We start from the raw sequence: 72089 nt of genomic DNA on the forward strand, positions 1-72089 counted from the left end.
TGTAGAGTTAAATAAACAATAAAAATTTGATATTATAATAATTCAGATTTATTTATACATGCAATGTCTTTATCTTGCTGAGTATTTTATACTCATAATTGTTTTGGGTGTTAAATGCAGAATCTCAAGGTTATGATCAAGACAACGACGACTAGATGCTATACATGGGAAATTTTGGGATATATCAATAGTGTAGTGTTTAATAATTTGTTTACATCAAAATAAGTTGTATAAGTAGACACATAATCATGTAAATTATGACATCTCATATAAATAAAGCTTCCGCTAGTTGCTCTGTAAACCACTAATTTTATTTGAGTATTTTTGCCCTAACATGGTTATGGGTTTTTAATCCATAATTATGTGGCGGCTGTCATGTGAGCCTGTGTTCGGGGCGTGACAGTAATGATGCAACTCAACACAAGGTTCTTCTGCCCTCCGCAGTGGATCTACCGTCAACAAGGGCTTCCCAAGCTGAAATTTTGGGTTAGCCTTAGTCCAAGCTACTCCTATCACGCGCTTGGGTCATTAACAAAGGACTTGGACTTCTTCGGCAGCTGCTTCTTAGACCATGGCTCTAGTCTACCCTTAGGTTCCATAGCTGGAGATGGCGGAGTGGGCAAAGACGACGCAGCTAGCTCATCTCGAAGCTGAACTTGTGCTGGGGAACTCAGTGCCCTTGAACGTCTAGGTGGATCACTCCTAGATGGTTTTGTGTGCATCAAGATGCCCTCCCTCTTCCATTGGATCCTTTGAAGATGAGCTTCACCTAGTGTTTGGATCTCATCATTAGGGGGCACAGGCAAATTTGTGTCCACGGCATTGTCATGTACAAGATCCACGAAGATCACGGCATAACTAAGACGTATTGGGACCATATGTAACACCTGAACCTCTGGATACGCCTGACCTTTTGCAACCTTAATTTGGTAGCCACCAAGTCTTATGATCAGTGAGCATGGCGTGGGCCCATCGAGAAGGTCTATATTATCTGACTCTATGAATGGAGAGAAGATATGTTATTCAACCTCCCTGAAGGCTTGACTACTCCTGCGTCCAACAATGGGGCTATCACCCGCTGGTGCATTAGGAATTATGACTCCTTGTGACTCAAACCTTTGCATGAGGTCTTCCTAAATGCTCTCCATTATTGACTGGGTCAATGCTTGCACATTGATTGGACCTGACCTCTTCCTCTTCTTATACATCTTGATGTATTCAAGGAAGTCTAGTGAAAATGGTTTTATTAGGCCATGATTTTGATTTTGGTGATTGATGACAATATAGTTAATGGGACTAACATATTTGTCAAGAATATATATTAGTAAGTCTCATGATTGCAATACATGAAGAAGTCATCGCAGCTGGGATATTTGGTCGAATTGAAGAATTCCCAGGAAGATTTGCCTCACCGGATGGTCCCGTGCTGTGGATGCTGAGCTCACCAAAGCATATTTGAAAAAGGGGGAGACAGGCCTGAACACCTCACCGGAAGGTCTGGTGATTAGCAAATATGCTCACCAGAGCAATTCTTTCAAAGAAGGGTGTCGTATTGAAGAATAAATGCTAAGCCTCACCAGATGGTCCGGTGATCAAAGCATGGCAACATCGAAATGTTTCTGTCCAGAAGGTAGAATAGAATAACCCACCAAATAGTTCGGTAATTAGAGGAAGATACACACCGGAGCATTTCCACCAGAGAAAGTTGCAGCCATGGAAGATCAAATATCAACACGCCGAAAGGTCCGGTCATAAAGCAAGGCTACACTGGATAATACATCGGACAATGAACAGTGCAAAAAGACAAAATGAAGTTTAAGGCATTGGATAGTCCGGTGATAAAGTGATGTGCACCAGATTCTTACACCAGAGTAATTTACATAGAGAGGATGCAGTTGGCTCAAATGCTAAGTATATATTCACCGGATAGTTCGGTGATGGAGATGAAGTATACACCTGAGTGTCCGATGTTTACAGAGGCTTGAGTGAGGGTTCCAACAGCTAGTTTATGAGAGTGTACTCACCGGATAATCCAGTGCTAGTACTATTGTTCTCACCGAATCACCTGGTGTTAAGAATATTTCTGAGCCGTTGGGTTAACGGCTAGTACGCGGGTTTGAGGCAATAAATACCCCTCGACTTAGTCACTCAAGGCGATTAAGCACACCATTTGAGAGTGATTAGTGTTTACAGGCCTAGAGAGTGTGTTGCTAGGTGATTGCTACCTAGAGATTGGATCAAGGAGTGATCCAAGCTTGAACCTCTTGGTACACCGGCACCTTGGAGTCTTGGTGACTCGCTGGTAAGTTTGTTGATACTCCAACTTAGTGTAGAGCGGTGGCAAGGTGATTGTGCAGGGACACGGAGACCCTTGCCTTTGTGGCTCAAGTTGTGAAGTGATCACGACGGCAAGGAACCGGAAGAGAGACTAGTGGTGAGACCTTTCCTTGATGGCTTGGTGGCTCATCTGGGTGGAGGCCTTGTCTTTGTGACTTGGTGGCTCAAGAGCCGTGACCGAGTACCGAGCAGAAGCATATCCTTTGTGGAGCTCTAATGTGGACTAGTGGTAGCATTCATACCAGCGATATCACGGGATAAATATCCTTGTGCTGAGTTTGCTCTCTCTACTTTTTTTTTTACATTTATGTATTTATATTCTCGCAATTTACCTTCTTAGATAGTTTACAAGCGCTTTGATCGGTAGAGTAGACACACTAGATAAACCTAGAGCACATCTAGATAGAATTTAATATAGGTTTATCTTGTGTAGTTTTTTTTTTTGAGCCGAATGGATTCTAAGTGTCCTAATTCATCCCTCCCTCTTAGGACGTCACTGATCCCATCAGGAAGTCTAACTTCTAGCCCTGGAAACTGGACATGCCTCGCATGTGACCTAGGTGCTCAGTGTTTCCCACCGCAATGGAGAGCTCGTCATGTTCTCTAACCCCGGTGAATGAACCTTAAGTAGATTGGGCTGCTATTTCTTTCACCTTTTCATTGACTGCCTCGGTTTTGCTGGATTTGAAGGTGATTTCTCCACTATCTGACAGCTTACCCCTCACTTGCTAATACGATTATGATCATCATGTAAATTGCAATCAAGGATTCTCGTGGCCTTCATTGGCTAACTTTTCATCCTCCTCGTACCATTTATCCATTTTCCCCATGTACTCACATGTGCCCAGGTTATGATTATGCTTATTCTTTGCCCGAAACTGCTTCTTTAATGAACTTTCCATTTCGAACACCTCTAAGCTATTCAACCCCACAAAAGCTTCACAATCCTACATTTTCATATATGGGTACTTGTTGAAGGGCTTTAACCCTTTTGCCATATACTCCTTCACAAGCTTCCTCATATGGCTTCTCCAAAGTTTGGCGATCATTTTCATAGTAGCCCTGCAACCCTTTGCCTTCATGTTCTCCGGAACTCCAGAAACGTATTGACTATATCATTGAATAAGGCATTCTTTTGAGCCACAGTGAGGTCATCGAACTTTGGAAGGGTCAATGACAACCTCTCCCGAGCATTAAGGCCTACGAGCTTCCACAACCTCTGCAGGGCCTTCTTCTCCATAGGCATGCTGTCATCATCGATTTCCATGACGATAATCTTGTCTGCTGGCCACTTTGCTTGTTCCCTTGGCCTTTGTATTGCTGCTCCACTGGGATCTAGTTGCGCAGACGTCTGACTAGGAGCTTGTCGTTCATCAAAGGATCCTGATGAAGACTCATTGGCAGACATTTAATAGATATGAATATGTAGATATAATTGTATAAGTATTAGTAACTATATTCACTTTATATGAATTTATGAAAATATGATGTATTTCTTATCTAAAGAAAATAATCCTAGCTAATTTCTAATAGGCAAAGATAGGTCCTAATCCCATTAGAGGATATATGGCTCCATGCTCTTGTACGATTCTAGAGAAAATTTCGGTAGCACCTCCCCGCTGTTCTCCAAATACACGTCTTAACAACAATTTTAGTGGATGTGTATATGGAGAAAACTAGTGAGATGTCACCGAAATTCTCTCTAGAACCATACAAGAGCACATAAACCTACTACTCGTGCCACATATTCTTGAAATATCCAAAGTTCATAGATAATTCAGGAGCATCTTCTTATAAATATGACGAGTTACCAAGTCATATTTATAATATACACTCCCGAACAGGAGATGTAGGTTACGTAATTTGGGTTCACTTTTAGAATTTTCTTACAAATTTAGTTTTAGCCATCATCAACTTGTTGTGCAATATGCATACAAATAAACAAGAATATATAGCAGCAGATAAATATGAATAAAACATAATATGCAAGAGACGGCAATGTGAAACTCACATACGGAAATAATAGCATATGGAACATATGTGAAATAATAGCATATAAAAAAAACAGAATTGCAAGTGTAATTGATCAATGTGCTCTCAGTCATATATGAGCAGTTGACCCCAAGATATATTTCAAACTTGTCCCTAACTTCTAGGCTCCAATACATTACTAATTGGACTCAATATAACAGATAAACAGGAATAAAACAGAATATGGAAGAAACAGCAAGGTGAAACTTACAATAGGAAATAACAGCATATGAAACAATGGAACATATGTGAAATAATAGCATATGGAAAAACATAAATGCAAGTGTAATTGATCAATGTGCCTCAAGTATATATGAGCAGTTATCCCCAAGATATATTTCAATCTTGCTCCCTAACTGCTAGGTTCCATTACTAATTGGACTTAATATAACAGATAATTAATCAACATATTAGATCAGATCAAGTAATGACCACGACATTACTTGATATCTACACAGGAAGCATCATCGATCAATTTAACAGATCAACTCCAATTCTAGAATGAACCTATGATCAACGACCATTTTAACAGATCAAGTCGAATTTCAATATGAACCTAGCATCATCAAGCAGTATGAACCGGCACTTTCAGTATATAACTAGCATCATTGAGCAGTATGGACCCTAGGAATCGGAGGGGAGGAGGAGTCAGAGGGAGGACTACCTCAATGGACTAGGACGATGGCGATGTAGAGCACGACAGCGCAGGCTCCTTGGCGTCGGGGTGGTAGTCCTCGGTGACGGCGGCGGTGGACGAGGGCACAGAGCATGGCAACACGAGCTCCTCGACGTTGGGGTGCTCGTTGGGGAGGAGACAACATGGGGATGGTCGGGGCTCCAGGGTCGATGGAGGGGAGCCCGGTGGCGACGCATGTCGAGTGACAGGCATCGAGGAGGAGGGGCGATGGCTGCGGTTGAGGAGGCGTGGGGACTTAGGCAAATGCAAGGCCTAGGGTTCCGACACCCTTTTATATTGGCATGTCATTAGTGATGGGTTGTAGCTTCAACCCATCACTAATGACATTTACAATAGTGATGGGGAAAACAATACACACGTCACTAATGAGTCTATCACCCGTCACTAATGAGACCATGACTCAGATCCAGATATGACAGATGGGCCCAACAAAAAATTTTGAATGCCGGATGATCCGCTAATGACAAGAAAGAACGCCAGACTAAAGTCTAGGAGGATGTGAAAAAGAGCTTTGAAGATATGAGCACTAGATGATTTGGTGATTGCCAGAGATGAACACCGGACCTTTTTGGGAAGAACACTAAGATATGCACGCCGGATAATCCGATGATGAGAAAAATGAACTCACCGGACGATGAAGTCACTAGTGACGGGTTATAGAGATGACACGTCACTAATGACTGGTATCACCCGCCACTAATGACTGGTCTAGACTCGTGGTCAGGATATGTGGTCTGGATGTGTGGTCGGAACATGTGATCGGGATGTGTAGTTGAGAGGTGTGGCCGCGACACGTGTGGTTTGAAAGTCAGTAGTGATGGTTATATTTATGACCCGTCACTAATGACTTTCAATAGGATTTTGGTATATTTTCTTTTAAGAATAAAATTTATTTTTTTCCTTCTGATTTAATTATTTCCTTTATGAATTTATTTAAAATTTCAAAATTATGATTGTGCATTATTTAATTCATGAAAATTCATCAAAATTTTGCAAAATTCCTAAAGATTAATAAAATCCTATCAAAATTCATAAAAATTCATTAAAAAATCATAGATTCAAACTTAGGGCGTCAATCCACATGAAATTCCAACTTAACTAAATATTAAAAATTTGGGGTTACATTGATTCATGCATCATTTGGCATGTACTCACCATTTCCATGCTTTCTTGACATGGATCCCTTCGTTATGGTCGGAACATAGGTACGGAGTCTTCTTGTTCTGTGCAACCTGTGTCATGAATGTAGTAGAAAAAGGGGGATTTCATCAAATTGATTGTACTCGTCCTCATCAACCACATTTTTAACTCCAATGATCCGTCTTTTCTCGGCGAGAACCACATGAAGTTTCTTATTTTTCATGTCAATCACTTAAAACACATGGGCAACATGTTTAGTGAGTATGAAAGGTCTGTCCTTATATCTAATAAGTTTGAGATTAATGCTAGTGAATCCGTACTTGTCTTTCGTCATGCCCATTGTCCCGTATACCCAACGACACCGAAGTAGTGATACCTTGAATCCTAAGTACTCTAGTTCCCAGATCTCCTCTATCTGACCATAGTATGTGCTCATGTGCATGTTGTTATCATAAGAATCTATACGGACACCGCTGTTATGGTATATATTTTTCTGATATTGGGCAACCATGTAAAATGTGTAGCCGTTTATATAGTATCCTTGATATGTTGTAATTGTGTATATAGGGCCCGTTGCTAGTTCTTGATCAAATCACTTATAGGAGTACTCGATTGGTTGTAGATCTTGAAACCAAGTGTTGAACCTTTGCATAAGTTGCTTCACAAGTCAAGCTTCGGTCTTCCCTGGATTCTCTTGAAGAAACATCTGCTTGTACTCGTCGATATATGGGGACACTTCGCTCATTTATTGCAACACAAGGAAATGAGTTTGGTTGTATGCATTTGGATTAGGAGTAATTGCATGTTTCTCGAGAATGCCTTGACTTGCGAGCTTGCCTTCGTGGCGAGAATGAGACACACCAATTGGATTATCTGGGTCTATATAATTAACGCACCAGTCCACTACCTCCTCTATAGAGTAACCCTGCGCAATGCAACCCTCAGGCAAAGCTCGATTCCTTATGTATAACTTGAGAACGCCTATGAATCTCACATATGGATACATCTAATGTAGGAACACGAGGCCAAGAAAATAAATCTTCTTTACAAGGTGAGCTGTGATATGGACCATGATATCGAAAAAGGATGATAGAAAATACATCTCGAGAAGACATAGAGTCTCGAAGTATCTTTTTTCTTGCTTAGCAAGCGCTTTTGGATCGAATACCTTCAGACCAATTGCATTGAAGAAAAAGCACATGCTCATGATAGTCTCTCAAACACCAATTGGCAACATGTTTCTAATTCCAACCGCAAGCATCTGCGTCAACATCACATGGCAATCATGAGTCTTCATGCTACCAATCATTTTCAGCTCTATCACTGAAACAAGTCTTCTAATATTGGATGAGTAACTAGAGGGAACTTTCATACCGTGTATGAACTCACAAAATTCTTTTTTCTTCTTTGATAGGGTGATGCAAGATGGGGTAGGAATTTTCCTTTATCTGTATCCTTGGCATGAAGCTCAAGCCTTAAGCCCATTTCTTCAAGGTCAGCTCGTGCATTTTCATGATCCTTTGATTTCCCCTTCATGTTGACCATTGTACTGAGCAGACTGTCACAAATATTCTTCTCTACGTGTATGAGGTCAATAGAGTGGCAAACATCTAAGTATTTCCAATAATCAAACTCCCAGAGAATTTATTTCTTATTCCACATTCCATTTTCATCACTCGTGGAGGATCATTTTTGCTTGCCAAGGACAATATTGATATTCTTAACGTTATCATAGACATCTTACCCATTGAAATGCCTTGAAGGTGACGCTTTCTCCCTTGTGCCATCAAATCGAGACTTCATTTTTCAGTACGGGTGGTTCCTTGGAAGAAAATGTCAATGTCGCATGTACATTATTTTCTTTGACTCGTTCAAGCACATACTCTCAGTGTCATCTAAGCATTAGGGGCAAGCACCACATTTTCTTTTACTTTATCCTACAAGTTATGAAGTGCTGGCAGATCATTGGTGCTAACAAATAACATGGCATGTAGGGTGAAGTATTATCGCTTGTACTGATCCCAAATCTCAACGACTTCAGACCATAGTGCTTTAAGATCATCCACAAAATTCCTTAGGTACACATCGATATCGTTGCTAGGTTTCTTCGGACCAGGAATTAAGGTCGACAACATAATGTATTTTCGCTTTTTACAAAGCCAAGGTGGAAGGTTGCAGATAGACAATATAGCATGCCAGGTGCTATGTGAGGTATTCATGTTACCAAATGGATTCATGACATCTGTGCTCATCTCAAACCAAATATTTTTTAATTCTTCAGCAAACCAACCAAATGTGAAATCAATGGTTCGCCACTGAGCTGAATTTGTGGGTTGCCGTATCATTGCGTCATTATTACAACCCTCCTTGTGCCACCGCAATAATTGGGACTCCTTTTCATTTGCAAACAAACGCTTCAAACAGAGAATTATAGGAAAATACCACATCACCTCCTAGGAGACCCTTTTTCTCTTGTTGCCTTCCTCCACATTCCCACCGTCATTTCTACGCTTATATCGATGAGTTTTACAAACATGACATTGATGCATGTCTGTATACTCTCTAGGAAACAAGACACAATCCTCCTTATATGCATGTATTTTTTATTTCCAATCCCAAATGACAAATTATCTTATTCGTGTTATAGACGGTCTTGGGCACCTTATTCCCCTATGATAGCATGTCCCTTAGCAGATGCAACAATGCTTTGAAACTCCTATCAGAACGATGGGTTGCCTTTAATTACAGAAGCGTAAGCACCGCAAACAGCAACGTGTATTTCTCCTTATAGTAAGGATAAAATGGTGTATTCAAGTCTCACACCATTCAGAAATTTGGCAAACTCACCATCACTATGTCCATCGTGCCCTTCGGCATCGCACACCATTTGGTCCACATTCTCCACCAAATACACATAGTCATCATTGAATCCTAATATGTTTACATCCATACGATAATCATCCATATCACCAGCTAGCGGGAGTCCTTGGTCCATATTGCCGCTTTTGAAGACCTGATCCATTTCCCCTTCGTTAAGGCCTTCATCACCATGTTTGTTCGAAATGTGATATGTCTCTTTGAATCAACGCCTTAACAAGTGATCATACACATTGTCAGGTTTTGGGAACTTCTTTTCATTCCTGCAATCATGGTATGGACACCACATTACCGTTTTACCCCGACCTTCCATAACCTCCACCACGGCACTCATAAAAGACTTCACCCTGCTCATGTACTCATTACAAATACGGCAATCAAGGTACATCCAACTTCCGTCCGTCGTCTACAAATTGAAAAATATTCATTGTTAATAGAAATGACAGAGTACATACAATTGAATAAGTATAAAAATTGTAACTAAATTTAACTAAATTAAGCCAATTTTTTCTCTAAGGCGAAGGATCCTAGATAGCTACTTTCTACATAGGCAAAGATAGGTCCTAATCCCATTCGAGATATGTGGCTCGAGTATGTTTTTATGCTCTTGTACGGTTCTAGAGAAAATTTCGGCAGCATCTTCCCGCTATTCTACAAATACACGTCTTGACAATGAGCCAACAGAGTGTGTATCCGGAGAATAATAGGGAGATGACACCTGAATTCTCTCTATAACCATACAAGAGCACATAAACCTACTACTCGAGAATTATACCATCGAATTGTCCAAAGTTCATGGACAATTCGAGAGCTCTTCTTATAAATATGATGAGTTGTTAAGTCATATTTATAATCAAACACTTCCGAATAGGAGACGTAGGTTACACATGTATACTAATTCACTTTTATGAATACAATTAACATTATTGCGCCATATACATATCAAGATGTGGAAGAGCCAGAGGAAGCTAGGTCATTTGACGGAAATGGAAGGCCCAAGTGGTATAAAGTCAGTCAGTCCTAGTGTTGGGCAAAGCCCATTGTTAAAAGATCCTTTTGCTAGAGCAGCAAACTCGGATCAGCAAGAATCTCATTTTTTGGGAGAAGGAGATTGCGCCATATACATATCAAGATGTGGAAGAGCCAGAGGAAGCTGGGTCATTTGACGGAAATGGAAGGCCCAAGTGGTATAAAGTCAGTCAGTCCTAGTGTTGGGCAAAGCCCATTGTCAAAAGATCCTTTTGCTAGAGCAGCAAACTCGGATCGGCAAGAATCTCATTTTTTGGGTGAAGGAGAAATTATGAACACCAACTCAAACCCTAGAATCTATCAAATAGGAGCAAGAGGAGGAGGAAAGTGGGCATGCAAACCTTCAAAGGCCAAGGGGGGGGGGGGCAATCCACGTGTATCAAGTTTTGGGAGAATAAGAAAAATTGTTGATTCCAACTCAAACCCTAGAATCCACTATGCATATACGAGCAAGAGGAGGAGGAGAGGCGGGAGGCAAATCTTCAAAGGTCAAGGGACAATCCCAACTTTAAATCACCAAAATTTGATTATTCCTCAATATAATCACACAAAAAATCGCCCAATTGCCGAGCAACCAACGTACAAACATTATCTAGTCGTGTTGCTCAGCGCAGATGATAACAGTAAACAACACTCATTAGTGACGGGTGCTAAAGACATCCGTCACTAATGAGTGAGACATTAGTGACTAGTTTCCACATAACCCGTTACTAATGAGTGGCCCCGGCAGTGAATCACCCAAGGCTATATTTAGTAACGTGTGCCATCTCCACTGTCACTAATGACTAGATTATTAGTGACGAGCTTTGAGGTGATCCATCACTATTATCTTTAGTGATAGGTCGTTTACTCGCCATAACTAATGACCTCTCATTAGTGGCGGACCTTGATCGGGTCCCAGCTTGGGCCACACATTAGTGACAGGTCGTCACTAAATCGTCATTAATAGTGTATTAGTGACGTATTCTGTTCAGCCATCACTAATGATGTGTCACTAAAGGTAGTTTCATACGTAGTGATAGTTAAACTTTCATAAGATTTTCTACATAATCTAAATTTCATATCTTTTCTTGCTTTTAAATGAAAAATATTTTTTGTTTAGTTTTATTGTGTATTTAATTATTTGTTTTTTACTTTCTTTACCCTTGTTGCATGGTATGACCCATATCTTGTTTGGTTATATTATGTAACTTTAAAAATGATCTCTCTGATGTTAGCATACCTGACTTTTTTGCCCTTACTTAAGATTTAAGTTGGATAAATATGTTATATTCAACTGTCTATATCTTTTGGGCCCTTGCTTAAGTTTGATTGTTGGTAGATGGGTCTAATCTGGTTGTTTGCATCCATATTGGGCTTTTAAGTTGGATGTTAGCTAATGGGCCTTAGTAGCGTATGTAATTAAGTTTGCCCTAGTAAGTCTAGATCGATTGGTTGTAATTCAATCTTAATCAAGATCCACCAAAATTAATGACTGATTTTTATTTTGAAAAATCATAGCATATTTCTCCTTTTTCTTGGCCACTGTTATGGTTGGTTATCTCCTTTAATTATACAGTAGAAAAAATGATTTGCCTTCTACCAATCCTATGAAATTCCTATTGAATGGCTTGTTCCATGGGAACCTTAAGGGCCGAATACAAGATTCTCAAAATGCAGGAATAGAAAAAACACAAGATTAGAATGACCTAGCTCCTCGAACCCTATGGAATGGAAAAATATAGGAATGGTTGTTTGGATGGATAGCAGGAAAAACACATGAATTAGAAGAGAGAGATAGACATAAAGGAGTTTTTCCAAGGGGTTAGACCCCATGTTAGAAATCCTTCAAAATTCCTATAGAACAGACAATTCCATAGAATTCTAGAGGTTTAATCCTTTGTTCCAAAGAGCTCTATTGGAATTTTTTTCTATATAATTCAAATCCTATAAAATTACTCCATTTTTTCTTTGTTCCAAACGGACCCTTGAGGAATTCTAGCATGAGGTTCAACCTTCTTAAAAGTTTCACTTCTGCCAATTTATCTCCTCAAATTCCTATGTTTGTCGTGTGCTCTGTCCAAATTTTCTTTTCTGTAACCCACTATTTTACATTTGTTTTCCTACTAAAGTGTTATGTTTTTAGTATTACTAGCAATTGCACGCATGTTTCACACACGTGGAATCAATTCAGAATATAGCAATCCAAAGAAGTAAAAAAATATAGCCTAACAAAAGAGGGATTTGCATATACGATGATTGAATCTAGGTGGCCGTGCGACGTGGAGATGGATGGTGCTGAGGAAATGGTCATCATCAATCAACAGAGGTAGTCGGTGTTGATGAGGTGGGTGCAAGCCAATGAGTGGAGGTAGCTAACACCCATCTGCGGAGGTGATCGTCATGTGACTGGAGTTGAGATTGTTGCCTGTCAATCCGTCTAGGTGGTAGTATGGATTGGAGACTGTTGTTGGATTTTGAAAATAGACTAAGTGTTGGGGAATGGTCTCACGAGGCCTATTTTGGATATCGGGTTGAAGACCTGTGGCCACTGTTTACTGATAAATCTTATAGTTGTTGTGAGTCTCATGATGTAGGAATCATTCGACGCCCTGAAGGAACTCTTCGGTAGATCGGAACTGCGGGAATGTCTCCACTAGAGGGAATCGGCGAAGCATACTCCAGATCTTCGAGTTTGTACCGAGGGCCTTCGCTCGGCGCTGTGAGGGAATCAACTAAATGGACGCGGAAGGTATTGTCACAGGCGAAGCCATCATCAGGCCGTCGGAGGACATTCGAAGACTTTGGCTTGGTGCTACCAGAAGGACGACTGAAGAGAGGCCGAATACATTGCCAAGCGCGTGCCTTCGGGAGACTGAGCGAAGGGTGACCGTACCTGACAACCGAAGATAACCAATGGCAAAATTGTATATAGGTTGGTTGTACTTAGGAAGGTATCAAATTACCCATGAATATGCTGAGAATATGGTAGTTGAAAGGATAATGTCATAAACTATATCAGGGAGTGGTTGGGTACAACCTATAAAAGGGCTGACACTGTAACCGAAAAAAGGGTGACATTAATATCAGAGCATAGTTCCCCACTCGGTGTGTTCTCCACCTAGCCTACGGATCTCCTTAGGGTTCCGCTACTGCTTTGTTTAGTTACGCAAGTTCCCGACACTAAGAGAAGAAAATGGAGTATAATCGTTGGAGATCTTGCCTTAGTTTTGAAAGAGAGGAAGAAAAGAACACACCGTTGATTGCCCTTGATGATCATTTATCTTGATTTAAGTTTTAGAAATAGAGTGACATAAGGAAAGAGAGCACATTGCAATTAAGGAAGGTGATCAAGGACGACGCATGGAGAGTAGGTTAATTGTTAATCAGCTAATTGATTGTGATTTTCTATATTATAGGAGAGTGGAGAAGATGATGACTAATTTTGATTGTGGACCGTTTGATCGTATAAGATGTACGATAAAGATTATTCGAATCTGCTACAACCTATTCATTTTATAGGACTATATATATGTGCGTTTTTCATCGTTCACGTAATCCAAAGAGGCCCATGTGTTTAAACAATCGACTCTTTTTAGATGGAAATGGAAATAGTATTTCTTCCTTCAATAATTGATTATTGATCTAGAATAGACTACACGTCAATTGCCAACACACTTTCTCGAGTAAAGATTTTTTTTGAGGGCGGGGGGGGGGGGGGCGCAACGTTCTCGAGTAAAGATCAAGTTTGATATTTAGCCCCACTTTATAGGATTACATGACCCCAACCAACATCACCGCTAACACGACACCACAGCTAGTAACAGAACGAAACATCTGGCCATCGGCCATGCACGTCGCATCACATTCACATCGTATCAATGGCCGTTAACTGCATGATCGAGTGCATGACTGCATGGCCATCTCCCATTGGGCGCCGCTCAATGAATCACGACCAAATCGATCCATTCGATCTATACACACAAGAATTTTCAGGAGTGGAGCTGCACGCATCGCAATTGCGACGACACGAACAACAGCAGAGCACTGATGAACTGAGCCAGCCGATGGCACGGGGACGAAAACTCAAAAGGACCGCGCTGTGCAGGCAACCGAGACATGCTCCCCATTAGCGGCCGTAGTGGGGTGATGGCCCAGCAAAAGCCGCATCTTGGATGCAGCTGGATGATTCACATTCACACCGTGAAAATCGTTTAGGAACGGTCACTGAACATACAGACGACATTAATTGGTCACTGAACATACAGACGACACTGGCCCCCTATCGATGGCTCTAAGGCTCAGAGCATGTACATCCATTGGTGATAAGAAGAAGCTAAGGGAAAGAAAAAGTAAGTAAGCAGCTGTGCTAAAAGATGTAGGCATGGATGTTGAAAGATAGAATGCATAGTATCATGTTAAAGCTAGCTACCGGTGCTAACTTTCTTTTATTTTCTTTTAGTCATAAAATTAAATATTTTTAATTACCTTAACACCTATGCTAAGAGATACAACATAAGTAATTAAGGAAAAGATGAAACTAAGTAACTACCCTTAGCATCTAATAAAAGAGGTAACGGATGCACATGTTCTTAAGGTTAAGGCTATGTTGTTTGGAATGTAGGAGGAATCTACTCGTGAATTTTATGTCAATCATCCGAGATTCGTACATTCCAAACATGACCCGAGACTCATATAGATTCATATGTCATGGCAGTTCATAGCGGTTTCGACAAAGCAGTACGTTTGCGCGCTGGCGTGTGCAAGGCAATCTTACCGCGATCGCCAAGCCGTCCTTGATTTCAGTAGTGGAGACATCAGGTCACAGCCATATAAAAATGGCTTCTCTCCATCTTTCGCCATCAGGCAGGAAAGAGTGGCAAGTGGCCATGAGTCCAGCCGCAGCAGCTCGTTTGATCGATGAAAAGCTCAAAAGCATCTCTGCTTTAGGGTGACGACATGAGGCAGCAATGGCAAGTGGAGGAGGGCCTCCTTTCCTTTGGTCCATGCGTTCATGTCGCAGTAGGTGCCACGTGTAAGAGTCTATGATTTATTTGTAAACGGCAGCGGTCACCACTGCATTTCGAATCTCTGCAGGCATCTGATGGCTCTCACAAGTCACAACGAGAAAGGAAAAAAAAGGGATGACTACAACGGAATCTCATGGCTCTATGTTTGCATGTCTAAACTTGTTTCAAGAAGAAAATGTTTGCATGTCTGAACAAAATCTACTGCAATGAACACCTCTATGTTGCACCTGTAAATCAAATTCAGAACTAACTGGGCCCCTCCCACTAAAAGCTATTCAAAATGAACATCAGGAGTATTATACTTATAATATACCAGAATAAAATCTAAAGTAACATTTCAAGCCGCACCTAAAGATTTTTTGGGACAAAAATGTGATTGAAAACTAAACTGAAGCACCAGGGTTGGGGAATGTGATTGAAAAGCGACGTCCGGCCACCACCAACACCGGGACGCGACCTGATCAAATCCTCGGCAACATATTTTCCCCGAGGTAAGAAATCCTGGGTCCGCCACCATTCGAAACACGGCTTTGCAGTCTTCTCTGTTGAGAACTTCTTGCAACATATTTTTGGCATGCCAAAGCCCAATCTAGAATGCAAAGAATTACGGGAATTTACAGGGAACAGTTCACATTGAAGCCTAACAGTTGATGACTTAACTATTCTGTCCCTGAAATACCAGTACGGACCCAAGAGGTCGAGAGTGATAGGAGTACAGGGTTGAGATCGATATCCATGACCTTAGTCCAATATCTCATGCTGGCCGGATGCAATCTCATTATCATCTCCCTTCACCTGGTAACTGGAAAAAAAATTCAGCTGAAAACCCGGTGATAAACCCGGTTTACCGGGTCTACCGGTGGGCCTAGTAGAAAAAAATTAACCGGCATTTTGTTTGAATTTTATTTAAATGTTATTTAAAACTCTTTGAATTTTATCTGATATATCCAAGGTGATCTCCGGTAAATATATTTACTGATAAAAAAACCCTACCTGGTACACTCCGAAACGTGGCAGATTGGCAGGTGGAGGCGCACTGATCATACCGTCCTCTCTACAGCATTGTTGCATACGCAATGCATCACAGCAGTGGCCCCACATGCCATAGAATAACTTGTATAGTACCCTATCTGGAATAGTAGTCAGTCTGCATCTTAATCATGGCCATCATAACCCCATAAACCTAATAGCAGTCAGTCTGCAACTTAATCATGGCCATCATAACACCACAAACCTAACCTAATCGACGTACTTTAGCCGTCCGATTGCAATGATGCGATGGGTGCATGCATGCAGGATTTGGATCTTGTGAGAATAATCATAAATTCTCCTGCCATGGCATTGAAGCTTTTGCTTGCGTGCATGCACGCTCGATCTGTGCAGTACCGGTGGTACATGGTGGGTCAGGCTTGCAAGGACATGGCCATTGATGCACCAGAAAGGCCTGAGCTTTTGTGATCTTATGTGATTAAACAAGACTGGGAAAGAGATCAAAGATCCGCTTTTGCAAACGGATCTAATCCAGGAAATCAAACTAGCTGTCGATTGCTGCTGGTAGTGCTCGATCTACGTTGTTGGTGGAGAAATATCAGGTCAAAATAAGAACTTTTTTTCTTCACGGAAACTAGCAAGAATTCACTCAACAATTCTTGAGATCCACGCTCTGGCTACTCGTCATAATCTTCCTACTTCCCCAGGTTAACCCGAACACCAACCTTAAGAGGGAATGGCGGCGGTGAACCAAGGCGACGCTGAAATCGACAGAGCTAGGCAGCCACTGAGGCGTCACCCAACTAGCGGAAAACCCAGTGTGAACTCGCGCAACCTTTAGAGCAAGATTTAAGTGAACGTTCACTCATACAACAAAGAGGTGATTCCTTGCAACTTTTCGAGAAATAATGCACATAGTTCACGGAAGATTTTCTAGCATCCTGACGAGCAGAGAGCTCCAATTTCCAAATCTGCACATCGCACGCCTCAAAGTTTGCACACTCCGTGAATGGTACGAGGTGCTTTAAAAAATTTAACCACTCGAGCCACAAAAAATCTTGCTTGCTTTATTTCCTTGGGTTCAACCAAGGTTGATGATGCGATTTGGACCAGAACTCCGGGAAGAACAACTCCGAACAGACGAGGCGCCCGATGAATGGGGTAGCTTTGCCTTTGCTGACCAAGAGCCTTAGATCGACAGGGGCTGGGCGTGTTTGGCGTGCATGAGTGCTCGTAGCCCGGACTCGCCTTACACCAAAGTGCTCAAAACGTTGGTGTCGGCCGAATCACCCCGCACCACGCGAGACTTCCACCATCAAAAGACCGTCCTCAGTCAACCTACCCGAGGAGCCGATCGGTCTTGTTTCTCCTATGCCGGCGGGGCCTCGTTACAGCGACGCCACTTGCGCACTCCCGTCACGTCGCGAGCCAAAAGCATGCAGGTGTGGCAAGCCCCGCGTTGGCAGCCTGATGATTTCTTCGCTGGCTCGGTGACCAACCCCGTGTACGTGCCAGGTAACATACGCACGCGCCACCCCCACAAACTATTCTGTTTTCAGCTATTCGTAGCTACTCAGAGCCTCAGCTAGCCGCCTTTTTCTCTCACCTTGTCGCGGCGCATGCATAGGCACATCACACATGAGCATGGCATGCATGCATGCAAGCAAGCAACCTGGAGTATTGCGCAACAGATCTTGAGACACGAGTAGCCATCCATCCAACAGCGGCTACTTCGCATCAAAAAAGACATTCCTCCCCGGCCGGCCGCTAGCTCCCTCGGCCCGCGCGCCGGCCGCCTTTCCAGAGTTTTTGTGGTCCAAAGAAGGCTCAAATTTACCTTTGGCACGTAGGCGGACGCGAGAAAAGAAGAGCGAGAGCCGAGGCCAGCGAGTGAAAAGAAGCGGGTGGAGCACGTAAAAAGACGCCCCTTTGTGGTGTGCGTGCTAGCTTCAGGGTGTGAATGGATATCCGCACGGAGTTTTGCTGGCACGGATCGGGTTGGGTGAAGTTATATCTATTGTATTATTATTTAAGTGTTAAAAATTATTTAAGAACTTTTTAAGGATATGAAATTACTATATTAATCAGAAAAATAAAAATGATATAGATCATTTATTATTATGGATATTTAACATTCTAGATTAAGTCAAATAGTCTGTATTAGATATGATTAATAAATATCTAAATTTAAAATTAAATTTATGTAAAATTAGCGGTTTGATTTTTCAAACGGTTTGGAAAATAGAATATCTAAATAAAAAGTCTAAATAAAATAAAATTAATAATAACAAGAGACTAATTTTTAATTGACGATTATCATGATAAAATATCACAGCAAAACTAGTACGCTATTTTGTTTAAAAAAGAGTGTTCGGTTACTTATATATGTCGGAATAGATTAAGTTGAGTTTTTATTTGATTGATCGGATAGTGGATGCAAAAATTAAGATTATAATTGATTGTTCATAAAAAATAATTTTATAACACTAACAAATGAGCTCATATTTATAAATAGATCTAAAAACCTAAAATAATACATACAAATAACCAATCAAGTTTTTTTCTAATATTATACACATCCGCACACTGGAATCTTCCCCAATCAGCCGCTTAGTTTAGTTGGGCTGCGTGCATGCCCCGGCCGGCTGGGTTTGCTTTGCTAGGTTTCGCTTTTCCTGTCCCGGCTTTATATATATAAGCTTAGCGCCCCTACGGTCGCATGCCCAGATGCCACTTTGGATGGGATCCTAGCTTGGTTAGCCCCCAGAACTAGCGTTTCTTTGCAGTTGCTCAACGAGGAAGAAGGTTGGCTGGAGCAGTGAAGCTAGGCAGCTGCTCCAGAGCAGTGGTGCTGCTGAGATACTTCTGTCCGGGCCTCTCTTTTCTCGTCGGGCTTCACTCCAGGTACGCTTCTTGTAGGCTTGTAGCTGCAACCTTGTTTGGTTCATAGAGCTTTGTTTGTGTGATGATGTGACATAAGTTCATGCTAGTAGTAATAAAAGTGATTAAAAACATGGAGAAATGTTGCTCGATAGTAGTACATGTACATTTCATTCATGCCACTGTTTTGTGTGAGTGTTCTCTTAAATAAAAGCGTGCCTGTGTTGTCTGTTGCATTGAGGGAGTAGCTGGCTCGGACGTCTTGACTGCTCTATATAGAACCAGACAACAGTTACGCCGGCGTACCTGTTCCGCCGCATCGGCATTTATGAGCGCACATTTTGCTGGCTTTGCATGGATGCTCCTTGATTTTTCTTCATGTGCTGTTGTTTTGGGTCGGCGCTTTTGAGGGGAGCCTGCCAGCGCGCTGCAGAGGAGAGGAAACCGGCTTTCAATTTGCCCCATAGCAGCTGGCGCGGCGTGAAGCCAATGGTCTCTCTCTCTCTCTCTCTCTCTCTCTCTCTCTCTCTCTCTCTCTTCTACACTGTAGAGATCCTAGTCACGCATCACGGCCATGTACGTACGCGCGCCTCCTCTGCTCCTCTCTCTGTGTGTTCCTGCCAGGCATTAACGCATGCGAGAACGAGTTCTTAAAAACCTCACCTACACAACTCATGATTGCTCGCCTTGTTGCCTTCCTCCTCGTCGTGTTCCCCTGCCCCTGAGACTTCCCTTCTCGCCGTCGCAGAAGGGTACACTCGAACTGATCCCTGGTTCTTTCGTCCCCCTGTCGCTCGCTGTTTGCGCACCAAACAGTGTGGCTTGGCTTGTGAAGAAACACTAGCTAGCAGAGAATAATTTCTGAAGCTTAGGGCAGGTCAATCAAGAACTCATGGGCATTTGTTTTTTTTTTTTTAAATAATATCTTATTTGTTTCAGCTCATGATTATAATAAACAGTTTATAAATAATAGATTATAATAAGTTGGATTATGATAAACTGAAGATAAATGAGTTGTGAACTGTTTCATAAACTGAATTATTAGAGTTTGTATTATTATTTTTAGATGGCAAAAGTCTGCAATGCTGGATTCGGTGTGGGTAGGGAGAGAGACATTGATGGATAATTTCTACTAAATTCGATGAGTGGTACAGTAAAAGACCAAAATAAGTTCATTTTCACATTGTTATAATCTGGATTTTAGCTTATAATTATTTGGACAAATAAGCTAGTTATTTATTTCAGCTCAGGACAAATAAGATAGCTTATTATAATACTCAGTTGAAACAAATATGGTCTAAATCATAGGAACTTTGTTAAAAAAACGTACTCTGTATATTAGCAAATTGAAGCCACTTTTGTAATATTATGAAAAACAGAATAGCCGTTGTAGATCATGTTAGATTCCCAGCATCTCTGTATGTAAAAGGAAACAAAGAAGAATTCTGAAAAAAGAAAAGTGGAGCAAAAGCACGTTGCTTTTGTCCATAAGAACGGTTAAACAAACCCTTGGTTCATGGGTCCGGAACAAAAGCTTCTTTTCAGAGTGTAGCATTTCTTTCCCTTTCTTTTCTTTTTTTCCCCATCAAAGAGGGAGGGTAAAGCTAGTGTAGCACGAGTAGTGTGACTGACTGACCCTATCCTACCGTGCCACTCACTGGATAATTGTACCTGCCTGCTGGAACCGGTCACCCATCCCGTCCCGTCCATCGATCGCGATCCAGGCCTGGGGCGCGGGCATCGCCTGTCGCGTCACACGGCATGATGCGCTCCGGCCGGTGAAGAGGGTGAGTGATACGCGCGCCTCGCGTCGTGTCCGCCTCTCCCGCCGGCCGGCCGCGCGCTGCCAATGGTGGTGGTGGCGCCGGCCGACCGACGTGATGGGTGGAACATGCCCGCGCGGCGGCCGTTACCGGTCACGGATCGCCCGGCCGCCCGACGTGCCTGCCTGTACGGCCGCGGCATGGCGCGGTTGGCCATTGTGTGCGTCAGCGATCGACGTCGAAGATGCGTGCGCGAGGGTGGCAGGCACAGCTTTGTGAGCGTACAACTATAGCACGATAGCTTCTTGTGCGTTGTGCGCGCTTTGAATAGAATCTCATTTTTCTCCAGGGGAAATTTGTACTGTACCCTGATGCTAACCTGAAGGTGCCCGATTAGGCCAATAACCTACCATAATTTTATGGCGAGGATAGACGATAGACCTAGTCATGGATCTGTAGTAACATCACTGAAAGGCTAAAAAGTCGAGTCCCCAAAAAGAACACCGGTGCTCCACAAAGCGGGGCAAAAAGGAGATCACCGGACCATCCCTTCCTCCCCAGCCCACGTGGCGTGGTTCGTCCGTTCGCCGGCCCGGCAGGGACCAGCCACCAAACGTGTACGAACAACGTAGCACCTAGCTGCCGGGTAGCATGGGCGTGGCGATGCATGGTGCGCATGCGCATGCGCGTGTGACCGGGTTCGGGTGCCGGTGGGGCGCATGGCGACCCATTCCGGCGAGCAGGCGCGTCGTGGGCCGTTCCCGTGCCCGCACCGGCGGCGTTTCTTGCCTTTTCCGGCCTCGGCGTGCTCCGCTCCTTTGGCGCGGCTTGCACGTTGCGTCGCTGTCCGCGCTGCCGCTTACGCAGAAGGCGTCAGGGGAGATGGATGGAGATGAGGATCGGGGTGCGTCGCCGTTGGGCGCGTGACGCGCCTGCCTTTCCCTGGCTCCCTTTTTTTTGTACCAACTTCTCGTGTTGGTTTCTAGCACGTGGGTGCGTGTAGGCATCGTCGCATACTAAACATACTAAAGGTGTGATTAGTTGACTGTAAGGTTTTGTCCGTATATCCGTACATGTAGGTTTAATAAAGTTATATTTATTAAATACAAGCGTATTTTATTAGTTTTATTTGTCTGTATATTTATTAAATGTACTTTGTTTGATTGTAAGTTGTATTTTTTTCTATGGATTGGTTGCTCGTAGAAAAAGATTTTATGATATTAATAAGTGAGTTTGTCTATATGAGCGGATACATGTTAGGTTACGAATGTAAATTTGCATCCACGGGGTTAGATTGGAACAATATATGAAGACAACTAAATATGTTTATCTCTAAGATTATACATATCTATCGAGCTAGTTTACTTTGGTGCAAGAAAGTAATCAAACCCTAAAAGAAGAAGCATGTGATCCAAACAACATTTACATTCATAAAAATTTCTACCATTGACGCTCTAAGGACCCATTTGATTGGTAACTTGCTTTGCCATAAAGCTTTGCCTAATGTTAGTCTTGCTATACTTTTATAGCAAGAAAAATGACCGACTAATCTTACACAAGCTTTGATAAATAATTGTTTCTATAATGAGTGGGCTAGGAAGATAAGAAGTTAGGCAATTTGAAATTATGATAATAGCCTAACACTGACAAAAAACTATGGCTGACTAATCTTATGTGTGATAGTCTTAGTTACCAACTAAACATACCCTACATTTATAAAACTGTTCACAACGCACACTTGCTTCCCCCAAATCGTATCTGACCTCATAGGCGGATTCATCAGGGGCTTGAGCCTCCCTAACCCCGGGAATATTTGAGAGCGCTTTAACCTTTCTCTACAATTTTTTAGTATGAAAAAGAAAGAAGAAAAGAAAAAAAAGGAACAGAGAGAAAAAAGAAGAGTAAAAAAGAGAACGAGGAGGGAGAAGAAGTTGAGCATCTCGGCTCTAGATCCGGCTGTCTGACCTGCTGCAGAATCGGAACGCATGCATGCATGCGCGCACGCACGCCTCGGCGTCATGGGCTCATGGCCCTTTTTTTGTTTCAATGGGTGGAATGATTACTCCCAGCCGCTGCAGATACCGAATCTCACACCTGATCGATGCGCTGATGGCTGCTCCGTTAATAATGGCCTTCTGCTCTCCCAAGACCACGATTGGTCAACCGCTCTTTCGAGGACGTCCTCTGGCGCGTACCCGTAGGCCTTTCATGGCGGCACAGTACAATCACCACCCCCAAATGATTTCATGCGAGCCGGCAGCGCCGAGCCATCGATGGCGGGCTGCACTTCTCCGCTCGGTTACGGTTGCTGCTGTGCCCCCGCGTTCGTCGGCAGCCGTCCCCTCCCCTCCCCTCCTCGTCGCGGTGCGGCGTGGTCCTGCCGTCGTTCCTGCGCGTGTCACTCACGTCCCCACGGTGCGCCGCGTTCAGGCTTCCTCTTTCCGTGCGCCGCAGCTTTATTGACCAAACAGACGTGCACCACCCACTGCGTGTGCTTGTTGGTGCCACAGAGAAAACGCACACGCTGCACCAGCACTAACCCCTCTTGATCAGAGCCGTAGGCCCATACAAAGGGATAGATGTCTATGTGCCTGCGGCCTGCCAATCGTGGTCTTGCGAGGGGCCTTGATTTGGAGACGGAAAAATTCCGGTCCACATACACAAAAAGAATCGTATCCTTTTGTCAATGTCAAGCCAGGTACCTGCGTCTGAGATTCAGCGGGCATTTTCTTCGTGGATGATATATCCTTTTTTTTCTCCCTGCTTACGATCATCGATCAGTGAGCAATGTCCCGATCATCTGGTTGCTAGTAGAAAAATAAAAGAAAAAAATATACACTACTGTTAGGTTCATCACGTACACTACAGTTTGTCTAGGTGTCACCCAATTGCTTACTGTTTGTCTAGGTTTCCGTGTCTGGTGGCCCGATCGATTGCGTACGGACCCTTTATATCATCCGCAAATGCCATCGGCAGACCAGCCGGTGCCCGGTGGTCTTCTGCATGTCTTGTCCCGCGGAAGAAAGCCGAGGCCGCAGCCGGGCAATCCCATGATGGCGCCTTTTGAGCAAGCAAAGGATGCCTGCGCACTTAACCTACCAATGCCGCGCCCGGCACGGCAGCTAGTGAGCGGCCGGCCCTGCCCCTTCTCCTCCTGCCACCACATGCGCGTACGCGGGCACAGCGGCGGCACCAGCCAGTCAGGGTCGGGTGGGTGGACTAGTTGGTGCCGTGGCTCGGCTTGGCTGGTGACGCTGGTCCCGCGCCGCGCAGCAGCATGCCAGCACCCCGCTTGTGCTCCCACTGCCTGCCCGCGCGGCTGCGCATGCCGTGTAGCGTCCGTCCTCTGACCCAGCTGCGCGAGCTCCGCTTTGTCCCTCGCCGCCTCGGCACGCGCGCCAGGGGCCTTGCCGTGCCGCCCCGGCGTGCGTGTCCCAAACCCAACCGCGCACGCCGCTTCGCTGCGACGGGGTACAGTTTTGTAGACGGCTGCTGCGGCTATAGGTGGGAGAGTGGGACTAGGAGGAGCCTGCTGGCCCGCCCGGCTCCGCCTGCCAGACACGGGAGCCGGGCGTGGGGCGCCCGCGTGCTGGCGCGATTACAAAACGGGTTTCGCCCATGAGAGATGGAGGTTCTGCTGCGATTCTATTCTGCAATAGTGGTGCACTTCTTGTCGGGGGCACGCTTCCAAAGCGAGCAAGCGCACGGCCGTCGAGGCAGCCCAGCTCTGGTCTGTGTCTTTGCTACTTTGCTAGTGGTGGTGGTCTGAAGCTTCGTATGGGTTTTCTATTCTATAATCCATGGACCATGCTGGCAGATTAATTAAAACAAGATTGAAATCAACATGAATCTCCACTTGTTATTCCAATATTGTTCTAAGCATCCAGCCCTGTGAAATTAACACGATAGTCGTTTCTGGTCATGTTGAAATTCGTCTCTCTTAGTTTTTACGCGCCCACATTTAGCCTGTGTTTTAGTACAACCGTTGCGTGTTTCGTTTTAAAACACCGGATCGTGTAGCACGCACCTTGTTAGTGTTATCTGAATGGACCACATGTGAATAATATACATGAACTGTGTTCTGCAAATAGGTGTATTTTACTTGTCAATCACACCTTGCATTTCGAGAGTGAAACCCATCTTGAGCCTCGCATCTGCTAGTGTATTAGTAATATTCTACACTTGTTGTCACAATCCAACCTCTTAATAACACTCCTAAGACTACGGAGTTTGTAATCGAGTACTAGTACCATACGCTATCTGCCAACCACACGAACATGCGCTACCCTTTTCAATAAAAATCACCATCCATCCCTCGGATAAACACCATCGAAGTTCTACTCTGTTCTGCTCAGCTCACAGCTCAGTTTAGCGGCTTCAGCCCCCACTGTGCCACTATCTTGCTCTCCAATTCATTACAACGTTTTTTTACTGGCCGCACCATGGCAGGGTGGCAGTAGCACTACTAGCGCATTGCCGTTTCTTGGACGCCTGCTACCTTTGGTAAAAACAGGAGGGTTCAATCCAAGTCAATTGCTTCCCCCGCTGTTTTTCACCGGCTGATTTATTTCCCCGTCCCCGCCTCCGCCCATCCAGATCAGGTCAAACTTGCCTGCCGCATCAGTGCGTGCCGGTGTGGAGAAGTTCTTATGCCTTTCTGTCCCGCGCCTCATTTTATTTGTGTGAATGCAATCTTCAAATTAAAATAAATAGATAGTACAATTCAGCTTTATTACAATTTAGTTTCTGTAGCTTTCAGATTGTATCACTTCAGCAATCTGTATTTCACCGATTTATACAGATTATATTATCTAACCTTTATAATTAAATTTCTTACTGTCAATAATCTATAAATTATTTTTTCACAGTCGGTAACTTAAACAAACAGTCTTTAATCCGCAGCTTTGCCCTGCGTGAGGAGAGGAGGTGAGGTTTTTCAGCTTTGCCATGCGAGAGCAGAGGAGGTGAGGTGAGTTTTTTTTTTTTTTTTAACTGCTCAGGCTTGGGGTGGGTCACTTCGTTTTCACAGCGGGGCTTCTTGGTTTGTTGGTCTCGTTTGCTCAGCTTCTGTGTTTCCTTGCCACTTTGCTGCTACTGCTGATCACGTTATAAGGATTCGCCCAGGCGTGCTGCTGCGGCGTTGTCGGGTAACGAACTCGCTCGCTCGCCCAGTGGTACCGGCCGCGCCAATGCTCGAGGTCCTGGACATGCCGCCACCAACGCCGTCGCGGCACCAGCTGGGGGCCGCCGCCAAGGGCGGGCACGGGCACGGGCACGCAGGGGCGGCGGCGGCGGGGAGGAAGCAACCGCTGCAGAGCAGCGTGGCGCAGCCCAAGGCGGAGACAGCGGCGTCTGCGGCGGTCGTGCCGCCGGATGGAGGGAAGAGGTGTGGTGGAGGAGGAGGGAGGCGGTGCGGCGGCCGCGGCCGGGCCAGGGTGGCGGGGGAGCCGCGGGCGGCGCCCTTGGTCATTGGACCACCGGTGCCGAGCAAGGGGCTGTCGTTCTGCCGGCGGCCGGGGTTCGGGACGGTGGGCGCGCGCTGCGTCGTGAAGGCCAACCACTTCCTCGCCGAGCTCCCCGACAAGGACCTCACCCAGTACGACGTAAGTGCTCGCCATTTTCACCCTCCGGAGCTCGAGAGCGAGCGCAATTGAGATCAAAAGGTGAGACCTTTGTTGTTCTTCGTGGCGGTATTGCAGGTCAAGATCACGCCGGAGGTGAGCTCGCGGACCGTGAACCGGGCCATCGTAGCGGAGCTCGTCCGCCTCTACCGCGCGTCCGACCTGGGAATGCGCCTACCGGCCTACGACGGCCGCAAGAACCTCTACACCGCCGGGACCCTCCCGTTCGACGCCCGCGAGTTCGTCGTGCGCCTCACCGACGACGACGACGGCACCGGCGTGGCCTCACGGTACGCGCCTGCATTTGCTTCCTGCGCCACGTGCGCCGCCTCCTCGTACGTGTTTCTTGATGGCCATGTGCCCATGTCTTGCTGACTCGCGTAATCGCGTTCCTGCAGGGAGAGGGAGTACAGGGTCACCATCAAGTTCGCCGCGCGCGCCGACCTCCACCACCTCCGAGAGTTCATCGCCGGGCGGCAGGCGGACGCGCCGCAGGAGGCCCTCCAGGTACTCGACATCGTGCTCCGGGAGCTCGGCAACAAGAGGTATTAATTTAATCGGCGCCTGCATTGATTGCAATGCACGCTTTGCCCGCTCGATCGCTATGCTAATGATGTAATGTCTGCCCCATTGCTAGGTACGTCGCCATAGGGCGGTCCTTCTACTCGCCGGACATCAGGAAACCGCAACGGCTCGGCGACGGCCTGCAGTCGTGGTGTGGGTTTTACCAGAGCATCCGGCCGACTCAGATGGGACTGTCGCTCAACATTGGTGAGATGTGATTCGGCTGGAGAATATTTGGTGCCATCATGCATGTGATTTGTTGTTTGTCCTGTGCTTGGTGCTTACATGGTGATGATGTTGACCCCAGACATGTCGTCCACGGCGTTTATCGAGCCGCTGCCGGTGATCGAGTTCGTGGCCCAAATATTAGGGAAGGATGTCCTGTCAAGGCCATTGTCGGATGCAAACCGAATCAAGGTAATCTTACTGTGGGGAACAAGGAATCTTGCCTAGGACAAAAGTGATATGCAACAGCTTCCATTTTGTTGTTATTGCTTATGGACTATTAGGTGGTTATGTCCTTCGAGTTTTGTGCTTTCCCTAATGAAACAATTTATGCGCCTAATTTGCTTATGCCAAGCAGATCAAGAAGGCACTGCGAGGCGTAAAAGTTGAAGTCACTCACCGAGGAAATGTAAGGCGGAAGTATCGCATTTCAGGGCTGACAACACAACCAACTCATGAACTGATGTATGTTTATATTGTGATTGATTTTTTCCAAGCTCTTTAAGTACTCTTATTGACATATCTACACCAAAACCTGTTCACCAAACATAGAAGAATCATATGACCAATTGATACAACAATGCTTTAGCAAAATTCTTGTTTACTTCAATCTAACTCACCTCATCAGTGAATAGATTGGAGCAAATTAAATACAAATGTCTGATGTTTCATATAGCTTAGCTTTCCACAATTTGAAGTTGTTTTCCTTATTTTGACAGTTTTCCAATTGATGATCAAATGAATATGAAATCCGTCGTGGAGTACTTCAAGGAAATGTATGGGTTTACCATTCAGCATCCCCACCTTCCATGCCTTCAAGTGGGAAACCAAAAGAAAGCAAACTATCTACCAATGGAGGTCGGTATTTATTCTCATCAAGTCACAAAACTTCTAGCATAAATTCTTCTTGTGTTTTAGTAAATGTTGGAATTGTACTTGCACATATGCTGATATTGAAACTTCTGCTACCAGGCCTGCAAGATTGTTGAGGGCCAGAGATATACAAAGAGGCTGAATGATAAACAGATAACGTCATTGCTAAAGGTTACATGCCAAAGGCCTAGAGAACGGGAGATGGATATTCTACAGGTCGAGAGTTTTATCCTAACCATATTACTTAACAAGAAATAACTTCCTACAGATACATTATATTCTGCACATAGTTAGATGTGCAAGGGTTTTTGTTGTAAGTAAACTGGTTGGTCTTTGAACTAATCTTAATGCAGCAAGACATGGGTGCAATCATGCCCATTCATTGTCCTATCCTAGTCTATGTGTTTTTTTGCCTGTGGTCCAAACGCTCCATGCAGTGGATCTTTAATGACTAGCATAACATGCTACTAGGGTTTTCATCGGCAATGGATTTTATTCATCAAAAGTGTTAAACTGGCTCAGAAGACTAAAATTATTTGTTTGCAGACAGTTCATCAAAATGGATACGAGCAAGATCCGTACGCAAAGGAATTTGGGATCAACATTAGTGAGAAGCTGACCTCTGTTGAAGCCCGAATCCTTCCTGCACCTTGGGTAGGAGGATTAAAGTTACACAGTTATTCATGTTAATAGTTGCTAGCATGCTGAATTGCTGATACATTGTACACGATTTTTTCTGGATTTCAGTTAAAATACCATGATACTGGAAAAGAGAAGGAGTGCTTACCACAGGTTGGTCAATGGAACATGGTAAACAAGGTAAGGTTCCAGTTTGCTGCACATCCCATGTTGGGTTATTATGGTCTTTGGTCCCACTACTTCTGCCACTAAAAGAAACTAATTTTGGCAGAAAGTGATCAATGGATGCAAGGTGAACCATTGGGCTTGTATAAACTTTTCAAGGAGTGTCCCAGAAGCCACTGCTCGGGGATTTTGCCAAGAGTTGGCGCAAATGTGCCAGATTTCGGGCATGGTATTATACCTCTCATTTCTGATCATATTTTTGCACAAGACAGGGCCTTTATAAACTGAAATTGTGTATACATATTTTTTAATTTGACTTCTCTTGTATGCTACAGGAATTTAACAATGAGCCTGTGATACCAATATATTCAGCTAGACCAGATCAAGTGGTGAAGGCACTTAAACATGTGTACAACATAGCACTGAACAGACTCAAGGGTAAAGAACTTGAACTTCTTTTGGTTATCCTCCCCGACAACAATGGTCCATTATATGGTGAGTGTCATCCTCTAATTGCCTTGCATATATACCTTTTTTTCCCTGAGCCCTTTTATATTATTTGAGATGTAACTTTATATTTGCAGGTGACATAAAACGTATCTGTGAAACTGATTTGGGATTGATATCACAATGTTGCTTGACCAAGCATGTTTTTAAGATCAGCAAGCAGTACTTGGCAAATGTCTCACTTAAAATTAATGTCAAGGTACTTTCCACCTTGTTTACACATCGAATACATTGCATCTTAGGATCCTGCTAATTCATTGCATCTTTGACTTAATGGTATCATTAAATTCAGATGGGAGGAAGAAACACCGTGCTCTTGGACGCGTTAAGTTGGAGGATTCCATTGGTCAGTGACATACCAACCATTATATTTGGTGCAGATGTAACACATCCTGAAACCGGGGAGGACTTAAGTCCATCAATTGCTGCCGTAAGTCTCATCATTACTCTGCTTCTTCAGCAACAATATGCCTCGCATTTTCGTCTGAATATATACACATTCTTTTATCTTTTTCTAATATGCTTCTTGCAGGTTGTTGCTTCTCAAGACTGGCCAGAAGTTACAAAGTATGCTGGGCTGGTTTGTGCTCAGGCTCATCGGCAAGAACTCATTCAGGACCTTTACAAGACATGGCACGATCCTCAGAGAGGCACTGTGACAGGAGGCATGATCAGGTCTCTACCTAGGAAATTTGTGCAATCCTTAAGTTAAAATCTAATTAAATGGAGTCATATATATTGAAATAGTTGAAACAATATCTCATTGCCCGATTTGAACTTATTTTCTGTGATGGTTTTGTTATGCAGGGAGCTCTTAATATCCTTCAGGAAGGCCACTGGGCAGAAGCCATTGAGAATAATTTTCTACAGGTATGCTAGTGACAATGTTGGTTATCACCTGTAGTCTGTAGAGGGCAATAGTGAATCTTCTACAAGTGCATTGCTCATACCTATTATTGCTATGTGAATCTTCTATAAGTAGATCATGGTGTAGGTTCGCTTTCCATTGTCGAGCATGGAAGTAGCCATTGTTAAGGTTCTTTATGTTGCAACTAAATTATGTATGTGTTAATTTTATTAAATTCTACTTTCAGGGATGGTGTCAGTGAAGGTCAGTTCTACCAAGTGCTCCTTTATGAGTTAGATGCTATCCGTAAGGTTGGATACACTTCATATTTTCTCATAAGATCTTCTAACCACTTTCCTTAAGAGTTCCCTAACAAATGCTTTCTTTTAGGCATGTGCATCCCTAGAACCAAATTACCAGCCTCCTGTAACATTTGTGGTGGTTCAAAAGCGTCATCATACAAGACTATTTGCAAACAATCATAAAGACAGAAGTAGCACGGACAAGAGTGGAAATATTTTGCCAGGTATTCATGGCCTCTACATGTTTAATATATGGGATCCTTCACATACACTAGATCATCTGACATTCTAAAATTTATTAGTACAACTAAAAGCCAGTATGTTCTGGAGTAAAAAATGTTGCTAATATTTCACCTTGTCTAATTTTAAGATGTTAAGAAACTGGTCAATATTTCGAGATATAGTCAAATTTTCTATTTTTATTGTATTATGTTGAAGCTATTCCCTTGTGTTTCTATAACTGCTCACTAGTTGCATGAAAACAGGAACCGTTGTTGATTCGAAGATATGTCATCCAACGGAGTTTGATTTCTACCTTTGTAGTCATGCTGGAATTCAGGTAAGAATAAGGTGGCAGTCCCTCGTGGAAACCTGACATTATATTTTAGTTGGAATATTGTACCGTACTGAATTTGTCATTTGTGATGAAGTAGTATCGAAAAGACTTGTCATGTGCTCATTTCGACAAGCTATCACTGCACCTCGTTACCTAGTGAAGGCCACATGCTAAAAGAATATACAAACTGATCCTATGGTCAACTTTTTAACCATGTGATTGTACAACTATGTACTTGGATCAGTAAATTGGTGTCCTAGCATGGGAATATACTTCGATTCTCCATACTGTACTGAAATGACTGATGTGTGAGTTTACCAGGGAACAAGTAGACCTGCTCACTACCATGTCCTCTGGGATGAGAACAATTTCACTGCAGACGAGATGCAGACATTGACAAACAATCTTTGCTACACGTAAGTCATTTCTGTTATATGCTATATTTGTCCCTTGAACATCACCTTTTGAGAACTTCCTTATCTTGGTGTATATGTTTATGCAGTTACGCACGGTGCACACGCTCGGTTTCTGTTGGTATGTTTTTCTGTACTTAACTGACATTTTCCAGTCCCTCAATTCTCAGTATTGATTTGCTTGCTCAGACCTGTTAAAAAAGAAAACTGAACTGCAATGCTGTATCTTTTGCTCCTTCAACAGTCCCGCCTGCATACTATGCGCACCTGGCTGCATTTCGAGCTCGGTTCTACATGGAACCAGAGTTGTTGGAGAATCAGACATCGAAGAGCTCCAACGGCACGAATGGAACCTCGGTGAAGCCTCTGCCCGCTGTGAAGGAGAAGGTGAAGAGGGTGATGTTCTACTGCTGACAAGGAGACTACTTAACCACTCACATGCTGTAGCTAACATGGTAGAATTTAGTAGAGATTAGACTAGCTTTCTCCGGGAAAGGAAGCGAGGAGCATTTGGATCCTGAACAATATCTTGACTATCTCTGTAAAGTACTCAGAAACGCCTGTATAATAGTTCTTGGGTCGGATGGCATCCAATCTGACAAAAAGGGGCAGTAAGATGTAGGAACCTGCCGGTCTTTTTTAGGCCAATTTCCTTGACAGCACTGCTTAAGATTCAAGCATATGATCTCACAGCGATGGGGCAGGTTTCCAATGAATAATGTTCCGTATGATCTCTTTTGCCACCCTAGGGGAAAAAGGGCTGATGAACAAGCTTAAGTATTTTTTACACGCAATAACTATGGTAAGTCTGAATCTACCATGAAACAAAAGACTGCTGCTAAAATATTCACCTTGATTGAAATAGGCTACAAGGACAGCTTAACGGAGCTACTTGCATCTGAAGCAGCTCCAAGAACCTGAGCCAGAACGGGGTAACGTAGGAGTGCAACACGGAGCTTATGTCAGCGTAAAGAGATGTCCACGCGAATGCAGATGACCAAGATATATATGGGGAGGCCAGAACGGGGACGTTAACGGGTGCGTGGTGATTTGTCCGCCTCATCGTGAGAGTGTAGTTTTCTTTTTGTTTTTTCGTGGACCTCGTCGCCACTTGTATTTCGCCCTTGTGAAATTTACTCCTTTTTAATTCACAGCATCAGTTCCATCGTCAGTATCCTCTTACCTCGATCAAGCTGCACCCTGCAGTCTTCTTGACAGTGGGGTGAGTCATCTTGCTCCTTACTCTTATTGCATCCTCCCATCGACTTGCTGTTGCATATACATTAGACATTAGCACATTCACATCAGGATTTTGGGAATCTTGCTCGACTATCCGTTTTGTCAACCTTTCGCTCATCTCGACATTGCCATGAGCCTTGCAAGCAGTGAGGAGTGCACCAAACAGTGGCATAGTGTTCCTGTCAACAGACATGTTACCGATCAATTTCTCTGCTTCACCAACTAGACCGGCACGACCTAGAAGATTGACAAGGCAGCTATAGTGTTCAATTCTCGGTTCTATCAGATAAACCTCCTTCATGGCTTGGAAATGCCTCCGTCCTTCATCAACCAACCCACCATGGCAACATGCACTTAATATCCCAATGAAGGTAACACCATCAGGCTTAGCTTTGCTTATCTGCATCTCTTCAAACAATTCAAGAGCTCTACTTGCCTGACCATTTGTGGCCAGGCCGCAGATAATGGCAGTCCAGGCTGCAGTGTCTCTTCCTTGCATTCGCCCAAAGACCTGCAGTGCCTTGTCAACATGCCCACACTTTGAGTACATCTCAATCAACGCTGTGCCGAGAACTGCATCAATCTTCATCTTCCTACCCTCAGCATACTGATGGATCCATTCACCTTGATCAAGAGCACCGATATTGGCACAGCATGTCAGGAGAGTGACAACAGTGAACCTGTCTGGCTCCACCCGTTGCATCTGCATGTCTCGGAACAATGTCAATGCCTCCTCAAAGCTTCCAAGTTGCACACATGCATTGATCATTGCGGTCCACAGAATTAGATCCTTCTCTGTGCATTGATAGAAAAGCGCTCTCGCCTTGTCTAGATGACCAGCAAGGGCATATCCCGACACAAGTATAGTCCAAGAAATGATGTTCCTCTCCGGCATTTGCTCGAACAATGTCACCGCCTCTTCCAAGAAAGCATTCTTTGTGTACATGTCCAGCAGCGCATTTGCAACTGGGAGGCTGAATCCAAATACTCCATCCATGTAGGAATGAATCCTCCTTCCCAAGCTCAGGTCCCCTGTTCTGGAGCAAGCGGTCACCACAGTCACCAATGTCGCCCGATCAGGTGTGACACCACTTTTCCCCATCTCCTCAGCCAACGCAACTGCTGCTATGAAGTATGTGCACCTGACGTAGCACCTGATCATCATGTTCCACAGCACAAGGAATCTATGCGGCATTTCGTCGAACACCTTCCGCGCGACATCGGAGCGGCCCAGCATCGTGTACATCTCCATCAGCGAGCTCGCAGTGTACGCGTCCCACCGGAACCCGGTCTTCACGGCGGTCGCGTGCGCCTTGCGTCCCTCGACCGACAGCTTCAGCACCCCGATCGCCCTGAGCACGAACGGGTAGGTGAAGCTGTCGGCGACGAGGCCGCGCGCGCGGAGGTCGTAGTACACCGCCATGACGCGCGGGAAGCTGCCCCGCCTCGCGAGGGTCCTGATCAGCACGTTGCAGTCGCGCAGCGGCATGCTTTGTTGGCACGCCGTCGCCATCGCGGGATGCGCGGATTGGAGGCGCGCGTGGGAGCGCCAAAATGGAATCTTTTTGGGTGCCATATAGAAACGGGAGAGCGACACGGATGGTTGGGGGGCAGTTAGCGAGATGGGCAAGAGGGTGGCCGTGGTGATGGGACGGAGCGTGACGGGGCTGTCATGCGCGCACGCGGTAGCCGGCGCGGGATGGGAGGCGGTGGTGTTGGAGAAGACGGCGGCGCCGGCAGCCGGAGGCGGCACGGGCGCCGGGCTAGAGCTCGACGCGCAATCTATGGAGACGGTCGCCCGCTGGATCCTGTCACGGAGCCGGCTGCCAAGTGCCCAGCCGTCCTCCTATCCCTGATGGGTGGGCCACTAACACGATAAACAGAAGCTTCTCCTTCCTCAGCCTTCTTCCCCAAGCCTCTCTCTGCTGCGGTTACTCCCCCTCACGGCTGCTCTAATCCCAATCACATTCTCTATCAGACTAAAGTGTAATTACTATCTTCTTTTTCTACCTTCCTCAAGACTTGTATTCCATACTATTGGCATTCGGTGGCAAATCATCTACGTGAGTTGATTTGTTTTGTGATCGATTTGGTTGAGTGATTAAGGTGGGATACTGATAATTGGTATCAAAGCTTTTGATTCCTGGAGCTATGGTACAAGATGATGATGTTTGGAGGAAATGCTCATGGAGTTGATGCCCGCCATGTGTTCGGTGGATGCCCGGCTGGTGGGAGAGCTTTGTGGGCGCTGGGCTGCACATCTATGTGAACCACTTGCTCTATCCGGTGGCCGACGATGTGTTTCACCAAGTCTACGACGTCTACGGGCGACAATGATTTAGATGCTCGCGCTGACGAGCCCATGGCGTGTCGAGGCCCTCGTCTGGTTCCGGATGAGCCTGGATGCATAGCGAGCTCGGTGTGCCACCCACGGACGCAACATCTACGATGAATGCTGCTCGTTGGACGTCCAATGCATAAACCCACTCCACTGCGTTAGCAACCGCGTTGGTATGTCGCCATTCTCGTCCACCACCACGCAAACATCCAACGCCTTCAGGCCAACGTTAGTCACCACACCAACACCCATGCCCTTGCGTCAGCGTCCACCCCAGCATCAGAGTCTGCCTCTGCGTTGGCGTCCGCTGCGACGTCCACCTCGGAATGGGTGTCCATCACTGTCGTGTCAGCGTCAGTAGATGCGCCACCATCACCGCTTCTACATCAACAGCTTTCTCGGCGCCAACACCCACCGTTTCAACGTTAGTCAATGCGCCTACATCTACTGCAACGTTGGCAACCGCCACCAACGTCGCACATTTCCACCACACCCCGACGTTCACGACCATTGGCTACATCGACATCGCTCACTCCACTGCTCACGTCAATCATGTGCCACTCGGCCTCGTCCACACCGCTCACGAGGTCGCTCGGGTTCCTTCTTGCGAAGAAGTCGTGGATCCTCCACTAGCATCTCCCTTCGACTTGGCGGCGGATCCAATGAAGGACTCGATGATGGGCGTTGTTGCTACCTCATCTGCACTGGCATATTCCTTCGACTCATCTATGGATCCGAAGCTTCACCAGAGAATAGAAGAGGTGGCTCCTTTCCCTGTGACGAGCCAGCCGTCAAGTTGATGATGTCGCCACCGCGCGACATGCCCTCCAGTGAGACCATGCATCCCCCCAATGGCTCACACGCCAACCCGCCTGCCTTCTACGGATCTGCGTTGCTCCACACACGCATTTGCAACATCGGCAGCGGCCCCGCCACGCACATGGTGACCATCTACGGGGCCCGCGTGAAGCTCAAGCTCATGCTCGTTCCAGCTTCCATGAGTGCTCCGACCACTACCACGACACCCTCCCTGGTCACCACGCTGGCTAAAGCCCCGCAGTTACCCTCACTGAAGTTGTTGATCACTGACAAGCTCAGCACTAAGGTATTCACCATAATGCTTTGTTAGAAATCAAGCATGACAGAATCAAACATAAGACATTTGTGAAAAACACTTGCGAGAAAAGAACACGAGCGCTAATCGGTGATCTTCACTATATCAGAAATGTGTACAATACAGGGGATTATAATGAGCATCTTCACTATCCTTGCAGCTTACAAGATATATTTATAGGGATGAACACATACTACTCGAGTCTAATACGAACTGTTTCGAAATGTGGGATGAATGTGTCCCTTGTATGGTCCAACAAGAATTCAAATCACAATCTAACAAATTCTATCTTGTGATGAATTCTATATTGTAGCAAATGAAAAATCATCAATGAACTCTCTTCAATAATGAATATCACCAACGCCAAAAGTCTCTAAAACTCAAATTGTAATACTAAATAAACTTGAGCATAGCTCAAATTTAGTAGCAGGAACTGACTTTGTCATCATATCAGCAGGACATCTCGAATGAAATGATGCCTCACATCAATATGCTTTGTTCTTTCATGGAACACCTGATACTTTGTAAGGAAAATAGCACTCTGACCATCACAGAAAATACTAACGCAAGAATTATCTCCACAAAACTCAGTATACAAACCTCTCAGCCAAATAGCTTCTTTGCATACTTCAAAAATAGTCATATATTCAGCTTTAGTAGTTGATAAAGCAACAGTAGCCTGCAAACATGCTTTTCAACTAATAGCACAATCACCAACGGTATAAACATAACATGTGAGAGATCTCCTCTTGTCCAAATCACCAGCATAATCTGAGTCAACATAACTAACAAATCCATCTCCAGATTTTCCAAACTACAAACAAGAATTAGAAGTACCACGTAGATATCTGAAAATACATTGAACAACTTTCCAATGCCCTTTGCCAGGATCAGCCATGAATCTGCTAACAACACTCAATGCATGAGATAAATCAGGACAAGAGCAGACCATGGCATACATAAGTGAACCAACTGCACTTGAATATGGAACTCTAGACATATACTTAATATCATAATTTGACTCAGGACATAAAGTTGAAGATAATTTGAAATTCATAGCCAATGGAGTACTCACTGGTTTTGCATCATGCATATTGAAACAACGAAGGATCTCCTCAATATAACATTGTTGATTAAGATATAACTTGCTAGGTTTATTATCTCTAATGATCTCCATGCCAAGAACTTTCTTTGTTGCACGTAAATCCTTCATCTCAAATTCACTACTCAACTGCTATTTTAATTTGGCTATTTTTGCTTTATTCTTTACAACAATCAACATATCATCAACATATAGAAGTAAATAAATAGCTAAACCATTAACAATCTTCAAATAGACATAGCTATCATAATTAGAATGCTTGAAACCATTAGAGAGCATAAATGAGTCAAACCTCTTATACCACTATCTAGAATATTGCTTCAAACCATAAAGAGATTTATTTAATTTACAGACAAGATCTTCTTTTTCAGGAATAACAAAACCTTCAGGTTGATCCATATAAATATCTTCATCCAACTTCCCATGTAAGAATGTTGTTTTAACATCTAATTGCTCAAGTTCATAGTCACACATAACAACAATACTGAGTAAAGTGTGAATAGAACTATGCTTCACAACAAGAGAGAAGACATCATTATAATCAATACCTGAAATCTTGCTATAGCCTTTAGCAACCAACCTTGCTTTATACCTTGCTGCTTCACTAGGAGAAATACCCTCATTTCTTTTAAAAATCCACTTGCAACTAATATACTTCTTCTCTTTTGGTAATTTGACTAAATTTCAAGTACCATTCTTTTTAAGTGACTCCATCTCATCTTGCATTGCAGTTGCAGTCATCCAATTATTGCAATCAGCAGAAGTAATAGCATCATTATAATTAGAAGGTTATGCGTTACCTTCATCTTCTTCTGCATAACTCAAAGCATAAGCAACAATATTGCACTCCTCAATTAACCTATTGGGTGGATTAATATGTCTTCTAGGTCTGTCAACTCTAATAGAATGTTGTGTAGGCTACACAATGGAAGAAGATTGTGGAACAGTAGATGAATCATGATCAATAAATAAATTTTTAGCAATAGGTGCATCTTGGACAACAATATATGGTGTACTTCCTGTATTAATAAAATACTGCACCTACATGCTAGAACTCTATTGACTCTAAACAGGAGCATTAGGCAACATAGCTGATTCATTAAAGATAATATTCCTGCTAATCACCACCTTATGCGTTGCAGGATTCCCCAATTTATAACATTTAACACCAGATTTATAACCAAGAAAGATGCATTTAATAGATATAGGCTCCAATTTATTATTATAAACATGAGCATAAGTAGGACAACCGAAAACTCTCAATTCTGAATAATCAGCTGGAGAACCAGACTATACCTCAATTAGAGTTTTCTTATCAATGGCAATGTTGGGTGATCTATTAATAAGATATCAAGCAGTGGAAGCGGCTTCAGCCCAAAAACGCGTATGCATACCTGCATTAGACAGCATGCAACGGGCTATCGAGATGATAGTTCTATTCATACGCTCAGCTACACCTTTTTGTTGTGGAGTATCAGGAACAATGTAGTACCTTACAATGCCTTCGAACTTACAATATGAATCAAATTCATAAGAACATAATTCCATCCCATTATCAGTGCAAAGTTTTTTTTTTACCTTTTTTCTATTTGCCTTTCAACCATAATCTTCCACTCTTTAAATGCTTTAAATGCTTTTGATTTATGCTTCAAGAAATATGTCCAAACTCTCCTCAAATAATCATCAATAATAGTTAACATATAATGAGAACCATCTAGTGAAGGCCTACGAGATTATCCCTACAAATCCAAATACACATAATCAAGAATACCTTCTATTGTATAAATCAAAGTGTTGAAGTTCACCCTCTTATGCTTGCCAAAAATACAATGCTCACAAAATTTTAGCTTGCTGATGTTATGTCCATCAAGAAGAGCTCTCTTGTTCAATTCTGTCAAACCAAGTTCAGTCATATACCCAATACGCATATGCCAAAGATTAGTAGCATCATAATCTGATAATAAATTTGAACTTACAGCGGCATCACCTGCGATTGTAGTGTCTCATAGATGATATAAATTGGCAAACTTCAAATAACCTTTCATTACAATAAGGAATTTTTTTTCACCTTCGAAATATCATCTCCACCAGACCAATCATACCCTTTATTATCAAGAGGACTCAAGGAAATAAGGTTCATTTTCATACTTGGAATGTGCCTCACCTATGTCAAGGTTCTAACAATGTCATCATGCATCTTTATCATAATTGATCCAATTCCAACAATTGGACGTGGACTGTCATCACCCATTCTAACAAAAACAACATCTTGAATAAAAATATAAGTGGTGAACCAATCTCTATGTATGAAAAGATGTAGCAGAGTCAACATTCCATTCATCACCACTACTAGCACATCCAGCAAAAGCAATGAGAGTCTCTCCATCAGAACTATTATCGAAAGGAGCAACAAAAGCTTTACCTTCTTCATTAGATTTACCTTTCCTCTTTTCTTGATTCTTCAACTAGTAATATTCAGATATATCATGGTTATCTTTCTTGCAATACCTGTAAAATTTTTCTTTGCCTCTATACTTCGAACGACCTCTGTAACCATTCAAACTTTTATCTTCATGGCCATGATACAAATTCTTTTCCTTTGTCCTACCATGCACAATCAAACCTTCTCCGCTGGAAGTCGAGCCATCAGTAAACACCATCTATTTCATCTTTTCCTTAGCATGCAAGGCCTCATAAACTTTTTTAAGTTAGAATATCATGACTGTATAAATATCTGAAGTTTGTAAAAGAACTAGGCAATGAGCACAAAAGAATAAGACTTAAGTCATCCTCATCATATTTTACCTCCATAAATTGTAGGTCAGCAACGATCTCTTTGAAGACCGAAAGATGATTCAACATAGAACCACCCTCTTGTAATTTATGCATGAATAACTTCATCTTCAGATGCATTTTGCTGATCAGATCCTTTGACATACAGATTTATTCCAGCTTTAGACATAAAGCAGCAGCGGCTTTCTCCTGCAAAATATTATTTGATAGATAAAGATGAATACGTGACAAAGCCTTACGATCCTTTTTCTTTTCTTCACTGGACCAAGACTTTTGATCTTTGTTCCTAAAATTATCAAATGTATCATTCAAATCAATATGCATAAAAACAACTTGCATCTTAACTTATCATAGAGAAAATGTTGTATCATAATCTAGCAACAAAATATCATACTTCATAGGAGCCATGACAAAAATAATCAGAAACAAAAATAGGTTGCAGTGCCTCTGGTACAGCCCTATGTGCACGAAGCAATAAACTGCAGCAATCCTAGTACACTTGGTATACGTGCAGCAATAAAACCAGAAACCAATCTCCTAGTACGATTTGCTTGTGTGCACTTAGCCAAAACAATCAATTTCCTCTCAGTGTCGCACCAAACCAACAAGGAATCGACTACTTTTCTTTCGACCTAAACTCACGCATAAGTGCTGATTTGTTGTACAGCATGGGACGGAAGCTGCTGGTAAGACCACGCCCAACCGTTTCCTTTCGGGGACGAAAAGGGATTTTCGTTCACTTCAGCGCTTCAACGGTTTTCCTTCATGGTTCCCGTTACGAAAAGATTTCAAGGTCATTCCCTTCAGGACGGGATTCTCTCTCATTTCCCTTCGTGATTCCCCTCAAAGGGAAGCTATTGGAGATGAGAGAAAATAAAGGGAATGGGAATGGGGAAGGGAATCGAGAAGGGAACAAAATGAAGGGAATATGGTTGGAGATGGTCTAACGTGACGAGCGAAAAAAGAGAGGAAAATTTGCTCCTAAGACATATTAGAAGTATGGCTTTTGTCATAAGACACGATTTTTTAAATATATAATGTTGAACACTATGAAAATATGGTTATTTGTTGGAACACGCTCTTGTCATTAAAATATTCATTTCCTGCTTGTGAGGAGAGAGAGAAAGTGTGAAATTCTATTTTACCCTTAGTTAAGGTGGAGCCCACAAGTCAGTTTTTCTTTATCTCCTTTGCCGGTTTGTGGGCCCATATGGTAGTGTGAGGAGGGGTGCCAAAAGATAAGGTTGGCGGCTTCTGTTCGTGCGGCTCGCAGAGAAAGGAGAGAGAAAGACTAGAGGGAGAGGCGACCGGAGGGGAGGAAGAGGGAGGGAGGTGAGGGCACGCCAGGGGGAGAGAGGAGCTGGGGTGAGGAGGTGGCCGATCGGAGAGGAGTGAGCGGGATCCAGCCCGGCAACGCAGGAGGCGAGTCACTGCGGGGAGGTCGGGATGGCGCTCGGCTCCGGCTAATGTGGCTTCTCACGCATGTGTGCCGTGGTTTGCCCATCGCTTGGCTCAGCCTCCATCACACTTGCCCGCCACAGCTTGGCCACCACCCTTCCACACCTCCCTCGTGGCCCTCCCGAGCAGCAGCGGAGTTGCTGCCCTCCAACGCCTCCTCCGGGGTGTGGAGGGTCTCGCCTAGGAGGATGACACCAGGGTGCAATGGGGATTCTGGAGTGGAGGTGATGACATGCGGCAGTGGGAGCATGGGCGGCAATGTCCATGGCGTATGGCGGTCATCGAGCTCTAATGGCGGCATGCTACGGCAAGGGGAGGAGGGAGAGAAGGGGCATTGGAGGCTCACCGGCTCGCGGGCGACCTCATGGTTGGGTTGGCTTGTACGGCAGATGGTCGAAGCATGGCGGTCAACTAACGGGAGCTCAATGGCCGATGTTGGAGAAGAAGGCAGCGCACGGCTAGCTCCGATCGGTGAGAGGGTTCAGGGAGGTGGTGGACGAGCTCATCATGGCCTCCTCCTTCGGTTCCCGGTGGTGATGAAGGAAGGGAGGCGGACCGGATGGTGAGCTTGTCCACAGGGCCGTGTGCTCTCATCGGCTGGCTAGCTACAGTGATGGAACGAAGAGGAGAGATCAGAGGCTGGCGGAAGAAGAAAGGACAAGGGAACAAGAGAGACATGATGACGCATGGGCCCAGTAATGCGGAAGGGTACCGAGGGCATTTTGAAATTGTTCTTCCTCCTAATTAACAAAATATTATATTTTAATAGGCTCGATGTATTCCAGAAAATAATCACATTTTAGTAGCGTCCGATAGCATACATTAAAAAAATCGTGTCATGTGACAAAAGCCACACTTCTAGCGTGTCCTATAGCAAATTTTGCCAAAAAAAACCTGAAGGAACGGCGTGTGACTTGATCGAAGTGGACCCTGATGGATGGATCCGAGACAACGAGAGCACATGCCCTGTGGTGGTGCACAAGGCAGAGCAGTGCACAACGGACAGAACTGGGCGGCGACGGAGTCACGCGACGACGCACAACAACCAACGACGAAGATTTTGATAATGGCGAAACCGATTCGGTGAAAACCAAAATTGATCTATTTTTTCTTATGCTTGTCGTGTATCAATCGTCTGATATCACTTTTTAGAAATCAAGCACAACAGGATCAAACATGAGACACGATTTTACGTGAAATACCCTTGCACGAGAAAACCATGGACGTCAATTGGCGATCTTCACTATATCAGAGATGTGTACAATGCAGGGGATTACAATGAGCGTCTCCACTCTTCTTGCAGCTTAAAGATATATTTATAGTGATGGACACATACAACTCGAGTCTAATATGGGCTGTTTGGGAACATGGGCTGAAGGCATCCCTTGTATGGACTAACAAGAATTTGAATCACAATCCAGCATGCTCGACGCCAATACCGACATTAACACCACCAACATCATCATCTCCATTCTCATGGCAGAGAGGTACCACTACAACACATCTCGCATCCCTCTTGGACTCAATGGGCAATTGTGGCGATGTTCCGCAAGGTTACGGTGCTCTTGGGCTCTCCAACCTCTCAATTGCGCCCTCTTGGAGCCATCCTTTTCCATGGGGGGACTATCATAGCTACTTTTTTCAAGTTTGTGGAGCACCACGAGAATAATGAGAATGTTCTACAGAAGTGCAAGCTCGAATTCAAGATTTTGAGCTTGAAGGTCATGGGACCAATGTCATATGCACCAAAACTATTTGATGAGCAGATGGACCAAGCTGTAGTTGAGAATATCATGAGGGTCATTTTCTTGGCTACTGGTAGTCCATGCCCTCAATTGGAAAAGCTCAAAAATCAATTAGCTGAGACTATCCAAAATTCAGTGGAACATCCAGAGAAGTTTGAAAGGTTTGGCATGTCTCTTTCAAAAGGTGTTTTGTGTTATGGTTCTCCTGGCTATGGTAAGACTTTGTTGGACAAGGCAAATGCTAATGAATGCCAAGCAAACTTCATTAGTGTAAAGGGTACAATAGCTGTTTCCTTTGATGCTAATGCCAATGGTGATGCCATAGCAGTTAAGGTAATAGATGGCAGAGTGTTTGTAGTTGATATTGTTGTTGTCGATGTTGGAGGCAGGTTGTTGACTACTCGGTTCAAAGGTCAACTTACTTAGGAGATAATAGTGGTGCATGAGGAGTTGAAGCCATGACCAAATTGACATGAGGAATTGGGCAGCAAAAGCGTGATGAAGAGTTTGGGATGCTATGAGGTTGTGAGGTTCTTGCAAGAAAATGGTGAAATGGTTGCTAGGATTGGACATGCAATCAATGAGGCCCTTGCTCTTGCACCGGCTGGCATTCGTGTTGCAATAGGTATCATAGGACACTACAAAAAATATGTCCTTTTATGACAAAAATCCTCGTGATGACAACTATTTTTATCATGTATTGTATCATAGTATGACGGTGAAAATACTATGGTCAAAAAATTGGAGGCATCGCAACTATATATGATGAAAACTTAAACATTATCACAAAAGGTGCTCAGCAAATGTCATAAAATCCAATGTCCTAGTGTCGATCTGTGGAAGGAGATTTTATAACACTCATTATAGTTTTTGTGACGATTATACAGATGTCATATATTATTTTGTTTCTTATGATGATATTGGCCGTCACAGAAACCGGATGTGGGGAGCCCATACCGTGTGTGTTTATGACGAATGTCTTTGTTGTCACAAATTGTAATTTGTTTCCTCTCGTGAAATTTCCACATTCTTATCCCTGGTTGTTCGATGCTCTAGCACGGCGGTGCCCCTATTCTCCCTAAATCATGTGGGCTTGCAGTAGCTCCTATCTTTGATGCTCATTGCTCCTCTTAGCCTCCAAATTTGTTGGATGTAGCTAAGGGAAGATGCATGATAGATTTGGATAGGACATTGGAGGTGAGTTAATTTGTGTGTTCCATGTGCAGATTGTTTGATAGTCCATTAAGATTGGCTCGAACTATGAGAATTGATGTGTCTGAAGCTATGCTTTGTGGATTCTCATTTCTGAAACCATGGTTTTGTTGCTTGCTCAGTTAATAAATCAATTTGAACTAGTAGCTACAAGCAGCCCACAGGGTGCTCGATGAAATTCTTAAACAAGACATTCATGTTGTGGTTGGTTAATTATCTAACTCTAAACTCATTTTTCCCTAGGCTCAAATGGATAGGAGCTGGATTTAACAGTTTGCCATTTACTGCTCCATTTTTAGCTGGTGTGGATCAATTTATGCAACATGTCAGAGCTCATTTTAGTGAAAATGAAGAAATAAAATGCCCTTGCTGCTGATGCCTTAATCAGAAAATGCTATCTCTAGATGAAGTGGAGGATCACATTAATATTTCTGGTATGTCAAGGACCTACACTTAGTGGATACACCATGAAGAATCAGCTAGTTATGATGAATGTGATGGCAATGATGATGGGCATGCTTATGGTGAAGATCAGCAAGGGTTTTATGGTGAGGGTCTTGGGATTGGAGATGCTGAAGATGACATAGAAGAGAACGGTGGTGGAGTTCAAGGTTTAATTGAGGATCAGTACACAGCTGCAAGCCATGGCATCAGTGGAGACATATATGCAAAATTGATGGAAGAAGCAAAGCAAGAACTTTATCTAGGTTGTACAGAATTCTCAAGGTTGTCTTTCCTAATTAAACTACTTCAGTTGCTTTCACCCGCATTGCCAAGTGGTGTCGCTCTACCAAAGTCCTACAATGAAACCAAGACTTTACTCCGTCAAGTTAGGTTTGGATATAAGTCAATTCATGTTTGCAAATATGATTATGCATTATTCTAGAAGAAGCATTCAAATGATAATCAGTGTCCAATATGTGGCGAGTCAAGGTAGAAATTGTGAGATCATGTGATGAAAAAATGGTATGAATGATGAAATTGGCATAGCTAAATGATTTAACATAATGACATTAGGATGATGTTCATGAGTTGCTAAGATATTGCTTAGATGTGCTTCGATAGCATAGATAGTTTGATGCGGTATTAGTAGTTGGGTTTGCTTATGTTAGCGTGTTGGTTTTGCTTGGAGTTTTCGTGGTGTTGTATGAACTGATCTTGAGTCAAGTCCGGAAGGACTTGTGCTTGTACTCATTTGTTGATTCATGTGCAGGTGTTACTCGAAGGCGAATGTGGTTGATGATGGACTGGTGAACTAAGTTCAGGGAGGAACTGAGGTTCAGCGACTAGGTTCAGAAGGAACTGAGGTCGCAGTGATCGAGGATTTCATACGGGACATTCGGGCTAGAGAACAGTGTACATGAAGACAATATTGCATGTGCGCGACTAGGTGCGTTGTGGAGAAGCATAGGCGTACGCGAGGTCGTGGGTAACCACATTGTGTGTTCGAATGATGGAGTCGTTCGACTACATGACAAGGTCAAGCTGTGGTCTAATTGGTCGAAGAATATTCCCATTAGGAACCAAGTGTTAGTCCGAGTTGGACTCGAGCATGAATTAGATTCGGTTATAGGTGGACATATTTTGGTACGATTTGTGTCCAGATAGGATACGACCAGGTTGTTTCCAAACCAAGGACGGTTTGAAGGGCTATATAGTAAGAGGGTCTTGGTCAGGGTAAGGAGCATCAAGAATGAGATCAGATTTAGACTTTTGATCTAGTGAGTAGATCTACCTAGGGTTTTAAGATTTTGTAGAAATCCTTGCTAGATGCTTTGGAGAGGCATATTTAAACTCATCTATGCAATGAAAATCAAGTTTCGTAAGTTGATGAGTTGCTGATTCAGAATTTTCTTTCTATTCAATATTCTGCGTGCTTGGTTTTAGTTTTCGATTAATTCTGTGTTTTTATCAAGTGTCATCTTGGTTTAATCCATCCAAACCTTGCTAGAATTCAAGTGTTTGATCTAAGAAAATTTCAAGTGACTTTGGTTTGATCTCGAGTAGATTTTTTACCAACTCGACTAGGTTTTGATTTACTCGATTATGGTTGATACGGTCTTCTTTGACTAGCCATTATTCTTGATCCACGTATCCGATTGACTCGATTCTTGTTTAGTTAGTTTTGTATTTGAATCTAGTTTTAGCTATCCAAATTTAAGAGTAATCGGATCAACAGATCTTTCTCTACATTGTTTTTACTAGAGCTTGTATAATTCGTTTCGAGTGGAATACCAACTTTAAATCGATTTTCAATTTGGGTGAGTTAATATTTGAATTTGATTTCCACAATCATTCACCCTCCTCTGATTATCTTATTTGAGTGTAATCGATCCTATAGAAATACAATATTGAGGGGGAACAGAGAGTTCTCCACAAGGTGCTTCGGTATTTTCCATAATTCCAAGGCTGCAAAGGCTTTTTGTGTCAGAGGACAAAGCTGAGCTTGTACAATGGCACAAGGAGAAGAGGGTGCACTGATGCCCAATTGCAGCAGACCCCTACCAGATGCACAATGTCAAATGCCACCCAATTGCAGCTCAACCCTGCAAGGTGCACAAGGTCCACAACACCTCAGTTGCACACTCTGGATGATGTAGAAGGAGCCCGTTGATCCCTACGAACAACTCACTGGGAGGACAGAGCTCCCGACAAAGCAATGATAACACTGAGGACAATGCATTGCTTGATGTTGATAACACTGGTGAAGAAAATGCATTGCTTCATGTTGCTCATACTCTTGATGTAGCACAGAATTGCTCACATGGAAGTGCCTCATTGGATACTGCAGGTACACAATACCAATATCTATGCAATCACATTTTCCCTTTTGTGACTAGAACATGTACCGTAGATATAACACTTTTTTCTCGATATATGCAACTCCCACCAACCCTAAAGAGGTTCACAAGAAGACCATGGGTCATGGGCTAGAGGAGATGAACAAAAGAGGAAGCAAATTGAAAATCCATGTGCCTGCAGGGAAGATAAGACCAGAGATTTCAGTACAAGCTACAAAATTGGTTTTAGAATGTGGTGTTGCCCTTAGAGATAACCTACCTATCTATCCAACATGGAAAGACTACAAAATGGCAATGGCAAGGAACTTGTAACAAGAGTACGAAGAAAAGTTATGATGAGTCACTTATTTCATTGTTCATAATACTTTCTGCTTTTGAAGTTTCATATGTGACAAATCCGACTACAAGTATTATTTGTTATATTAGACAAGACTGGATGTTGAGGTTAGATAAGATAGACCTAGAAAGGATGCATGTACATATATAATTAAGAGGGGAATAAGGTAGACATCTATTTAAAAGGAAGTACTTCAATGCATCACTCACAAAAGAATAGTTGCTGGTCCAAGAACCCCCACCTAAAATGAAAAAAGAAGAGTGGACTGGGCTAGTTGGATATTGGTATCAACCGAATATTCAGGTACATACATGCAACAATCATCTTGTTTTGCATATGTGTTGCAAATCTACAATTTAGTTTACATGTTTTTCCTGTACCTGTTGGCAAAAGAGAAAGACAATGGGCATTGTCCTAAAGGTTAAAGCATTAGTCCATTATGCTTGCTTGTTTTAAATATATTCCTTGTGCTTTCTGTTAGTTCACAAGTGTTGCATAGCATATGCTGATTGTTTATTGTTACTAAGATCAATTTACACTAAATAAAAGGAAGATTGAAACTATGCTTACTTTGGAGTCTCAATTCTATGGAAAACTCACTTATTATTCAATCATTCAATATTGTCATTTAGATCGTTCCATGAAATGCCTGCTAGATGATCTTGCTCCTATCATTGCCAACATCTGCTATAAACCTTGCCATTAGGAATTCAAAATTCAGACTTCTTTTTGCATCTTTATTACAGGAATAATGTGTTAAGAACAAAGAAAATAGAGGCCAAGCCCAACTTCGCCAAAGAACAGGATCTCGGTCCTATATTGCCCATCGCTACTCCCTTGTAAGCATACCTGTGTATGAGTACCATCATATATGTCTATACCTATTTTTTAGACCATTTTGTAAGTCATAATGCATTCATCTTACAGAGGTTGAAATACAATGACCAAGACCCAATTCCTATAGAATTCTTTGTAGAATGTATGACTAGTGCTCAGAAAGGTCATGTTGCATTGGCAACTGAGACCTTTGTTAGTTACTTGTTGAGATCAAGTCTAAATGATTGCATGACATATTTCTACATTGCAAACATGCTACTGCTGATATGTATTTCCTGCCCTTGTTGACATCTATATTTCTTCTCCTTGGGACAAGATGACCTTTGAGAAGGAAAAGGAGCCTAGAGAAGTTGAAGAACTGAAGTCTCCTACTTAGATTGTTGCTGACACTCTCAGCCAAGTCTGTCACTCAACCAGCTTCCTTCCACACATGGGCATTGCTCCCCCCCCCCCCTCCAAGAGGTCCAATTCTACTTCTGCTACTTCAGAAACTAGACTTCGTGAGGAGATTGAGGCGGCACTCCAAGCAGAAAGAGAGGAAGCTACCCGCAAACAACAAGAATTGCATAACCAGATAGTTGCTCACCAAGTTGCACTTGAGGCCAATTAAAATTTACATTAGCAAACCCATGATGAGCTGAGGGGGATGAGTCAGAAATGTTCACAGACTGATAAGCTACTGCGTACTTTGCTTGAGGACCAAATGAGCCAACGCTCGGGTGGGGGTAAGTCTACATGATATCAGGTTGCTTATGGCTTTGACAAGTGTTTCACTGGAACAATGTGTGGTGGCTAGAGGCATTATGTCTCTATCTGGACAAGTTTTTTTGCTGACATCTCATGTTAAGCTTTGCTGGTTGTTGTGGCTACTGTTATTTGACATGTACTCAGCATATTATAACTTGTGTTCTAATGTACCATACCTGATCGAGTCTAATATGTCATGCATATCCTAATGTTAAAGTTTATTATGTGCGATTGGTGTTGCACCTGTATGGCAGTGTGTTGTGTTCACTTTAATTCAAGTTCTTCTATGATGACATCATGCAATAAATTTATGCTTCTTGTGCAACATTTTCTGTCACATTGTAACGTCACAGAAGGCACACTGTCACCTAAAATACCAACATCAGTGACGAGAGCTTCTGTCAAAACACAATATCGATGCTTACCAGGATAGGCTTCAGTGACGAAATACAGCTACTATTCATGATAGGAATAGTCGTCTTAAAATGTTAACACTTCTTACGGCAGCACAAGTATCGTCATAAAAATACCCTAACCATAGTTATTGGTGGCACTTTTGTGACACAATAGGACATTTTATGTGATATATGGACGCATCATAAAATGTGCACATGTATCATGACATATACTGTTTCATAAAAAAAAACCCACTTTAACTATGGTCTGGACTCACTTTTTTATGACGACTATAGTTATTTGTGACAAATTGACTTACCATTTTGTGACACATATTGAATGTCACAAAATGTTAGTGTGTTATGACATCCTATTGATTGTCATAAAAAGTTTGGATATTTTGTGACGGAAGTTCGAGAAAATGTCACAAGGTATATTTGGTGACGGTCGATATATGATAACTCGCATGATGCTCATTTTTCGTCACATAAGAAATTTTGTGATGAAAATTAGACCTACAATGACGTTTTGGCTTTTTCATAGAAGGCCAATTTTTTTAGTGGGGATATAGTTTGCCAAGGAGGTCTCTAATCTGGTGTTAGCTAATGACAATTTCAGTATTATAGTAGCGGCAAGTTGGTGTAACTAGGAGCTGAATGTTGGGGAGACCTTAACTGGTGCTGATGGCTTTACTAATGTGCGCTTATGGTTTGCCCTGGCCGCCTCCAAGAGTTCAAAGGCATGTGCGGGAAGAATTTAGGAAGTGGAGCAATCATCTAGTTGAACCTAAAGTGGTGCTGGAACAGATGACCAATCCAGCAAGGTATGTGGATGGGATGTGAAGGAGGTACAAGAAGGGAGCTATGCAATGTTGAGGCGCATCAACGAAGCTTTTGGGTAGCCTGATTATCACCAGTCATACTGATGGATAATCCATTGCAATTCTATAAGAGAATGGTTTACTATGTTAAACAGCTCATAAAGAAGATGCTAGGAACAGCTAACAGTAATGGCGCAGGTTATGTTGAAGAGCTCGTAGAAATGGGAGTAGATGCAAATGGGCATAACCATGCAGAAGGTGGTGCGCATACTTCTAAGGAGCAACCGAGCAGGCTCTTTCTTTTACTGGCCTCAGCATATACATTCAGATTCATGTGTGATTGGCTCAAATGTTTGTACATGGATGTTACACAGAAATTGGAAGCCAAAGATTTCTCAACACCGCTAAAAACTGATGCAATTGACGAATGCTTAGAGTTCTGTGCTGCTGATATGAAGGCGGTAACAACATCTGCAACAACTGATGCAATTAACGAATGACGAGAGTTCTGTGCTAGCGGCTCAAAAACTTTGCTCCATCGGCTTGAGGGCAAGCTGAGTCTCAAGGGGAGTGAATGTCACAGACCCGACTGCTAAGTGGGCCCAGCCATCCTCCTTTCCCTGCTGGGTGGGCCACTACAGAAGGGGCATCGACGATGGAACAGAAGCTTCTCCTTCCTCGGCCTTCTTCTTCACTAAGCTGCTCTCTCTGCTCTGGTTCCTCCCCTCACTGTTGCTCTAATCCCAATCTCATTCTCTCTATCAGACTAGAGTGTTATTACTATCTTCTTCTTCTACCTTCCTCAAGACTTGTATTATGTACTACATTCGATGGCAATATATCATCTGTGTGAGTTGATTTGAGTGTTCTGTGATCGATTTGGTTGAGTGATCAAAGTGGGATCGTGACAGATCCCTAGGTGAGGTCTCGACGCGGCCACGCTGCCGCTCTCCGTGGACCTGGTAAGCCCGCCGTCCTCTCCGAATCGCCCGTGCTAATAGGGAGGTGAGATCTATGGAAAGTTGCGAGCTTTGTGCTCCTGTTTGTTACGGTCGCAGAACAGAGCAACGGATAGCGACACGAATGCGACGCGGACGCTGGCGAGTGGCGACGGACGACGACTTCAATTTTCGCGCCGGCGCACTAGGGCGACCTGCTCCGGCGGCCGCACGAGGCGCTCCCGACCGCGTTGACCGTGCTCTGAGGCCACCAGTTCCTATCCTTCGAGGCGCCAGACGATGGCGGGGTCGTCGCGACGGCCCGCGTGCTGCGGACGGGGGAGACAGTTGTAGTCACGGGGGACCTCCTTGTCGCGGCAGACGTCCGCACGTTGTCCATCCGCGGCCACTTCATCCCCGACCTCAAGCTCAGGTCAGCTGCATACGAGCGTGCGAATCCGTGACAATCGTGCGCGTTTTGATGATCGTGGCCGGTTCAGGTACTCCGGGTACTGCACGTGGCGAGGCTTGTTCGATTTCGGCGGGAAGGAGAGCTCCTATGCCATGGTCGGCATCTGGAGAGCCTACCCGGAACTCGGCAGCTGTCTCTACTTCGATCTTGCATTCTTGCTTACAAGACCCACGCCGTGCTCTACGAGCTGCCCAGGAGCAGGCTCAATTGGCTCTGGTACATCGATGGCCCAGAGCCGGAGCTCACGGTAATGGTTGTCCCTTCGTTGCGTCGGGTTTTTTTTTTTTTTTTTTTTGCGGGGCCCTCGTTGCGTCGTTGATGTTGTGCTACTGTGTCACTCTCGTTTGTGCAGGGGAGCTTGGTGACCATGGAGGTGAGCGACGCCATGGTGGCGTGGATGAGGGACAACATGTAGGTATATATTTGACAGCAACGCTTCATCTGAAAAGATTCCGATGACTACACCTGTCTTCACTCAGGCTTCTGATGACAAACTCTCAGATGTATCCATCCAGATTGTTCTACCGATGAACAAAGACTTGAACAGGTATATCCAGGGATTCGGCCATTTCTTTTTCTCAGTTCTTCCTTGTTGGCTTGTCAGTTATCACTTTTCTCTTTTTTTTTATTCGAAAATTTCATGTTTTTCGGCTGTGATTTGAATAGCTGCTCAAAAATAAATAAATGGATATTTGCAATTATTAGTATTGTTTTAATTCTGTGACTAATGGTATTTTTGTTATATCAGTTTACCAGTTCCAAATTTGGAAGCAATTACTCTGCGAAAGGTAGGAGGAATTGCTGCAGTGAAAAAATTCAGTGGACGACCAAAAGAGCAAGTTGTACTCCAGAAGGAGAAGGATCTACGCTCCCAATTGCTCAAAGATGGATTGAAGCCTCAACAAGGCTGTTTACTTGCACGTTACAATGATCCCTGGACACAGAGCTTCTTGATAGTATATTTCCTTGTATACGAAATTTTGGATATGAAATTCTTAATCAATTTTGTATGCCTTCCGTGCTGAGATATGAAATTCTATATAAATTTCCCTCTCATGATTCTAGGAAAACTAAATATCCTTGTTCTAGGATATTAAGCATATAATGTTGCCCTACCCGTCTCTTCCCACGGTCTTCAGTCTTTTAACAAATGTACTTTCAATCATCACTTTTACTGAAATTCTGATGCTCCTGCTCCAAAGAGGAACGAGGTGCTGATATGTCTAGATGACTTCACGCAGGAGTTGTAGTTCACTGTCAACAACAGATTTATGTAGCACTAGGCACTGTATTTGGAGCTTCCAGTGCATCATAGAATGGTAAATCCGATTTGTTATTTGTGAATATTATTTGCACTGAAGTTATGTAAAGTTACTTATAATTTTTCTTTGAAACAATCTTTACATGTTATCACATTCAAAGCACCGCATTGTTCTTGCTACTGCATTCTCACTCTCAGTCTCTATGAGCTATTGCATTTTGTTTTGGTTTCTATGCAGGACAACTCATGTAGATGGGCAGATGTGCTTGATGTAAAATGAAAATTCTGAAAGGTAATAAGATACACTGTCAAACAGTAGGTCATTTTTTGTTTATAAACCAACATTTTGAATTGACAAAAAGGAAAATGTTAGAGTGGAAATACCTGAGAAATGCTCTTAACCTGGGCCTTAATATGTCGTACTTTTACAATTGGACTGGATTGTCACATCACATGCTGGGTCCACTGAACTGGTTTTGGGCCAAGTTTGCCCAGGACAACCTAACTTCGAACATTGAGCTGCACTAGATGTAAGTCTAACCATAATTTAGCGCTTGTCCATAGGTCTCAGGTGATAGGCCATTTTGGCTGAGGTATGAATGTGCATAATCTGACAAAAAGAAAATACAGGCTGTCTTATTAAAAATGCAGTTCCCTCCTTTTAGTTCTGACTGATCACCAAACGCATCATCCAAATCAGTTTTCAACACTCTCTTCACTATGATCTGTTCAGACAATGATTGGTCCATGCAAGCCCCACGCGTGCATGCAAATCCAGTATGTGGCCAATGCAATGGATGCCGAAGGTTGGTATGTCTGTATCTCTGTTAAGCGATCCTGCCCATCCAGGCATATGCATGCAAGTAGTACTTGTAGGGTCGATGTCTCCAGAACCATTCATCCCCTTTTCGTTTGCTACATAGCTAACCGAAAAGGTTTAAGAAACCCTGTAAGGTTGCATTGCAAATTTAACACACCCCCAAAAATAGGTGGATAATGCTTTATCTAAATGGGATAAGCTGCCAAAAAGAATTTCAAGATGTAGCAAGATGGTTAAGGGAAGTAAATTTGAGGAACCACAAGGTGCTCTTGATTGTAACATTGATCTACTTTTTATATTTCAAAGAATAAGTCATCATAACAATAGCATCCTTGAAATCTTTGAGTTTCTTTGTGATAAAAATATTGAGAGGAGCTATGCAGCCTTAAGAACTACACAACATAAATGTAATTGATAATTTCGTTCAAAACAAGGTAGTTGATAACTTAAATCATATGGTTTGTGCATGTGCTCTCATCCATCTTTTGCCCATGTGTTAAGCCAACCGGCACGGCTTCACGCATGACACCGGCATGATGTTGAATGAGTAAACCAGCTTTTCATGCGGCGTGAGTGGAATGAATAGAACTGGCTAGGCCTTGACTATTAATGTAGTATCAAAGTTTTTAGCGTGTGAAGCAGTTTCCTTTTAGAACTATGCTGTTTCAAAGAGGTAAAAAGTCTGAAGCCTTAAGTTTAATTTCAGTTTCTCTTTATATTCTGAATAGTGTCTAAATTCCGTGTATCTTGTATTGAACATAAAGAAATGAATGCACATGGAGAAAGCAGCATAATTTGGCTCGAATATCAAGAAACTTACATAAAGTGCTTCATGTTAGGATACAGTCTTGAGCATGCCAAAATAAAAAGGATACAGTCTTGAAGGTTAGGTTTGGTCCCAGCACATGCTGCATGGTGAATACTGAATACACATATAATCAAGGTCGTCTGACTTCATCTGATCCGGTTGCATTTCTACGCTAAAATCCGCCAAATTGCAGCTCTCTGGTCTTGCTCTGTGAATGGCTGCATGATCAGAAAGCTACTACTACTCAGGTGAGAGTGAGATCACTACTTTGAAACACAAGCCAGGAACATAACATCAGAGATACCTTCCATCACAAGTATTGCACCAAAATTAGGCCTCACATATGAATGAGTTCTTTGTTGTGCCTAGTCAATGAGCACTGGATAACATTATGTGAGTATATTATTATACATGCGATATATTGGTCCATCAGGTTGGTTTAGTCAAAACTCAAAGCTATGAAAATTCAAGCCAAGTCGTTTGCTTACTCGGTTTGTGCATTTTCTCGGAAGGTTCAGGCTTGAAGTCTATGTTATTGAAATACAAAAACCACTCCATTTCAAAATGCCCAAGTACAAAACTCAAAGCTAAAGATGCGGAAGGGCTTAGCTTGCAAACAAACACTGAAGCTAAGACTGAAACAAACCTGACGACCATGTCTTCCTTCCCGTCAAAAAAGCAAAAGATGTCTCTTCTTGTTTCTAAAATGTTTTGAGGGCCTAACAATTCAAGAAGTTGTCAACACTGACAATACACCTGCATTTTGTTAATTGTATGTTGTGATGTGATTATGCAAGGGTATACACACACATATATATAAGTTTTTTCTGTACTCCTACGTGTACATACTTCTTCTTTAATAGATGTTTAGAAAGTAATATATACATATTAAAAAGTAGTATATACATCTCAGAAAAATATATACTTCACCTATAACAAAATATACACATCTTATAAAATAATATATACATCTCAGAAAGTAGTATATACTTTCATTTAAAAGATCAACCATGAATTAAGTCAGAAATAGATACTTTCAGAAGTACAGACTAGTTTTTCTCTCCCTCTCTCTCTCCCCCCCTCTCTCTCTCTCTCTCTCTCTCTCTCTCTCTCTCTATATATATATATATATATATATATATATATATATATATATATATATAAGTACTACGGAAATTGTGAATCATTGACCCTAAGCTGTGCAATCGATAAGTCAAGGCATGAACGGTTCGTGATGTGGCGATGGTTGAGTGCCATTAGTGAAAGCAGCTCTTTGATCAATAGACTTCAATTCCTTCCGTGGCATGCACACGCACGCACAATCTTCAATAGTCACCAGACACTAGTGTGCAACAAGTCCTCGATGATCCTAGAAGTGTTTGACCTGGCTCCCGCGACCTTAGATTTTGGTTGAACAACCAGCCATCTCCCGCGACCTTTGGTTTTGCATATCAATTTTTCTCTTGACAAGGAATGGAGTGAACTGTTTTTTTTTTCCAAATTCTTTTGCAAATCCTATCTTGTGAGTGAATTAGCAAACCACATATGCTTGCTTTTGGGTTGCATTAAACTATTTTCTTTCTTAAGTGATCGGCAGAGCTCCTGTACTTTTTTTCCAAAAGAAAAAAAAAAATACTGGCCCGAGTACAGGAAGATGCTTTGAGATACGTGCTACACTTGTTAGCGCGGATAAATGGGTTGCACTAGCATGTGCCTACCTCTGTACTCCGGTACGAATTATTGTATAGCTAGGGCAAATATTACTGTACATCCAAAGAGCTGTGTACCACCCATCTTCCTCGATCTTAATGGTTAGAATTAAAAAAGATGATCTTTTAGGTAATAAGTCACCCACAATAATTATATTTATTTTTATGTTTCTTTTGGAAAGTCAATTGAGGAAGGAATTTTTTTTAATATTACATTTTTACGAATATTACAGAAATAATATTGAAAATGAGGAAATTAAAAAAATAATACATATTCACCAACGGTTTGGCGAAAACATATTTCGCCCTACCATACAGTGATAATACTATTTTTGCCAAATTGTATGGTGAAAATAGATGACGTGGCACTGGTGGCAGGTTAGGGTGCCCGGCTACAGCATCGAGTTAATTTTTGTCAAACCATTTGGTGAAAATTAATTGTCGTCAAACCATAGGGAGAAAATTAAATTTTGCCAAACCGTTGAACGAAAAAACCGAGTGAAGTTAGTGGGTCATATCTCCTGGCCTGGGAGCTCAGTGTGAACCATATCTCTCACGTCTGAATGGCCGAAATTATTTAGGTGAACCATACTAGAACCATTTCCCAAGGGGAGTCATGGTTCTCCATAGCTTGCATCCTCGCTTTGTCAGGCAAGTTTCATTCTTCTGGGATGACCGTATTAGAGCAGTTATCGTCTGCATCATCCTCATTATCACCATCACCTTCATCTATATTGACATATTACAATAAAGCTTCTTCTTCATGAATTGCGTTATAGTCCACATTCTCGAGCTCAGCAATGATTTCTTCAATTTTCTCCACCGTATCAGCTTGACCCTCCTCAATCTCGATTACCCGCTTATGCACAACAACCTTTGCCTCGGTCGGCTGCCTTTATTCAACTTCCCCCATCGACACTGCATGCCCGCGTGTATCCTCTTCTACTGGTGTTGCTGCACTGCTACTATCATCCGCTTCTCTTGTACATAGTTGCACCAGGATATTGAACTCAGCTCGACGCTGCCTGCACCACTCCAACCACTTATCCGTCCGATACACCGGTTTTAACTCCCAACAAACTGGATTTAATGTACGAGTCCACATACATTACATCATAATAGAATAAATCTGAGAGTCAAATTGAAAGTGTTAGGCGAACCATATTTTTATCTCCTTCATCCTTCTACCCTCAGAGTTTGAGTGCTCAAGGATGGTAAATAAAAAAATGTTCAAATCAACACCTGATGGACCGTTACGAATCTGACAATTTCCATAGAATACTTTAAGATTTATAGAGTTTGACATAACTGTCACCTAAAAAATATATCAATTAGAAATAAAATTAAATTACATTCATACAATATGACTAACTTAAAATTGACTAACGCAATGACCATACCAACCCACCGTTTCTGGTCCTACAATAAAAAGTACTATAGTCTTCATTGCCTAAAATCTAATCAATATTATTATCCTAAATCTACATCAGGGATATCATTATTAAATAAACATATTACTAGCACCACAAATTGAATATATTTAATTCTCAAAAACTTATTGATTAATATCATTTGATATTAAAATTTTAACATAAATACTTCAGTGCTACATTGCTTTTTGAATCCTCTCCTTGTTTTATTTTTTTCTGTTGCAAACCACTAATCCTAAGTCTAAAATAACTAGATTATCGAGTTCTAATATTTGCACACACATATATTTTATTTTCTTAACATAATACTAAAAATAATCTAATACAAAGATTTATACCTAAAATCAACATTTACAAAGAGAAAATTATTTTTCTAATCACTAATTTAATCTAAATACACATAAAACGATAAATATCTATCTAAAACACAAATATAGAGGAAAAGATTTTACCTTAATGTTCTTCTTCCTCCCCTTCCTCTTCCCCTTCCTCCTCCCCTTCTCCTTCCTCCTCTCTCCTCCTCATTCCTCCTCCTTCTTCTCCCTCCTCCCTTCCTCTTTTCTCTTCTCTCTTCTCCTCTCTTCTGCTGGCGCACTCCCTCTTTGCTCATGACTCACGGCTGCGAAATGCGACCGGCGCAGCTGTGCAAGCGCCGGGGTGAGGGGATACGGGGGCCCCTGATTTTTCGACCTCCCGTTTTGTGAAAATACAATTTTCGCTGTACAGTTTGACAATCAGTAATTTTTGTCAAACTGTTTGGCGAAAATTGCCTCGAAACTACCATTGAGCACCCCAAATCTTCCATCGGTGCCACATCACCAGTTTTCGTCATACGGTTGTTTTTTACCGTTGGACGAACATGTATTAATTTTGGATTTTTCTCATTTTTAATATTATTTTTGCAATATTAAAAAATAATAATATTAAAAAATTCATTTGAGGAACCGCAGGCAAGAGGAAAGTTGACGCGTGCCGGTTTAATAGATTATTTAATCTTTTATTTAATTTTTTCTTAAAAAATAAATGGGCCAGATTTAATTCACCTCTTACCTGAGGTAATATATATATATATATATATATATATATATATATATATATATATATATATATATATATAGTTATTTGTGTAATATCTCATTATATAAATGGTTCTTTGTATATTATGATATGTAAATTTATATATATTGGTCCAGACCTTCCTGAGAATATAAATTGATATTTCTAATATATTATTAAAGCTAGATTTTTCTTTAGAGATGCAACAACTTATCTCCATCTAGCTCACCCACCCTTACCAATCTTAACTCATCGACTCTCTTGCCGATTCTCTCTTCCTCAATCTCTAGGTTGTCTCCTTGTGTTCGTCGGCCACCTCCTGCCTCTCCGCTCCGATCTTACCACCGTCGAGCCCAGGAGACACTTCCCGTCTCCTCGTTGACCTCCTCCCATCACTTTGCTCCCCAGCCACCGCTAAGCCTAGGGGTCATCTCCCGACGAGGCTCCAGACTGCGCCTATCCACCCTGGACTATGGCGTCACTGCCTCCTGACCTGACATGCGTTGCGCCGCCCCGCCTTGCCCCTCTTCTGTCAGGCTGTGTCAGCCACCGTCTACGCTGGTCTGATCTGGTCACCGTCAGTCAGGTCGTCATGATCTGTCGACAAACCACTCGCGTCATCTCGTTGGTGGCTTGATTCGACCATGCTCTTCTAATCACGTCTAGTTCACTAATTTTGGCTAACCAAGTAGAGTATTAAATACAGGCATGGCAGCCATCGGTGAGGTTCGATTCAATTCAAAGATGGCTCCTTCATAGTATAAATCCCCTTTTCGCAAAAAAATAAAAATTCATAGATGGCTCCCACCCCTCAATTCAGGGCAAAGGCAATGCCTGCCACATCTGATCTGGCCCTGCGTACTACCTTTTGTTCACCGATCGCCTCTCTCTCTCTCTTCCTGCCACTTCATCAAAGCTGAGGTCCATGAGGTGTACCAGCGTGTCGCCTGGCTCGTTTTTTTTTTCACGGAAACAGGAGGGGAATACCCTACTGATTTTCCCCATTATATAAGAGAGAGAAAACACGTATGTACAGCCAAGAAAAAAGAGCGAACAAAAGAAAAAAACATCTACTCTAGTTGCAAGGACAAGTAGGGGTTGTTTGCGTACACCAGAATTAGGCCAATCACTTCGGTTCAAATCCGCCACTTCGAACAGTCGAGTTCTTTCCAAACATGTCGCATGCAGGAGCTCAACTAAATTCTTGTGTTCCAAATAGGGCGCAATTCCTATTGTTCCAAACCAGACCTCGAGGGTGCCCAAAAAACACCCTCGCTAGAACAAAACTGCTCCCCCTCTGCATTTCCTTCCTCGAAAGAATCTGAAACTAGTGGCTCTCTTCGAGCTCGAATCAGTGCTAGGATCTGTTGGCAGCTCGGCGTACACATGACTGCATGCGAGGCAGCATTAGCAAGAGGCTGAAAGGTTTTCAGAGAAGAAGATGCCGGAGAACGGGACAGGCAGGGTCACATGGGCCGCTCGTCATGTGGGCATGTGGCAGCCAGTTCACGCTTACGGTGCGGCATGCCTGCGTTGGCCTGCTGCTAGCGGATGCAGGAAGGGACAAACCACCAACCCGTGGGGGACTCGATCTTGGAGCGACGACTCGTTCCCTTTTTGGGAGATGCTGTATGCGTTGGAATTTTTTTAATAATAGTATTTTAATGGATACTTGCAAAAATAAAGTTAAATAATAGAAAAATGTAAAAATAGGTACCAGTTGGCAATACGAGTGCCATGGCTGATGAAGTTCTGTGGTGAATGAAAATACAGGAATCAGACAAGAAAGGCATTTGACTTCTAAGAGGAAATTAAAACTAAGGTTTGATAAGAATTATCCAAAGGTTAGAGTTAGAGGGAGTGTAGTGTGACAATACGAATCTTCGTAGACTTCCTTACAGTTTGAAGTGTTTCATAGTGCTTGACTTTCTTACCAGGGCCGTGGAGACTAAAATCACCCACACTGCATGTTTCATTCAAGCCACTCAAGCCAATTAACCGAACTAGGTAATTCATAGTAGGAAGGTAGTTCGAAAACCCGATCTCCTTGTCTAGATGAGGAAAGTGTTCATGCTATGCACATTACGGTTCGAGAAATATTAAGAAGGTAGTTCGAAAATCTGATCTTCTTGTCTAGACGAGGGAAGTGTTCAGGCTATGCACATTACGGTTCGAGAAATATAATGTACTCTTTTTATCTTTAAAATATAATTTTTACCGATAATTTCTATATTGATAGGTTTATATGACCTAATAAGGTCTACAAATATATGAAAGTATTTAATAAAACAAATTTACATGTATGACTTTCATATTTCTTATAGTAAAATTTAAAAGTTTGACTGTACTTATGTAAAATGATATGTATTGATAATCAGATGAAATTATATGATCCTTAAGAAAACGTGAATACATACGGGTTTAAGTGCTCATCGACCGCCCACCGTGGAAGGCGGTCAGAGTCCTCGAGCTGATTTCTAGGGGCTTCAAAGAGGTGACGACGACTACACTTATCGTGCTTCATCAGCACGAAAGCACTCCAACGGCGTCCTCCTTTCGAGTAGCTGGCCAAAATGTTTGACGAGAGAAAAAAAGAACGCGTTACCTAACACACATCGCTGTCAGAAAGCTAGGGATCTTGATCGATAGGCAATCCTGAAAAATACGAGTTCTTTTTTTTATGAAATGAGAAACACGAGTTCCAAGTACAGTGGTTTAACAAAAGGAATATATAGACAGCTTGTTGCTGAAGAAATTAAAGCTGATTAATTAATTTGATTCCCATCTCTTTCGTGCTTGCTGGATAGTTATTGCTTTATACATTGGCGTAGTCTCCAACACATTTGCTTTCATTAGCAATTTTTCTGTTGTAATATAATTTTCGTATAGACAGATTAAGTACATGTTCTCCAAAATAATTCAAGTTGAATATTTGTAAAAATGTTATTCATTAAAATTAAAATGATTAACTTTATTTTGACCTATGGGAGTATATCAACTCATAGAAATCCATTTTCCGTGCTCCTCTGTTCTGAGGACGCACACAAGTAGATACCAGTTAGTAGAAGATTTTTTTTTAATCAAGGTCCCACCGCGTGATCAGTCTGCGTCTTCACGGCCAGAATCCTTATCACATAAGGAGATCCCGCAACCAACCTTCGCTGGTCGCGGGACAGGTACTCACCAAACCAGTCCATTCTCATTAAATGCTTTTCACTCAAGTGTTTTTCCTTCCCTAGACACTCCTTCCTAGCGGTCAGTTCGTGGCAGGCGTAGAGGTGCCATGCCCCGTCCTGTAGCATTAAACGCTATAGGACGGGCGCACAGGCATGTCAGGTTGCTTCATAGACGCGCATGCGATACCGATGATGGGACAAGGTGGATCGGTTGATTGGGTGAGGTAAGTGTGGAGGTGTTCAGCAGATGGGACGAGCTCGGCAGCTTTATCAGGGCAAAAGGGGCACATGCGCCGCCCATTGCATAAGGGTGGAAGGTTTAGAGAGGACCGGTCGACTGTATTTGGGTCCGTTTGTAAGTTTTCTTTCTCTTGTATATAAAGAGAAGAACGGGTCTAGTATTAAGGAAGAGACTCATCTGTAACCAGTTCACAAACACTGATAACAAAATAGACATTACGTAGAGTTGTTATCATTCGAGAGGTCTAAACCTAGATAACCTAGGTGTTCTTGAGTTCATCATAAACACACGCACACCGCAAGCGTTGTTCGTGCACCCATTGATGGGTACACCCTGGAATCATTATCAGGAACTAACCCTCGACAGTTGGCGCGGCAGGTAGGGGGCGCATTTCTAGGTTTCGGTAGGTGTTGAAGATTAGATTGGGCTACCAATGGCTGGATCCACGACAACTGCTGAGTCTAGTTCCGAGGACCCTAGTCACCGCGAGGTGTTCATCATGGGATACGACCCAGATGAGCCTAGTGTGCTCCAGGTATGGGACATTGAATCGGAGTCCGAAGGCTCCGAGGCTCAATAGGAAGTTTGCATGACAGTTCATGCAACGGGAGGCAGCGAAGGCTCCCGTGTGCCAGACGCCGGTGATGATCCCCAAGCCACGCGCCCAAAGGGGAACCAGATCGGCACCGGACACGGGGACGCTCTGGCACAGCCACAACCACCATAGTGTCACCCAGAGGAGCTGTCGTAGAGGACGTGGTCTTTCATGGTGTTGTCACTAAGGCCATTACACCGCACAAATGTCGAAGGTTCCCCCCTCGCGATATGTCCCCACTCCACCCTCGGCATCTCGACTATGAGGCAATGGCACCTGCATAAGATCTACGGATTGTGCGAATTCTTCTTAGCCACCCACCAGTAGAAGTACCGAAGGATTCATCATTAGCACCATGGTTGCGTGACCTCAACTAGAGCCATCAGCCATGCAAGATCTCTAAACAGGTAAGAGGGTACCCTGAAACTAATCGGGTGTGGGGCCTTTTGGGCAGAGTTATCTCGAGGACAGGAAAAAGGGTCTTCTGCTCTTCAAGTTTCTGATAGAAAGAATGACCACTTTCGATGGATACCAGAAATGGGTGTAGCCTTTCAGGATCTCAACAGGTGACCCTTTTCTCCTCCTATACTGACCACTCCTCGATCAGACGAGGAATCATTACCCTATTTTGTAGTTACCCCTACAAGTCACGGGAGCAGTACTGGTCATCAAGCGGTGAGGGTTTTCTATTACCAGAGACAAACAGACACAGGACCACACATGTCGATAGGTCGTGCATGTTGAATGGACTGGGGGCTGGATCGATCTCGACTCCACAAGCAAGCGACACCTCTAGGTACATATTTCAATTATATTTTCAAGCCACCAAACAATGTTACAGAGTATGATGGCCTCTTATCTGGAATACAAGTAGCATCCGCACGGGGGGTAAAACGTCCACTAACAATGAGGGACTTGCTACTGGTCGTAAACCGAGAGCGAAGGGTTTCCTGTGCTCAAAATAGACGATGGCGCAATACCTCTTCGGAGTGAGAAAGCTAGAGCGACGCTTCTTCGGTTTTGAAGTATAGCATGTCCCTCGCAAGGACAACTTCTTAGCCGATGAGCTGGCCCATCTAGCCTCTTCTTGGAAACGGAGCACCAGAGACAACGCCTTTAGAGGCAACGTCTCCTTCGGAGCCGTCAACCTTGGGTGGCCATCATGTGATCGCCCTGCTCGATTCGGGTATAACCTGAATGGATCAGATCTTAGACTACTTTCAGAATCAAGTAGCCTCTGACAATGATGGGTCCACAGAAAGGGTCACGTGGCAGGACCACACCTAGGTAGAGGGACGCCTTTACCGCTAAAGGAGCAACACCCTTTAATTGAAATACATCATTCAGGAAGGGGGCAGCACAGCGTTCCCTGATATCCTCAGAGACATATATGGTGGCCGCGCTTCATACCATACTTTGGTCAGGAAAGCGTTTTGGTAAGAATTCTATTGGCCCACAAACCTCTAGGATACTTGCGAGCTGGTGAAAAGGTTCGGCTAATGTCAAAACCATGGCCGACATACCAAACTACTAGCCCAAACACAACAAACTGTACCACTATGTCGGTAGATGAACACCGCAAGCGGGGATCCTGAGGGACCCCCTTTGAGATTCGGCCGGGGGGCTGGTCCTGGATCTACCTCGTATGAGGGGTTAATGCGTGTGTAACTTAGGTGGGATGAAACGTCGTTGGCTGGTAGTAATGAATGCACCAAGGGTTTATACAGGTTCAGGCCGTACGGAGACGTAATACCCTACTCCTGTGTGTCTAGTATATCATCAAAGCTCTTCGAATGCCTTTCTCTAGATCTCTAGCACTCTCGTTTTTCTCTGTGTTACAATGTGCTGCTACTCTAAGTCTTGAGCTTCGGTCCTTGTTGGCTTGTTCGGTTGGGTCTCGTCCTCCTTTTTCTACGAAGTGCTCCCCCCCCCCTTTTATCTACCAGGGGAGGCCCTCCAGGGAGTGCCCAGAACGAGGGCACAAGTTTTCGTAAATAATAAATGGAAAACAACCATCATGGGTCTACAGTTGATGTTACAGAGGGTTGAAAATGCATCCCTCGGACGGTCCCATCGGTCTTCACGTCCCAACTTTAGCAGGCGCAGGGGCGCCCACCGGCTAGCCTCTGAGTACCCTCTCATGCCCATCTGGTCAGAGTAGATCTAACACGGTCTGATGCAACAGAGCGATAGGTGATAAGCCTCAAGCTCATCGAAGATATCTTCAAGCCATCTTTCTTCATGGGCCCCGCGAGGGGACATGTGATGGGACCCACCGCATTAATTGTGCCCACGCCTTCCTGCCAGGCGGTGGCAGTGAGTGATGTATTTAGTACGACAGGCGTGGGGGAGAGTGGTTGGATGTGACCGTCCACGCTCCCCCTTAAATGCAGCATCGGGATTCCCACCGATCGACATCTCATCGTGGAGTCCCGGCGGGGTCCACCAGCATGGGGCTTCTCGGGTCCTCGGGGAACTCTGAGTACTCGGAAACCAACTGCACTTGGACCCGAACGCCCACTCCCGGGCTTGGCTTCTCTCGGGTCCTCAGGGAACTCTGGGTACTCGGGGACCAACTGTTCTTGGCCCCGAGCACCACCTCCCTGACCTGACTCTTCTCGGGTCCTCGGGGCACTCTGGGTACTCGGGGACCAACTGTTCCTGGCCCCGAGCACCCCCTCCCCGGCCTAGCTTCTCTCGGGTCCTCGGGGAACTCTGGGTACTCGGGGATCAACTATTTTTGGCCCCAAGCACCCCCTCCTGGACCTGGCTCTTCTCGGGTCCTCAGGGAACTCTGGGTACTCGGGGACCAACTGTTCTTGGCCCTGAGCACCTCCTCCCGGACCTGGCTTCCCTCAGGCCCTCAGGGAGGTGGGCCCCGAGGAAAGGCGCCATGTGGCACCTGTGCTGTCCTGGCCTCGGGACTCGGGGACCCCCGGATCCCATATCACCGACACACTCTCTTATCCTTCCACTGTATGGAGGGTTCATTATCATGGGACGGTTCCCTAAAAGCCCTAGGCGGTCTTGAATTCCTATTCGTAGCAGTAAGCAAATTCACAAAAGAGATCGAGGCCAAGCCTGTCAGCAAATTCACCACCACAACAGTGATTAAGTTCATACGAGCAGTGGTAGTGCAATCTGATCATCCAAACCGCATAATTACGAACAAACATGACTCAATTCGCCAGTTGGAGAGCGTATGTTGCCTCATATGAGCAACTACTCGCGCGACGACCATAAGGCGTGGCAGGAGGACAATACAAACCCAAGCGAATAGTCCCACGGACGTACTCAAAATATTGGGTAGCCTGATACCAACGGAGCCTCAGGTGCTACGGCGACCATAGGGTGCGGAAGTGGACATTGGCCGTAGGTGACCTCGACCTCGAACAAGTCCAGGAATAGGGTAGGTAGTAACAAGCTCCTCCCCAAGGAATAGGGGTCCTACAAAGTGGTCTGCTTTTCTTGACCCGGCATGGTTGACTTAGCCAGAGGCTAGCCACAAATTACAAAAACTCGCGGAACACAAGTTCTATGTGTAAGGCTGCTTGAAGACGAGTCTATTTTTCTATTTTGCAGGATTTTTCGGACAAGCATGGAACATGACTTGTAAGTTTTTTCAAATTCAAAAACATACTCTATTTTACAGGATAACCCAGTGTCGGAGGATTAACTCCTGTCGCAGGGATCCCGAGAGACCCTTTTTTAGAGATTCGACCGGGGGGATGATCCTGAATAAGTTCGTCTGAGAAATAAATGGGAATGGATGCAACGGCCGGTGGTGGGGGTGTCGACCTAGTGCAAGGAGAAGTAAATGCACCGGAATTTAGACAGGTTCGGGCCGCACGGGGGCGTAATACCCTACTCCTGTATGGATGCTATAACTATCCTGAGGAAGTCCCTCAAGGATGTTGCTGGTTATAAGAATGTTGGCCTAACTAAGAGCTTGAGGCTCCTTGTTCTTCGGCTGGAACTGTGCTCAGCCTTGCTCACAATGTCTCTCTTCGTTGGTCTGATTCGTTGTGTGGTTGGTGTTCTTCCGCCGTTGTTGGTCTTCTCCGAGAGAGCTCTTCTTGCTTCTGAGTTGCCGGCTATTTTTAAGTACCCGCCAGCCGAGCATGCCCCGAACGGGAAGGAGGGGGCACAAGTTCCAAGACGTCATGACTGGAAAAGGCGTCATCATTTCTTCTGGGTGAAGTGACCGGGGGTGGAAAATACGTCGCACGCCTGGTCACCTGTCACCATAAACGCCCTGGCAACGGGCGCCGTGGAGAGGGCCCACCGGGCAGCCGCAGAACAACCCGGCGTGCCCGTCCTGTCTTGTTCCTCTGCCACAGCAGTGCGGCAGACGGAACGCCTTGATCCTCGCGATGTTATCCCAAGACAAGCCGGATGACACGGGACGGGACCCGTGCAGTTAATAACCTCACGCCATTGCTGGTGAACAAGAGCGGTGAAAATTCAACCGAGGTCGTCGATAAAAGGGCGTGTCAAGTTCACTCGCTCCTAAATATTCATCCTCATTTCCACGTTCAACCCAATCAAACTTGAATGGACCCGACATGCGCCACGATGGAGAACGAACTGAGCGACATTGGCGCCCGCGTGGTGGATCAGAGGGAGTATGAGAAGACAGGAGCAGAGCGGATGTTGGTTGGCACGAACTCATACAGGAAGCAATGCGCTTTGTCGCCATGTCGGTGATGATATGACAGACATACTTTGGCTTTACACGTGTGTGGTTACTAGTGTTTATTTTATGAACTACTATAGCCAAGCATTGTTACTACATTAGCTCATAATACAATGCCAAAATTAGAAAATAATCCCGTTAGTTTAAGTCGGCACAAAAATAAATAAAAAACCAGTCATGCCTACGCGGTATGCACGCCTTATAAGAACTGGTAGGCTTAAACTTATGTAGTGTTTGGTTAGTTGTATATAGTAGAATGAAATGAGATCGTTCTAGATGGATGGGATGATTTTGGATGAGATGGTACAAGTATCATATTTGGTCCGATAAATAGAACGGTACATGAGAGTGTTTTGTTGGATATATGAGATGCACATATTAATGTGTTCAGTTGCTAAAAACATAAGCACTATATATATTTATAATTTAATTCCTTTATAATATGCTAATTTTAGAATGATAATTATCAACAAATTATTCTAATTAGTACTAATATTTACTAACTACAATTAATTATAACTTAACATGTAATACTTAATTAACCCGTATTTTAATACTTAATTATGGCTAATAATATCTAAGGTAACTAATGCATATCTAATTATTCTTAATTCTCATTAATACTTCCTAATCATCACTAAGTACATATAATTATCGGAGCTGACAGAGTATGTATGAGGTTGTTCAGCTAATTTTTTCATATGGGATGGTTCTACATCTTAATAAAATATTCGTATAACCTGTGTTACTGTATCCTACATGAGTTGATACACAAACACTACAGTACATCAACGTCATTCTATATACGTACCAGTCAGTATAGTAAATCAAACACTACCTTAGTCAACCTTCAAAGTCATGAGACCAAAACCTTAAAAAGGTCCAGAGCCCCATAAAATTGTGTCCTTGGTTTCCTTTCTCTTTATTTTCCGACGCATATATCCTTGAAAATTTAAATGCCTACGGATAAACTTTGACCCAATCTAAGGTGAAAAAGAGAGAAATTTCCTCATGGAAAAGAACTAGGGTAAGTAACCTTCCTGGAAATATGTTGTGAAAAGGACACATCTCTCTCTCTCTCTCTTCCTGAACAGAGTCAGGCTAGTCCAGCCACAAGGGCCCCACACATTGGCCCAGTTGCCCAGTACTGCTGTTCCACTGGCAGAACCACGTGGGACCCACATGCACGTGAGAATAAAAAGGCTACGGGTATCTGGAGAAAGTAGACGAGTACACTGTACACCTTTTGGCCGCGTACCTGCAACGTGGGGTGGTCGCGGCCGATCGAGCCGTCCGTTTGAGCCCACGGTGCCCTGACCACCGCCGATCTCTGTGCGAGGAGAATCTTCCAGCGAATGGGTTGTCCGCTTCGCATATTAGCCCCCGCGTTTGCAGAAAATCATGAAACTTGTGGGAAGTGAGCCGTATATTGAACAGCTAAACCACGGACGTCCAGAGTTAGTTTCTTGCAAATACGCACGCGAACCGTTCAATCCATGGGAAACACCACGCCAACTGTCCCATCCATGACTTTTTTTTAACGATTACAAGGTTACCAAAACGCACATGTTCACATATATGTGAGTACATATTATTACACGTTTAGAGATAATACTGCTAAAAACACTCGCATGTGTATAAATTGTAGGAACCAGAATTTTAGTGCATACAATTTTAGTGCATACATAAATCACGGGCACCGGGACTTCTCTGTCCTGGGTCTCTCATTCATCTATGATTCCCTATTTTAGTTCATGTTTCTCTTTTGAAGAAGATATTAGACAAACTATTAAAAGGATTGATTTTACTGTTCAGTCATTTACCTAAAGAAAGGACAGATAATTGGATTCTATTTCTTTCTTTCTTTTTTTGACAGAATTGGATCCTAGTTGGTACAGACAATGTGCTCGAACTAGCTAACAGCACTAGGTTCCTCGTTACAATGAACATGCATGGATTACACACCTCACTGCACAGTTAAGAGGATTTTGAATTACAAATGTGCTCTTGATCAGAGTCAAAAGATCTTAAAATGAAATGAAAACGCCTTAATTAAAAAAAGTGGTTAATATTTCCAAGTGCTAACTAGGGTTCACAAAATCGTCGGTAACCGTTCGGTCATCGCGGTTAATGACCGATTCGATCCGTACCGCATTCATAAATCGACTAGCTTTCGGTTAAATTCAAATTCAAAATTCAATAAATTGATATATTAACAAAATTTAATCATTTTATCAAATTTCACCAAATTACTGTATGGTTACTGTGGTTTTAACGGTAATCGCCGGAGACGGTTTTCAAATGTCAAATACATTTGTAAACCTGGTGCCAATTGGGAAATAAAATGTCAACCTTTTGGGTTGAAAATAAAATTTATTTAGGGGGTGAGGTGAAATATTCCTCTTCACCGGCTATCTTCTCCGTTGGTTCATTTCGCGTGGCCTCCCCTCGCCTCGCCCCCTATTAAACCACCGAGCTGGGCGCCTCCCCGTGGCGCTCGCGGCCGCATTAGCGCGGATTGAGAGAGACAAGAGAGAGAAGGGGGGGCGGCTCGCCGGCCTCAAGCCCTTGTTCCCTTCTCCCTCCGTCGCCTCCTTCTTGCTCCGCCTCGTGGGAGCCGCTCCTCCCGTCCGGGTACGCGTCAAAACCTCCCCGATTCGCCGCCCGCATTCTTGATCTTTTCTGGTGGTTGATTCCCGGTCTCGTTGCTTGATCTCGGCAGGGGGAATGGCCAAGACGTAGTTTTTTTTAAAAAAAATGCGTGCCGTTTACTGGGCGTTTCGTGCTCCGTTCATGCGTATATTGTGGAATTCTTTCTTGAGATGGGTTCGTTTCCATAGGGTGGTAGCCAAGAAGTCAAGACACGCTAGATTTGGATTTTCTTGTCGCTTCAATCTGAGCCCCGAGTAGAAAGATCCGGAAATTCTTGTTCTGGGATCTTGGCATTTCGGTTTTTTTCTGACGCAAATCTCCATTTCTTTTCAGTATGGAGACCTCGGCGCTGCCCAATGCCGCCGCGCCGCCGGTGCGGGAGCCGGCGCAGCCTCGGCGGCGGCTTCCGGACTTCCAGCAGTCGGTGCGGCTCAAGTACGTGAAACTGGGATACCACTACCTCATCTCCCACGGCATGTACCTGCTGCTGTCGCCGCTCATGGCGCTCGTCGCGGTACAGCTCTCCACCGTCTCCCCGCGCGACCTAGCCGACCTGTGGGAGCAGCTCCGCTTCAACCTCCTCTCGGTGGTCGCCTGCTCCACCCTCCTCGTGTTCCTCTCCACCTTCTACTTCCTCACCCGCCCGCGCCCCGTCTACCTGCTTGACTTCGCCTGCTACAAGCCGGAGCCGGAGCGCAAGTGCACGCGCGAGACCTTCATGCACTGCTCCAAGCTCACCGGCTCCTTCACCGACGAGAACCTCGACTTCCAGCGCAAGATCCTCGAGCGCTCCGGCCTTGGCGAGGACACCTACCTTCCCCCCGCCGTGCTCCAGGTGCCACCCAACCCGTGCATGGACGAGGCACGCAAGGAGGCGCGCACCGTCATGTTCGGCGCCATCGACCAGCTGCTCGAGAAGACTGGAGTCAGGCCCAAGGACATTGGCGTCCTTGTCGTCAATTGCAGCTTGTTCAACCCGACGCCATCGCTCTCTGCGATGGTGGTGAACCATTACAAGCTGAGGGGGAACATTGTCAGCTACAACCTCGGCGGGATGGGGTGCAGCGCCGGGCTGCTGTCCATTGACCTCGCCAAGGATCTGCTGCAGGTGCACCCCAACTCGTACGCGCTGGTGATCAGCATGGAGAACATCACGCTGAATTGGTACTTCGGGAACAACCGGTCGATGCTCGTGTCGAATTGCTTGTTCCGGATGGGCGGCGCGGCCATCCTCCTCTCGAACAAGAGGTCTGACAGGCGGAGGTCCAAGTACGAGCTGGTGCACACGGTTCGCACGCACAAGGGTGCGGACGACAGGTGCTTTGGCTGCGTGACGCAGGAGGAGGACGAGATTGGCAAGATCGGGGTGTCGCTGTCCAAGGACCTCATGGCGGTCGCCGGAGACGCGCTCAAGACCAACATCACCACCCTTGGTCCGCTGGTGCTCCCGTTTTCGGAGCAGCTGCTCTTCATGGTCACATTGGTTGCCAAGAAGGCCTTCAAGATGAAGATCAAGCCGTACATCCCAGACTTCAAGCTGGCTTTTGAGCACTTCTGCATCCACGCTGGTGGCCGTGCTGTGCTTGACGAGCTGGAGAAGAACCTGGAGCTCACTGACTGGCACATGGAGCCATCGAGGATGACCCTGTACAGGTTTGGCAACACGTCGAGCAGCTCACTCTGGTACGAGCTGGCGTACTCCGAGGCGAAGGGGAGGATCAGGAAGCGCGATAGGATCTGGCAGATTGCGTTCGGGTCCGGGTTCAAGTGCAACAGCGCGGTCTGGAAGGCGCTCCGGACTGTGAACCCAGCGAAGGAGAAGAACCCATGG

General features: G+C 43.9%; 3 protein-coding genes and 1 long non-coding RNA gene across 6 annotated transcripts in view; 3 read left to right on the plus strand and 1 right to left on the minus strand.

The window, feature by feature from the left end:
* The first annotated feature begins 18814 nt into the window (after positions 1–18814).
* LOC133926954 (protein argonaute PNH1-like) lies at positions 18815–32193 on the plus strand. 3 transcript variants are annotated; one of them, XM_062373142.1, is made up of 24 exons: positions 18815–19014; positions 25642–25722; positions 25878–26356; positions 26453–26664; positions 26773–26919; positions 27012–27145; positions 27246–27355; positions 27522–27628; positions 27883–28021; positions 28136–28252; positions 28583–28690; positions 28784–28855; positions 28947–29069; positions 29176–29335; positions 29425–29546; positions 29640–29777; positions 29880–30022; positions 30155–30217; positions 30442–30505; positions 30585–30720; positions 30982–31055; positions 31374–31468; positions 31555–31586; positions 31710–32193. In XM_062373142.1, exons 3-24 carry the CDS (start codon positions 25943–25945, stop codon positions 31877–31879), a joined length of 2880 nt encoding a protein of 959 aa, XP_062229126.1. In that variant the 5' UTR covers positions 18815–19014; positions 25642–25722; positions 25878–25942; the 3' UTR covers positions 31880–32193. The 3 variants fall into 3 exon arrangements, with proteins under 3 accessions (XP_062229126.1, XP_062229125.1, XP_062229123.1); XM_062373141.1 differs by having other exon boundaries at positions 25656–25722; positions 25867–26356; XM_062373139.1 differs by having other exon boundaries at positions 25656–25722.
* A 133-nt stretch (positions 32194–32326) lies between these two features.
* LOC133926955 (pentatricopeptide repeat-containing protein At1g31430-like) lies at positions 32327–34775 on the minus strand. The gene has a single exon (XM_062373143.1). The coding sequence runs from the start codon at positions 34278–34280 to the stop codon at positions 32634–32636; it is 1647 nt and encodes a 548-aa protein (XP_062229127.1). The 5' UTR covers positions 34281–34775; the 3' UTR covers positions 32327–32633.
* A 16257-nt stretch (positions 34776–51032) lies between these two features.
* LOC133926956 (uncharacterized) lies at positions 51033–52755 on the plus strand. The gene is made up of 4 exons (XR_009911211.1): positions 51033–51366; positions 51463–52061; positions 52167–52361; positions 52563–52755. It is a non-coding gene; the product is annotated as an uncharacterized LOC133926956 (long non-coding RNA).
* A 17290-nt stretch (positions 52756–70045) lies between these two features.
* LOC133926957 (3-ketoacyl-CoA synthase 11-like) overlaps positions 70046–72089 on the plus strand; it is a 2430-nt gene continuing 386 nt past the window's right edge. Inside the window, exons 1-2 of the mRNA XM_062373144.1 lie at positions 70046–70240; positions 70592–72089. The exon at positions 70592–72089 is cut by the window's right edge and continues 386 nt beyond it. Of these exons, the coding sequence (XP_062229128.1) occupies positions 70593–72089 (1497 nt within the window). The 5' untranslated portion in view covers positions 70046–70240; position 70592. The remainder of the gene's footprint in view (positions 70241–70591) is intronic.

The sequence above is a fragment of the Phragmites australis genome, chromosome 8 (assembly GCF_958298935.1).
Source record: "Phragmites australis chromosome 8, lpPhrAust1.1, whole genome shotgun sequence".
NCBI classification, from domain to species: Eukaryota; Viridiplantae; Streptophyta; class Magnoliopsida; order Poales; family Poaceae; genus Phragmites; species Phragmites australis.

Bases quoted from the DNA above. Each gene is read 5' to 3' on its own strand.
- LOC133926954 (XM_062373142.1), top strand. From the start codon at position 25,943: ATGCTCGAGGTCCTGGACATGCCGCCACCAACGCCGTCGCGGCACCAG. The intron at 26,665-26,772 runs GTACGCGCCTGC...GCGTTCCTGCAG, and splicing joins GGCACCGGCGTGGCCTCACG to GGAGAGGGAGTACAGGGTCA. The intron at 31,056-31,373 runs GTAAGAATAAGG...TGAGTTTACCAG, and splicing joins GTAGTCATGCTGGAATTCAG to GGAACAAGTAGACCTGCTCA.
- LOC133926955 (XM_062373143.1), bottom strand. From the start codon at position 34,280: ATGGCACCCAAAAAGATTCCATTTTGGCGCTCCCACGCGCGCCTCCAA.